General features: G+C 41.6%; 1 protein-coding gene and 1 pseudogene across 4 annotated transcripts; both read left to right on the top strand.

Moving 5' to 3' along the window:
• Positions 1 to 13,633: 13,633 nt before the first annotated feature.
• BTNL9 (butyrophilin like 9) lies at positions 13,634 to 62,568 on the top strand. 4 transcript variants are annotated; one of them, XM_013049822.2, is made up of 11 exons: positions 13,634 to 13,821; positions 17,969 to 18,102; positions 19,640 to 19,990; positions 22,137 to 22,418; positions 29,323 to 29,451; positions 29,656 to 29,688; positions 29,983 to 30,003; positions 54,799 to 54,819; positions 55,036 to 55,062; positions 59,018 to 59,044; positions 60,348 to 62,568. In XM_013049822.2, exons 2-11 carry the CDS (start codon positions 17,991 to 17,993, stop codon positions 60,527 to 60,529), a joined length of 1,185 nt encoding a protein of 394 aa, XP_012905276.1. In that variant the 5' UTR covers positions 13,634 to 13,821; positions 17,969 to 17,990; the 3' UTR covers positions 60,530 to 62,568. The 4 variants fall into 4 exon arrangements, with proteins under 4 accessions (XP_012905276.1, XP_004780271.1, XP_012905277.1 ...); XM_004780214.3 differs by having other exon boundaries at positions 59,904 to 62,568; XM_013049823.2 differs by lacking the exon at positions 17,969 to 18,102 and having other exon boundaries at positions 59,904 to 62,568.
• Positions 62,569 to 63,321: 753 nt separating this feature from the next.
• Positions 63,322 to 63,404, top strand: LOC123388919 (annotated as a pseudogene).
• The last annotated feature ends 8,685 nt before the right edge of the window (positions 63,405 to 72,089 follow it).

Here is a 72,089-nt window from a genome sequence, read left to right as displayed (position 1 = left end):
CCACAGATTTTGAACCGTTGTATTTTCATTATCATTTGTTTCCATGATTTTTTTCAATTCTTCTTTAATTTCCCGGTTGACCCATTCATTCTTTAGAAGGATACTGTTTAGTCTCCATGTATTTGGGTTCTTTCCAAACTTCCTTTTGTGGTTGAGTTCTAGCTTTAGAGCATTGTGGTCTGAAAATATGCAGGGAATGATCCCAATCTTTTGATACCGGTTGAGTCCTGATTTAGGACCGAGGATGTGATCTATTCTGGAGAATGTTCCATGTGCACTAGAGAAGAATGTGTATTCTGTTGCTTTGGGATGATATATTCTGAATATATCTGTGATGTCCATCTGGTCCAGTGTGTCGTTTAAGGCCTTTATTTCCTTGCTGATCTTTTGCTTGGATGACCTGTCCATTTCAGTGAGGGGAGTGTTAAAGTCCCCTACTATTATTGTATTATTGTTGATGTGTTTTCTTTGATTTTGTTATTAATTGGTTTATATAGTTGGCTGCTCCCACATTGGGGGCATAGATATTTAAAATTGTTAAATCTTCTTGTTGGACAGACCCTTTGAGTATGATATAGTGTCCTTCCTCATCTCTTATTATAGTCTTTGGCTTAAAATCTAATTGATCTGATATAAGGATTGCCACTCCTGCTTTCTTCTGATGTCCATTAGCATGGTAAATTCTTTTCCACCCCCTCACTTTAAATCTGGAGGTGTCTTCGGGCTTAAAATGTGTTTCTTGGAGGCAACATATAGATGGGTTTTGTTTTTTTATCCATTCTGATACCCTGTGTCTTTTGACAGGGGCATTTAGCCCATTCACATTCAGGGTAACTATTGAGAGATATGAATTTAGTGCCATTGTATTGCCTGTAAGGTGACTGTTACTGTATATGGTCTCTGTTCCTTTCTGATCTACCACTTGTAGGCTCTCTCTTTGCTTAGAGGACCCCTTTCAATATTTCCTGTAGAGCTGGTTTGGTATTTGCAAATTCTTTCAGTTTTTGTTTGTCCTGGAAGCTTTTAATCTCTCCTTCTATTTTCAATGATAGCCTAGCTGGATATAGTATTCTTGGCTGCATGTTTTTCTCGTTTAGTGCTCTGAAAATATCATGCCAGCTCTTTCTGGCCTGCCAGGTCTCTGTGGATAAGTCAGCTGCCAATCTAATATTTTTACCATTGTATGTTACAGACTTCTTTTCCCGGGCTGCTTTCAGGATTTTCTCTTTGTCATTGAGACTTGTAAATTTTACTATTAGGTGATGGGGTGTGGGCCTATTCTTATTGATTTTGAGGGGCATTCTCTGAACCTCCTGTATTTTGATGCTCGTTCCCTTTGCCATATTGGGGAAATTCTCCCCAATAATTCTCTCCAGTATACCTTCTGCTCCCCTCTCACTTTCTTCTTCTTCTGGAATCCCCATTATTCTAATGTTGTTTCGTCTTATGGTGTCACTTATCTCTCGAATTCTCCCCTCGTGGTCCAGTAGCTGTTTGTCCCTCTTTTGCTCAGCTTCTTTATTCTCTGTCATTTGGTCTTCTATATCACTAATTCTTTCTTCTGCCCTCATTTATCCTAGCAGTTAGAGCCTCCATTTTTGATTGCACCTCATTAATAGCTTTTTTGATTTCACCTTGGTTAGATTTTAGTTCTTTTATTTCTCCAGAAAGGGCTTTTATATCTCTCGAGAGGTTTTCTCTAATATCTTCCATGCCTTTTTCGAGCCCGGCTAGAACCTTGAGAATTGTCATTCTGAACTCTAGATCTGACATATTACCGATGTCTGTATTGATTAGGTCCCTAGCCTTCGGTACTGCCTCTTGTTCTTTTTTTTGTGTTGAATTTTTACGTCTTGTCATTTTGTCCAGATAAGACTAAATGAAGGGGCAAGTAAAATACTAAAAGGGTGGCAACAACCCCAGGAAAATATGCTTTAACCAAATTAGAAGAGATCCAAAATCGTGAGTGGGGAGAAAGGGGATAAAAAGAGGTTCAAAAAGGAAGAAAGAAAAAAAAAAAAAGAAAAGAAAAAAAAAAGAAAAGAAAAGAATTTTTAAATAAAGAATACACCTAAGAAAAATGTAAAAAAGAAAAAATATATATATTAGATAAACTAGTATAAAATCGTTAAAAAAGAAAAAGGTAACAGTTAAAAAAAATTTTACCCGAAGGCGAGAAAAAAAAAATGAAAAAGAAAAAATTAAATTAACTGCAAGACTAAAAAAAATCACAGGAATAAAGCCATGAGTTCCGTGCTTGGCTTTCTCCTCCTCTGGAATTCTGCTGCTCTCCTTGGTATTGAAACCGCACTCCTTGGTAGGTGAACTTGGTCTTGGCTGGATTTCTTGTTGATCTTCTGGGGGAGGGGCCTGTTGTAGTGATTCTCAAGTGTCTTTGCCCCAGGCGGAATTACACCGCCCTTACCCGGGGCCGGGGTGAGTAATCCGCTTGGGTTTGCTTTCAGGAGCTTTTGTTCCCTGAGCGCTTTCCGTAGAGTTCCAGAGGACGGGAATACAAATAGCGGCCTCCTGGTCTCCAGCCCGGAGGAGCCGAGAGCCCAGGGCCCCACTCCTCAGTGCGCGCTCAGAGAACCGCGCCCAGTTACTCCCGTCTGCCTGACCTCCGGCCGCGCTCCGAGCTCACCGAGCCTGCGACCGGTTCAAGGTAACACGGAGCTGCGAGCTTACTGTCGGCTCTGTCTCTGTAGCCGGCTTTCCCGTTCCAATACCCGCAAGCTCTGCGACACTCAGACACCCCCGATCCTTCTGTGACCCTGCGGGACCTGAGGCCACGCTGACCCCGCGTGGGCTTCGCCCCGGTTTAGCCTCTGGAGCGATGTCCCTCAGCAGAACAGACTTTTAAAAGTCCTGATTTTGTGCTCCGTTGCTCCGCCGCTTGCCGGGAGCCGGCCCCTCCCCCCGGGGTCTATCTTCCCGTCACTTTGGATTCACTTCTCTGCCGGTCCTACCTTTCAGAAAGTGGTTGTTTTTCTGTTTCCAGAATTGCTGTTCTTCTTCTCTTCGATCTGCCGATGGATTTTCAGGTGTTTGCAATCTTTAGATAAGCTATCTAGCTGATCTCCGGCTAGCTGAAGCAGTCTCAGCTTGCTACTTCTCCGCCATCTTGACTCCTTCTCGGTATTATATTTTATATGTCAGTGCCTACTTGTTTATTGAGATGTATCCCAAGTAATCTTGAGAAAGAAGAGCAAAACTACAGATTATCACAAGACATACTACAAAACTATAGTAATCAAAACATTATGGTATTGGCATAAAATAGACATATAGATCAGTAGAATAGAATTGAGATCCCAAAAGTAAACCCATGCTTATATGGCCAGTTAATCTACAACAAAGGAGGCAAGAATATACAATGGTCTCTTCAATAAATGGTGTTGGGAAAACTCAACAGCTACGTACAAGGATGAAACTGGGCCACTTTCTTTTCTTTTTTAAAAACTGGGTCACTTTCTTTCACGAGTCACATAAATAAACTCAAAAATGGGTTAAAGACCTAAATATGAGACCTGAAACCACAAAACTCCTCAAAGAAATCACAAGCAGTAATTCCTTGGATATCACCCTTAGCAATGCTTTTCTAGATATGTGTCTTCAAGCAACAGAAACATAACCCAACACAGACTATTAGGACTTCACCAAGATAAAGCCTTTTGCACAGTGAAGGAAACCATCAGCAAAACAAAAAAATGGGAGAAAATATTTTCAAAGCAGATATCCAATGAGGGGTAATGCCCCAAACATACAAAGAACTTATGCAACTCCAAAAAACAGACAAATAAACTGATTTAAAAATGGGCAGAGGACCGGAATAGACATTTTTTCCAAAGAAGAAGTACAGATGGCCAACAGACACACAAAAAGTTGGTCAACATCACATCATCAGGGAAGTACAAATCATAATCACAATGAAATATTACCTTACACAAGGCAGAAGGGCTAGTGTCAAAAAGATAAGAATGAGTAAGTATTGGTGAGGATGTGGAGAAAAAGGAACCCTCGTGCCTTGGTGGAGATGTAAATTGGTGATGCCACTGTGGAAAAGATATAGAAGTTCCCCCTGAAATTAGAAATAGAACTACATATGATCCAATAATTCCACTACTGGGTATTTACCCAAAGAAAATGAAAACACTAATTCAAAAAGATGCATGTACTCCTATGTTCATCACTGCATTATTAATAACAGCCAAAATATGGAAGCAACCTAAATGTCCATCAGTAGATGAATAAAGAAGAACACACACACACACACACACACACACACAAATATTACCCAGCCATAAAAAAGAATGCAATCTTGCCATTGGCGACAACATGAATATACCTAGAAGTTATTATGCTAAACACAGTGTATAGAATTGTCAAGTCACTATGCTGTACACCTGAAACTAATATAACATTTTATCTTATAAAGTGTAAGATAAAATAAATAATAAAAAAAATAATAATAAAAGATTTAAGAAACTTCATTTAAGTAGACATATAATAAAAAAATTATTGTTGAAATAAAGTTTGTTAGAATGACATTACTTGATTACATGAAAATTTATAATTTTTATAGTCTTACACATCTAACAAATATAATATTTGCTTATTTGATTAGTAAGTTTAAGTAGAATAAGAATGCATGCCTGTATTTTATTTAATGCTAACAATTAGGAAGACATGGCTGTTTTTTAGTAAAATTTACAGTATCAAAATAATTGTGTTTATCCAAGATTTACTCAAATAAAGTGAATTTGAAAAATATTTCCATAATCTCAGAAATTTTAGGATTTTTTAATTTATATAAGCACTTACTTTTTATCTAAATTAATTTGGTAACACCATCTGGAGGGAAAATATCACATACATGTAATATACATATAGACAGACACAAGCAGAGATTTTATGGTTTTCATGCCAAAATTTTAACCACGAGTCAGGCATAAACACAGAATACAAAACTCACTAGAATGTATAAGCCTTGGTCCTTGCCACTGCCCTTCTTTACATTTTCATCAGAATTGTGTTTCTGCTAGATGGAAGAAGTTATGGTTACAGGCTCAATATGGGGGTTAAACTCTTCACTTTTGTGGGAGGCAACTTTTATGATTGCCTTTGCCCCAGTATGTAATCTTACGGAAGCTGTGGACTAAATCTGGGCTGAGGGACTGAGGAGACATTGAATAGTTGGGTGTCTCCAAAGCCCATATGAGTGAGCAAAACAACTAGTCTATCTCCAGTTAGTTTTTTTTTTTGCTTTCAACCTCAAGTGGTTGCTTTAGGGTTCCCTGGGTCCTTGAGACCCCTGATGGGGGAGCGTGGATTTTGAGTGACTACAAGGAGTTGAGGGTCTAGAATGGACAGGGAAGGGTCTGACAGGGGTGAGCAGAAGAATTCAGGAGGTAGGGGTATGAAAGCTGACATATCAAAAGGTCTAAGGGGGCTGAGGGGAGGATTGGAGGAGGTAAAAGGACGGAGGCATGAAGGGGATGGGAGAGGATACATCTTAGAGGAGACGGTTTGGAAGATATTAAGTTTCCCAAAGAAGCCCTTGAAATGACAAATTACTTGCAGTAACATTACGTTTCCAAGAGGAAAGAAAATAAACAGAACGAACGCCATAGCAAAGAAGCATATAGTTAGTGAGGGTTTGGGAAGGAGGGATTTCAATGGACCAAAAAGCTGCCATGGTCGCAATGGTATCTATCAAACAAAGAAGCTTGCCTTTAACACAGGCTTTCTGTCTTAAGAACAAGGACATCTAGGACTTTATCCCAGCCTCTGTTTACCTGGGATTCCAATTTAGCTTCTAGAATATACTCAGAATCTTAAGAGTCCAAAAATCTGCCCTTCCTGGCTTCTACAGACCTTTTTTTCCCCCCTGTTTTTCCTAGCACTGAATCAGGGGTCAGCCTCACCAATAAATTTCCAATCAGTAAATCAGGAGTGAATACAAACCTTCAAAGTTATGCAGCTGGGGCCACTAGCTAAGTCAGTCACATATAAAATCTGACTTCACATACCAGATCTGGTTGGAACTAAGAAGCTCCTTTGTATTTTTCCTGGTATTTAGAAAGACTTATTATAATGAAAGTAATGCCTGCTCCTGTTTGAAGAGTGAAATGGGACACAATCATTGTAATAAAAAGCAACTGTCCCTTAAACTCTTTCTCCTACCCCTACTAATCTTTTTGCCCAGAGAGAGAACTCTGTGGCTTTTTAAAAAAATTTATTTTCAGCATAACAGTATTCATTGTTTTTGCACCACACCCAGTGCTCCATGCAATCTGTGCCCTCGATAATACCCATCACCTGGTTCCCCCAACCACCCCCCCGCCCCCGCCCCGCTACTTCAAACCCCTCAGGTTGTTTTTCAGAGTCCATAGTCTCTCATGGTTCACTGGTTCACCTCCCCTTCCAATTTCCCCCAACTCCCTTTTCCTATCTAACTCCCCTTCTCCTCCATGCTATTTGTTATGCTCCACAAATAAGTGAAACCATATGATAATTGACTCTCTCTGCTTGACTTATTTCACTGATTTTGATTTTTTTGTCCTTGTGTCAGTTAAATGAGAAAAAAAGGAAGAGCCGAGGTCTCAGAGTTACAATTTGGGAAGTCTAGACTTGGGAGCAAATTTTGTTCCTCTAGCAAGCAGAAGTCAAGGGTTTTCAAAAGACAAAATGAAATGTTTGTATATGGACTCTGAGAAACAAACTGAGGGTTTTGGAGGGGAGGGCCAGGGGAGTGTTTTGGGTGAGCCTGGGTGGGTATTAAGGGGGGTACCGATTGCATGGAACACTGGGTGTAGTGCATAAACAGTGAATTCTGGAACACTGAAAAGAAATTAAAAACATAAATAAAAATTTTTTAAAAAGAGAGAAATGTTTGTATGGGTTGTTTCCAAAGACTTTTGGTTGAGGTTGGCAGTGGAAAACTAAGGTTGGCTGCATATAGTTGACTGTTAAGGCTAAGGTTATCACTAAACAAAGTCTCTTACTGTAGCAAGTTGCAGGTGTTTGGGTAGAGTCCTAGGAATATTTGCAGTTTAGAGCAGTTCAAATTGTTTGGTTTCATCTTGCCAGAATGTGCATAAAGCCCGACTCCTTGGTGCCCTCTAGTGGCCTCTTGGCTCTCTGTAAAAACTCCTTGACCTAAGTGACTATCTCACTTATCTCTCACATGTCTAAACTACTGTGTTTTTGCATCGCGACTTGCTGGCTCTGAGGGATCAGAATCATCTCTTTCATCCCACCCTGTACCTTCCCACTCGACTCTGTCACGATCCTCTTTCCTCCCATGGTCACACCCACATTTTTAAACAATCATCTTCCGATTAAGAAAGTAAAAGAAAATCTTCAAAGAAGAAGAGAGTCAGAGAAATGACATTTCCAAAAGAAATGTATTGAAATAAAATACTGGAGGATTTTTCAAGCAAAATAAACCCAAGGAAAGATGGACGAGACATGTGACACAAGAAACAGAGATGAGCAACAAAATTTCCCCAATGGTGATTGTGCCTGTAACCTGCTGCTAATGCACCTGTGATTTTTAATGTAACTCCTAGAAAATAGTTCCTAAAATGGAAGGAAAGTTGTATGTAAGTGTTGGGCCCCCCCAAAATGGGTACCCCAATAATGGGTCCGTGATTAAAGGAGCGAGACTGATACAAAGAAAAAGTCAAGCAAAGCTTGATTTCACACCAAGCATCAAGAATCAAACCGACCGTCAAACGGACCGGTCGGGGCAGGGGCTTACAGAGAGGATGACCCCTCCCTGCTGTCCAGACTAACTTTTATAGAGCAAAGGCCATGTGGTTGGGCCTGGCCACACACAGGTGGCCAATGAAATTGTAACACTCAGAGAAAGCTGCACAGTCATGCTAGGTGACCAGTTGAATTACAATTTACCCTAGTAGACATTTGAACCAGCCTCTCACCTTGTTCAGAATTGGCACCCAAAGGTACCCAAAGGGTGGGGCCCATACTCCTTGGTAGCTAGGAGACAGTTTGCGCCCCCACTGACTGAATACCTCCACCTGGCCTGACCCACCCTTGTACTTGGGCTTTGTTACCTTGGACTGGTTTCCGGGACTTGTTTTTAAGTAAGTTCCCCTGGGGGGGAGAGGCAGAGTCAATATAAGTTTTACAACAAAATGGCAGTTCAACCGGGGTGGGGCTGCTCTGGCTGAATAGGCCCTTACAGTAAGAGCATCTGAAACAAAACTTTCAGGTGGCTTCAATCAAGTCTTGGAGGAAGAGCAGAAATAAAGGCAAGCTCAATATTTTGTCTCATTCAGAAGTTGACCAGCACTTCTAGATATTGAGAAAAATATATATATAGGGGCACCTGGGTGGCTCAGTGGGTTTGAGCCTCTACCTTCAGCTCGGGTCGTGATCTCAGGGTCCTGGGATGGAGCCCAGGGTCGGGCTCTCTGCTCGGAGCGGGGCCTGCTTCCCCTCTCTCTCTCTGCCTGCCTCTCTGCCTACCTGTGATCTCTCTCTGTCAAATAAATAAATAAAATATTTAATATATATATCTATATCTCTCTAACTATATATATAGATAGAGATGTATAAATTGTTAAGGGGACTTACAGGTTAAAAAAAAAATAGGTTATAGAGCTTTCAAACCACTAGAAGAGGCAGGAAGAAAGAACTCCATGACCCACTTAGGAATGAAAATAAGAAGGAAGCATGTTTCATAGGAACATAAAATGAAGGGAGAATAAGTCCAAGAAAATCAGTAACCACAATAAATGTGATTTAAGTTCTCTAATTAAAAGATGGAGACTTTGGGACACCTGGGTGGCTCAGTTGGTTAACCTGCTGCCTTTAGCTCAGGTCATGATCCCAGGGTCTTGGGATTGAGCCCCACATCTGGCTCCTTGCTCAGCAGGGAGCCTGCTTCTCTCTCTGCCTCTGCCTGCCACTTTGCCTGTTGTGCGCTCTCTCTGACAAACAAATAAATAAACTCATAAAAAAAAGATGGAGACTTTATCTTGTGGCAGAAAAAATCTTATGTTTCTTAAAATATAATAATGATGAAAACAGCATATGCTTATTAACTATATGCTTGACACTGTTCTACATACACTGTATGTAGTAACTTTAGAGGAATATCTAAAACAAGATCACAGAGAAAGTGTGTAAACAAAGGGGGGACAATCAAAAGTATTCTTCTGAATAATTCATGCATTAAACAGGAAATCAGGGGCACCTGGGTGGCTCAGTCAGTTAAACTGACTCTTACAGTTTCAGCTCAGGGCATGATCTCAGGGTTCTGGGATCGAGCCCTGCTTCAGGCTCCCCACTCAGCAGTGAGTCTGCTTGTCCCCCCCCTCCACTCTCTCTCTTTCAAATCAATAAAATCTTTGTTCTTATTGTGTTATATTAGTCACCATACAATACATCATTAGTTTTTGATGTAGTGTTCTGCGATTCATTACGCATAACATCCAGTGCTCCATGCAGTCGTTTCCCTCCTTAATACCCATCACCGGAGTAACCTATCCTCCCACCCCCTAAACCCTCAATTTGTTTCTTGGAGTCCACTGTCTCTCATGGTTCCTCTCCCACCCCAATTTCTCCCCCTTCATTCTTCTGTTCCTTCTCCTAATGTACTTCATGCTGTTCCCTATTATGTACCACACATAAGTGAAACCATATGATAATTGACTTTCTCTGCTTGACTTATTTCACTCAGCATAATCTCTTCCAGTCCCCTCCATGTCAATGCAAAAGTTGGGTACTCATCATTTCTGATGGCTGATAAAGTTTTGAAAGAAAAGAGGAAAACAAAACTAAAATTACAGACTACTCAATAATAAACAAAAATGAATAAATTATCTGTAGGATGTGGGTCGGGTGATACACAGAGAATAGTGACTATTCTCACATGTACTTATTAGAAAGCAAGAGTTCCAGAATAAATAAGGTCACAGGCAGATCAATCAAAATGCCAGGCAGGACAAGGATAATAAAATGACCTTCCCTAAAAGTAAAAAAAGAAAAAAAAATCCAAAAGATAAAAACAGCTATCAAAGAAATAAGCTCAATGAAAACGATAGCTTTTTCTTTCAAAATGTCAATAAAATAAGTTTTTTAGCAACACTTCCAAAGGAAGAAAGAGGGGAGGAAAAAAGGAGGAACACATTAATATCAGAAACACCAGGTATAGAGGTTTAAACACCACAAGATTATCCCACAGAGTTTGAACCAATAGATATGAAAACAGAGATGAAAGGAATAATTTTCCAGGAAAATGTAAATGACCCAAATTGATTTGTTCATTCTGGTCTATTCAGGTACTGAACAGACACTATCAGTACACATTTGTACAATAGTTATGCATCTGTTGTCCCCAAAACCCTTGTCCAGATGGTTCTGAGTTAATTCTAGCAAAACAACAGTCCTGTGGCCCATAAGAAAAGTTCTTAGCAGAGATGATGGAAAGTTTTCTTACTTGTTCTAAGTTAGTTGCACTTTCTTTCCTTTTTTTTTTTTTAAAGATTTTATTTTTTTAAGTACTCTCCACACTCAACATGGGGCTCAAACTCACCACCCTGAGGTCAAGAGTCACTCCCTCACTCCACCAGCTGAGACCAGTAGGAATCCCAGCCACAGAACCTTTATTCCAAACCAAATGAGAATAACACTGGGGGTGGGGCTAGTGAGAGAGAAAAATGAAGGGAAATTACATCCTACCGCACTAATGACTATAGAAGAAACACTGATGTTAAATATGAGTGTACAGAGAAGAATATTGTAAAAATAATGCACCATGACTAAGTGGAATTTATTCTAGGAGTATGAGAATGGCTCAGTGTTAATGTCAATGACACAGTGGAGCCCACTCAGAGCTGGGGTAGGAAGCACAGGTTTGGGGCCCATTGGTGGGAAGCACCATCTTTAAGAACAGCCTAACCTTTTTTTTTTGCCCCCCTTTATTACAACCTCTTTCTATAATTCAGTCTCTGTCCAAATGTAAGTTTGAGCTGGTTCTGTGAAAAAGCATCATCCAGGCATACTATCCAGAGTTCATCCACTTCCTTCCTCCAAATGGAAAGGACTCGTGTGGAAACTGTTCTCACAGGGCCTGCATTCGGCTGGTGGCTTCTTTACAACCAGTCCTCATTCTATGCTGCTCTGCGTGTTATGAGAGGGTGCTGGCTAACTCTACTGCAGAGGAAGTCTTCTGAGGTGGGAGTGCCCAATGCTGATGCTCTCCAAATGACCCCAGAGATGCCCATTGCCCTGGGAGACTGCTGGTTGGGCAGTTATGGGCAGTCCTTGCTGCTCCATACATACTGCCCCCTGCTGCCCTGCCAGGCCCAGCTAAAGAGAGAGCAACTTACTTCTCCCACTCTCTCAATGTGTGTGTGTGCTTTACTGTTCGTGTGACAAAATTACAACAGTGGGTGCGTGCTGGCTGACAGGCACAGGACTTTCAGTCTGAGCTTTTTGGAGAACAACAAAGGAAGTTATGTAATGAGGAAGCTTCGAGATGGCGGGGGCAGGCTTTGGACTGAGTGGGGTGAGGGGAGGGGGTAATGAGATATTAGCAAACCCGTTATTTCTTTTTTGGAACTCCAGAAGGGATTTTTTTTTTTTAAGTTCAGTTAGCCAACATATGGACATCATCAGTTTTTGTTGTAGTGTTCAACGATTCATTAGTTGTGTATAACAGTAAGTGCTTATTACAATACGTGCCCTCCTTAATACCCATCACCTGGCTACCCCATCCCCTTCCCCCTCCCCTCTGAAACTCTCAGTTTGTTTCCTGGCAACCAGAGTCTCTCATGGTGTGTCCCCTTCTCTATTACTTCCCATTCAGTTTTCCTTCCCTTCCCCTGTGGTCCTCTGCTTTATTCCTTATGTTTTAGCATATGATACCATATGTGACACCATATGATAATTGTTTTTCCTCCCTTGACTGATTTCACTTAGCATAGGCAGAAGACATGAGCAGATATGTCTCCAAAGAAGACATACAAATGGCTAACAGACACATGAAAAAAATGTTCAAACCCATTCTTTCTGCCCCTGAGGAGCACAGAGCAAAATCCCTCTCTGTCCATAAACTGTCTCCTCTTTTGTATGTCAGTCCGTGCAACTGTCTAGTCTTTTTGTAAGGAGTCATTTGCTGATGTCTGAGAATATGCCAAGAGCCAGGGAGACTTGATCCCTAAATTCCAAGGGCCAGAATTGTAGATGAAAATACAGTCACATAACGACGTTTGCCATGTGTGCTCTTATAAGACATTAACACATGTTCAAGCTCAAGGCGCAACTTGAGTAAGAAGGAAGAGGTTCATCCAGCAAGAAAGGTGGACTTCACCCAAGAAGACGCTGGAAGAAGGAGTCTTGAGCAGGATCTTGGGGAAAGAGGACAGACCGGCAGAAAGACGAGAAGGGTAGAGTCGTGGCTGCAGGTGCTGACTGGGGAAGAACAAGGAAGGGAATAACGAAAGAGAAGGCTGGGAGGAGAGGTGGAGATGGAGGTGCCACACATTCCCCCACGGACCTTGAAGAGGAGGGAAAACAGGTTTTTCCAAATCTGGGAGAGGAGGTAGCTCCCCAGCCTTCCTGAGCCTGCCTCTGCACTCCCAAATTCATCCTAAACCCCTTTTACTGCTGTTTTTTCTGCTCTTTCCAGAGAAGGATTAACTCACCCACTTGCGAGTTCAGCATGACTTTTTTGCTTTGTCTCCTCTGGTGCCCCACGCTGTGTTTGAGGATGGTCCTTATGCTGCGGAGGGGGTTCTCTCACTCCCCCACTCCTAAGTCCCCTCCAGACAACCCCTTGGTTCAAACCCATTCTTTCGGATTAGGCATGCGTAATCCTCTGATGCAGGCCCTAGCCTGCCTGAACATGGAGGGTCACTTTCTGCTCAGTCTTCTCACTTCCCTTTACTCACTCAAAGCCCTAGCTCACGCACAGGCCCATTCCCCAAAATCGGACAGTCCTGGGAGTCCCTGAGTGTGTCCTGCGTGTGAGTGAGCTACCCTGTGCCCCAGATCTGACCTGTCTTCTAGGAAAGATGTCAGTGTGGGGTTCAGCCAGGTGGCTGCACCATGGCCTCTGGCCATGGGGTGATGTGAGGTAGTGCTTGCTTCCTCTTCGTGGAGCTCTACTCCATTCGAGAAATCCCAGTACAGTGCCCCATCCTATTTCCAGGTTCTATGTGAATCGCTTTTGTGGGCTTTACTTAGGGCAATGCTCTCAGGCTATCTTCTTTACTTCCCTTGCCATGCAGAGATGGGCAGAGCTGGTAAATAGTTGATCACCAGCCCTTTGTAGATAGTCCAGTCCAGTCTCTGCATCCTTCAATGTGATACTGAGGAGAGAGGGGTTAGCTGGGGATGGCCGTCCTGTTCCCCCGGGAGCCCCAAAGACCCCAGGCAGCCAACTGGAACATTTTCTCCCTGCTCTGATTCTCTGCAATTCATAGTCTCTGCAAAGCTTCCAACTACCTTTCCCCTCCTTCTAATACCTCAGGGGGATATTGTCCATGGAAATTCCATTCACGATTTTTCTCACAGAGACAGGATATGACAGAGACTTCCTTGTTTTGTTGTGTCCATCTTGGTTTTTATAGCAAAGGGCAGAGCACGCAGTGTGTGTCTTAAGGTGGAAGGTGGGTGGGTAATTCTGTCACAGAGGAGCTGGCCTCCTGAACTCAGCAGATAGTTCATGTGCAGGGGACCTTAGTATCTGGGACCAAGACACATTACTACAGTCATGCCTTTTGCAGGGAGGTGAGCTCACCAGGAATCATCTGCTATTTCAGACTCCTTGTTATTACTGGCCAGGTACGTGCCTCATTCTCAACACCTATTGAAACCTCCACCTTTCAGAAATGGGGAAGCAGAAAATGATGGCTTTGGAGAGAGGACAAGATGGGTTGGCCTCACCTCACAGGCTGAACTTGGCTGTGGGGTGTGTCGTTCCAAGTGTGGCTAAGGGGAGCTACTCATTCAGGCAGGTTCACACAAGGAGGTAGGACTCTGAGCTACCCCATCACCCCTTCTGCCTCCCTGAGGTCTCTTACTGGGGCGGTTCATCTACCTGGAGACTGGGGCTGGAAATCACCTTGTGGGGCAAATGAAATCAAACCAGAGTAGATTAGTGAGCATTGGCTGACAGCTTGTGGAGGGCAGAACATTGCAATGGATCCTGGAGGCGGAGAGCGTGGGAGAGTTCTCTGCCTCTCAAGGTGTATAGCTTAGGATGCAAGAGTGGAAGGACGACAGACACACTGCTGTTACACAGCCCAAGCTCACAGAAGTGGCAAAAGCAAAAAATAATCTTTAAAGAGAAACTCAGGAGCCGAGGGACTGCAAATTAAGAGAACATCAGGTATTGTTAGGGTTTGGAGATGCAGAAAGAGAAGACTGGGATGAGGTTAGAGTGAGGCCAGGGAGAGAATGCAAGGAAACATGATTCCCTTGGGTGGAGGGTGGAGGCTTTCCTTCATCATCAGTTTGTGCAACCCTTACTCCTCTGTGTGCCTTCAGAGGACATCCCAGAGTCTCCCGGAGAGTAGAAGGAATGTGCCCCACCTGCAAAGACTAGCTCCAGCCTGAGACCCTCTTTCTGGCTCTCTCTCTCTCCTCTCTGGGTCTTCCACCTTCCCCCGGACACATCCAGTGTGTCCAGACTCTTTCCCCAGCAAAACCTCTTCATGAGAAATAGTCTGAAATCCACTTACACTGTGGTGTGAACAGCTGAGATCTGAAAATGTTTCCCTTCACAGACACTTGCGCTCCAGTGAGCATCAAAGCCTTTGAGCTGGAGAGTGAGGTTAGACAGGGTGGACTTCAGGCAGTAGGTGGGCAGGAGGGGGGTCCTTTAGGGCAGAAAGGGGCATTCAGCCCCTCTGAAGTCCTTTCAGGAAATCACCAATCTTCCTTCAAGCTAAAGGCTTTTCAGTGCCTGTGCACTGGGAGCAAAGGGTCCACAAGGCATGTACCTCCTTTCCAAGTAGACGCTGTTGGAAAGGTTTGAGGGAGACTCCGGTTTTGAATTGTTTTATCAGCAGTGGGAGTTTGGGATTTTTATTCACTTGTGCGCTGATTGCTCATACTTGCTTGCTTGGTCTTGTGGCTGAGACCCGGGGACTCAGTCTGCTTCTTCAGTGCATGTGAGATGTTGTCAGGGTGAGCGCTTTGGTCTGTGGTCAGGTGGTCTCTGACTGGAGTCATGCTCTGGTGGGTAGGAAAACAGAGTGCTCCAGCCCTGACCCAGGACAAAGCTGGTGAGGACAAAGCTTGATCCGCACAAGGGCAGAGCTTAGGAGAAACCCCCACTCCACCACCTCCTAACTGAGTTGCCTCCCTGTGCCTCAGTTTCCTGTGGTCTGAGATTCAGACCTCTCGATGATGATGATGATGATGATAATTACTTTGTTATAAGTAAATGCTTGGTAGATAGTAAGTGCTCAGGTCATATTAGTTTTTATTACTGTGGTCATAAGTCCATGTATTCGTGAGTGTGTGTTTATGATCTCCTTCCCCTGCAGCCTCAGTGATGGAATTCACATGGTGTTTCACAACAGAGAGCTGAGGTCGGACTCTATCTCTCTGCCAGAAAAGGGTGTGGGTGCACCTGGGTGGCTCAGTCAGGTCAGCCTCTGCCTTCAGCTCAGGTCATGATCCCAAGCTCCAGGGATGGAGTCCTGAATCGGGTTCTCTGCCTAGCGGAGAACCTGCTTCTCCCTCTCCCTCTGCCTGCTGCTCTGCCTACTTGTGCTCTCTATCACTCTGTCAAATAAATAAATAAATAGATAAGAACTGAGGTCCCAATATGAATTCCAGGGTCTGGAGCACAGGGACTGCTCCCCTCAGGTGGTGGCAGCCTCCTAGCTTAGAGAAAGTGGGGCCCCCCAGCTGTGAGCCTGTCTAATGCTCTGTTACTGTGTGGTAGGAGAACCCGGGTTACTCCTTAACACAGGTCTTGACTAATTCCTCACTATCTGACTGGTCTAAATGGACCCATAAGTGTCCTCTGAGCCCCTCTTGTTTTGGAAGCTCCCAGCTGGCACTGATATACCATCATGGCTTTTGGCTTCATGGGACTCTGTCTTGAGAGTCCAGAAGAGAATACTGAGACACAAGAAAAAAGAGAAGGAACAGGAAGAGGGAGAGAAAATGCAAAGCCAGCGCAACACCCTGTTCTGGGGCTCCTTTGCTTCCAGTGTCTTGTCATCAGTAAAAGGGCAAGGGGCTGGACTTTCTGGCCAGAGCTTGGACCTGGGCCCATAGTCTGTGTTCATGCTGACTATTGTGTGACTAGTAATTCCAATACCTACTGGCCATCAAAGTGGTCAAGTTCCCTCCAGGGATTCCTCTGACCTTCTCTTGCTGAGGGGTTCCCCCCTTTTTTTTGGTATTAATTTTTTAAAATTTCTTTCCAGCGTAACAGTATTCATTGTTTTTGCACCACACCCAGTGCTCCATGCAATCCGTGCTCTCTCTAATACCCACCACCTGGTTTCCCCAACCTCCCACCACCCCCCCTTCAAAACCTGAGGGGTCCCTTTTGAAGCATTAAGGAGCTGTTCCAGCTTGCTCCTCTGCCTGCCCACCTGTGTGTGAGCTCCATGAGGGGAGGGTCCCAGCCCCCTGGCCCACTGGCTTCACTGGCCATTGCCCCCTCCCTGTTGTATTCCCACTGGCTGGGTCCTTCCAGCTGAGAGACTTCCCCCCACCACACACACACACACACACCATTAACTCACCTGCATACTTCCTCTGACCACTCTTCTGCTACATGACCCAGCAGCTTCTAAAGGCTTTCTTCTACACCCTGGTGATGTGATTACCATGTGGGTAGGGCTTTGCAGCCATAGGACATCAAGAACATGTTTTCAGGAGAAGGAGAATGAAGCAAAGGGGTGAGGTGGCAGAAGAGGGGAAATGAGGAGATCAGGGGAGCTGAAGGAATCTGTCTTCCCCTCATGGGTGCTAAGCTGAAGTGAAAGGAGACTGTGCAGTCTAAAAGATGGAGAGCAAGATGTTTGGAAGGTGGTGGCAAAGGCTGGTGGTTCTGGCTTCTATTTACTAAAGAGCACCTAGTCCTCCCAGGGAAGGCTTAATGACCCCTTGAGTTGGCATTGGTTTCTTCCATCGTTCAGGCAAAGAAATCAAGGTTCCATCAGTTATAGAATCTGCCTAAAGTCCCACCACTAAACAGAGGAGACATGTGGAGAAGCTTGAATGTATCCCAAGATGTATGGGTTGCCCAGGCTCAGTGGCTATCAGACAGTGAGATGTCATCCCAGGTCCCAAGGGGATTTCAGGACTGAAAGGCGACAGCCCTCACCTGTGCCAGGTCTGGGTCAAGTGGGTCATGAATGGGTGATGTCCCTAGATGAGACAAGTCTGTTAATGTGGCCTGGGAGACACAGTCTTGCAGGGGTAGGGTCAGCCACAGGTGAACTCTTGAAGCCTCCACCTGAGGTTTTGGGCCCAGAGGAAGGTGTCTCAGCTGTGGTGGGAGCTGGCAGGCTGCATCCCACTTCTGAAAGATCAGAACTCGGTGTTTGTTGCCCTGTTTGTGGACCTCATGTTCCAGGCCAAAGGGAAGTGGGGCAGGGAGAACAAAAATTCCTCTGAGACCTTATAGGTTTCCCTTTGCTTGGGGAAAGGCACTTAATCCTTTCCTTTCCTTTGTGAGGAGCCCCCACACAATGTGTGGCTCTATTCCTGACTCTAAACAATGCAAAGCCAAGAAACTGCTTCCTCTGGGACCCTTTGGCCTTATCCCCTCGCAGCTCCATGAGTTTGTGCCAAAGTCAGCAGCTCTCACATCCAACCATGGTTTAAAAGAAGGCTCTGAGATTGGTAGGAACTATTATTTAAAAAGAAAAAAAATATCGAAGCTGCAACAGACATCAGGCCTGCTGGGCTGTGTTCCAGCTCTCCTGCTCCATTTCTGCATCTCATTGTTCCTCTCCAGGGGCCCCTGTCGCTGAGAAGAAATGGTGGATCTCCCAGTCTTCCCAGACTCCTGCCAGAGAGGGCCTCTCCCCAGCAGTGTCTTCTTCCTCACCCATCTCTTTCTTCTCCTCCAGCCTGGAAAGCTGAACTCAGGTAGTTGTCAAATCGGTGGTCCAGCCAGCCGGGCCATGAGCACCTTAGCTTCTCACCTCCCTCCCGCCAGGGGCTCCCAGGGCTGAGATCCACAGCCCCCTCGGCTGTATCAGGCCCTCCCCCACATATAAGCTGTAGCTTCTGAAGGACAGGGAGGACCTCAGGCTCAACATCTCTCACAAAGGAAGCAGCCAACAAAGAGTATAAACTAATTAAGCAAATGCAATTCTCTGATTCCCCGAGCTGGTCACCGAAATGACCAGGCACATCCCAGGCCTCAAGAAGGTCAAGGGTAGGAGATAAAACATAAAAGCTGTTCAGCGATATGGCTGTCAGAGAAACATATCCAAAGATCTGTAAGCACAGCTAAAAGAGAAATTTGTTTTTTTCCAGAAAGCCAACAAGAACACTAGAGAGGAGGTACTGCTTGAGTAGACTCATGAAGGATACATAATTTCCAGGAAGATGACAGATGGAGGGTAAACTGAGGCAGTCCATGCTCCCAGGAAAAGGGGCAGGCATCAAGTGTGGGGGAAGAGACAGCTTGAGAGAACCTGGAAAAGGAAGCTGGTAGAGAGGGTGTTGGGGCTGTACCCAGTGGGCAACAAGGTGTTTCAAATGGAGTGAGTAACAACAAACATCACTGCTATGGTCTATGAGCAAAGTGAAGAATGGGAGGGATATATGAAGGGGAAGCTCTGGGAATGGGTTTTAGCAGAGTTTCAAAGGAAGAAAAGGAGGTACAAGAAAAGGTGAAGCCAGAAAGAATACTGAAGGCATCCTGAGTGGCAGGAAATAGCACATGCAAAGGGACTGTGCCAGAAATAGCCACTCTCAGGGGAATTGCAGAAAACGGGGAGTAGAGGAGCCACAAGGAGGCACCATTTAAGAGGATGATCAAATTTTTAAAATTCTGATAAATAAAGATCTTGAAGACCAGATTTGGCCTTTAGATAGAAAAACACATGATGCAAGGAACCCCCATAGATTACGTTAATACTCTTTGTTATTACAGGAACTATACACGTGCATTATAAAAAAAATTAGAAAATCAGATAAGGAAAAAACAGGAACATATCTATTCCCATCCTACAGAAATTACCACCAAGAACGATTCAGTATATGTCTTTTTGGACCTTTTATCTGCCCATGTTTTTATGCAAACATGTCATTTTTTAATCAAATAAGAGAATAGTGTACATACTGTTTTGAAACTTGCTTTTTTTGGTCCAAGATTCCTTTTCATTTAATGTCCTGGCCATATTTATGTAACTGTCCCCAAGAAAACATTTGCAGCTGGTTGGTTCAAACCAATTACTAGTCCAGCACCGCACCTGGTTGTAATATCCTTTGTGTATATTTTCACCTGGCATACTCATGACAATCACATGTTTAGAAAGCCAAAGCCAATTGTCTTGCAAAGTGTCTTTTGTCATTTGAATGGTTTTCTGTAGATTGCTGAGCTGCAAAGGAATGTGTTATAAACTCACCTTGGGTGAAAGCTGATTCCAGCTGTCATTCTGGCTTCTTGTCCTAGAGGAGGAGGTCAGGGTGGTAGGCCCCGGGGAGCCCATCCTGGCACTCGTCGGGGAAGACGTGGAGTTCTCGTGCCACCTGTCACCATACCTGGATGCCGAGGATATGGAGATCCGCTGGTTCCGGAGTCAGATCTCTGACGTGGTGCACCTGTACCAGGGGCGACAAGAGCTCTACAGCCAGCAAATGGCACAGTTCCAGAACAGGACAAAACTCATCAAGGATTATATCATAGATGGAAGTGTGAACTTGTGGCTCCATGGTGTCATTCCTGCTGATGAGGGCCTGTACGGGTGCCGTTTCCTCTCCAGCAGCTTCTCCAAGGAAGCCATCTGGGAACTGGAGGTAGCAGGTATGTAACTTGGCCAAAGAGACAGAGCTGCTTTGCTCAAGAGTAGACAGAGAAACACACAAAAGGGGAAAACGTATCTATTTTTTAATTTTATTTATTTTTTTAAAAGATTATTTATTTATTTATTTGACAGTCAGGGATCACAAGTAGACAGAGAGGCAGGCAGAGAGAGAAGGGGAAGCAGGCTCCATGCGGTGCTCAATCCCACGACCCTGGGATCATGACCTGAGCCAAAGGTGGAGGCTTTAACCCACTGAGCCACCCAGGTGGCCCCATATCTATTTTTTTTTATTGTGACTTTATTTATTATTATTATTATTTTATATCTTTTCAGCGTAACAGTATTCATTGTTTTTGCACCACACCCAGTGTTCCATGCAATCTGTGCCCTCCTTAATACCTACCACCTGGCTCCCCCAACCTCCCACCCCTGCCCCTTCAAAACCCTCAGGTTGTTTTTCAGAGTCCATAGTCTCTCATGGTTCACCTCCCTTTCCAATTTCCCCCAACTCCCTTCTCCTCTCTAACTCCCCATGTCCTCCTTGTTATTTGTTATGCTCCACAAATAAGTGAAACCATATGATAATTGACTCTCTCTGCTTGACTTATTTCACTCAGCATAATCTCTGTCAGTCCCGTCCATGTTGCTACAAAAGTTGGGTATTCAGGGTGCCTGGGTGGCTCAGTGGGTTGGGCCTCTGCTTTCAGCTCAGGTCATGATCTCAGGATCCTGGGATCAAGTCCCGCATCGGGCTCTCTGCTCAGCTCTCTCTCTCTCTCTCTCTCTGCCTGCCTCTCCGTCTACTTGTGCTCTCTCTGTGTCAAATAAGTAAATAAAATCTAAAAAAAAAAAAAAGTTGGGTATTCATCCTTTCTGATGGAGGCATAATACTCTATAGTGTACCCCATATCTATTTTTTAAAAAAACTATTAAAAAGGAAGATTCATTACAAATTGAACAAAATAAATATTCACAAAAGATACACAAATGGCCCTTAAACATAAAAACGATGATCACCCTTACCCATTATGAAAGAAAGGCAAATTAAAGCTACATTGAGATGCAATTTTTACCTGTGAGATTGGCAAAAACTCAACAGTTTGACCATACACCCTTGGTGGAGCTGTGGGGAAGCAGGCCTCTGCTTTGTACCCTGGTGATGGAAAGCGAAGCAAAGCTCCAATGCATAGGAATTTGGCAATAGCTAACAGGACTACCTATACATCCACCATTTGAACTGCAGCCCACCTCTAGGAGCTTACCCTGAAGATAAGCCTCCCACAGCTCCACACAGGAAAAGGGCTTACATATTAGTTTAATCTGTGTAGCGTCCTTTGTAATGGTCATAACAGGGAGATATCTAACTATCTAAGCAAAGGTGTTGAGTATGGTCCATCACCCAATGGAGTGATCCACACTACACACCCCCCAAAAATGAGGAGGAGGTTCTAGGAAGCAAGGTGCAGAAGAGGTTCTATAGCCTGTAAACTTTGGTATAAGAAAAAACAAACACTGCATGAAAGGAACACAGGAAGGCTGCACTAGGAACTCATGGAACTGGCTGCCTCAAGGAGAAGAGAGAGCAATGGATGGAGAGGATAGAGGAAGGTCTGGGGCTTTCCTGATGTACATTTTATTACAGTATTGCTCTTTAAAAATATCAATGTTTTGCATATTCAAAATATGAAGTTAGCTCCACAGGATGGGGAGACAAAAGAGTGTGTGGAACATAGGTACCTGAACTCTGGTGGGATTCAAGAGAGACAGAGGACAATCTATGGAAATGTAGGGTGGCATTTTTCTTTACTTCAGGGGACAGTCTCTTGTGTAATATGATGAAATGCCAGGACCCCTGCTTAGCCAAATGCCCCCCACAATATCTCCAAATGTCCCTCATGGGTACTACTGTTTCCATGTCCCACCTACCCATGTCCCACCCCATGGGGCATTTACCCCATGTTCCACCACAAATTTAGACTGTCATTCATAGCCCACAGCTGGGGGCTATGAGCCTACATGTGTGTTGAGAGCAGTCACAGTTTGTGAGGCCTTATGATGACTGTAGATGTTGCATTAGTAGCATGAACTTCATGTACACCTTCTAGGAAGGAGGCTGATCTTTCCCACTTTTCCTGCCTCTCCCAGGGCTGGGCTCAGACCCTCGCATCTCCCTTGAGGGCTTCAATAAGGGAGGTGTTCAGCTGAGGTGCAGCTCCAGTGGCTGGTACCCCAAACCCCAGGCTCAGTGGAAAGATCATAAAGGACAGTGCTTATCTCCCGAGACGGAAACAATTGTCCAGGATGCTCAGGGCCTGTTCAATCTGGAAATATCTGTGCTTGTCCAAGGAGATGTCCATAGCAATGTGTCTTGCTCCATCCAGAACTCTCTCCTGCTCCAGAAGAAAGAGTTCACCATCCAGATAGCAGGTGAGTAGATGCTGACTAACCCTCATCTTCCTATCCACCATATCCTCCATACGCATTGTTCCAAAGGTCATCTAAAAGGGCACAATGGTACTGGAGCCTGGTTGTCTCTGGGGTGGACTGAACTTGACACCTGAGAAGTCAGCCCTTTGGATATGAGGAACCTACTGGGAGTACAACAGCTTACCACTCTCCCAAACAGTATGCTGGGAGGCCCCACAGAATCAACATTATGCACCAAAGTCTCTGCCCTAAAACCCAGAAACTACTTGTTAGAGGTCATCACGAGAGCCCATGTGTTCCTAATTTCACCCCCCAAATGATATTTGTAAGCAATGTGCCGCAAACTCTTGCCCTCAGGTTCACATTTCTGTGGGGGAAACATAAACAAGAGAGTGAATTATATCGTAAGATTAGAAGATATTAGGTGCTGTAACAGAAAAATGAAGCTGGGAAGGGTGCTAAGGTGTGGTGAGGTGTGCATGTGGATTTAAAAGTGGTATGTAAGGGAAGAAGATAGTTAGGCAATGAGTTGAAGGGTGAGGCCATTATCTAGGACCCAAGTCTTATTATGAGGCACATACTGAAGGGTTTAATGTTCATGACTAGTTGTTTTAAGTCTTGAGGATAAACCTAACTTCTGGTCATTCTTCGCATTGGTACAAATAAATAGTTATGTTACAGTTGGCCCTTGAACAATTTTGGGGGGTTAAGGGTGCTCACCACCCTCTGCCCTGAGCATTTGAAAATCCCCCTATTAACTTCTGACAGCCATAAACTCAACTACTAATAATGTACTGTTGACCGTTAGCATAAAAAGAAAAGCTTAACACAGATTTTCTATATGTATTATATGCTGTATTCTTACAATCTGGTAAGCTAGAGAAAAGAAGATGCTATTTTTAAAAGCCATAAGGGAGAGAGGATCTTGGGAAAATGGTCAAGTGGGAGGACCCTGAGCTCCTCCTATCCCATATCTACAACTAGATGCCATCCACATCCAAGTCAAACCAGAAACTCCACAGCTCAATATAGAGAAGAAGCTGCAGCTGAGAGGTTGGGAAGGTCAGAAAGGCAGAGGGAGGCTGCATGCACAGAGAAGGCAGAAAAATGGGCCCTTGTACCAGGGAATTTACCCAGGGAAGACTCTTTCCCCTAACGTTTGTCTTTAAGTTTGTAAGTTTATAAAAACAGTGGGATTTGGAGCCTGGAGCTTTAAAAGTCATCTGACCATGCACTGGCTTGCAGTGTGAGTGACAGCTGGGTCACTGCCTTCAGGGAGACAGCAGACTGCACAGAGAGGCAATGTAAAAAAGGCAGTTTGCACAAAGCTGAGGTAAATGGGAGTCAGATCTGTTCATCCTGATTTCAGAGAGTGTTGGGGGACTTCTCTAAAAATAAGGGAGGTGGCAGGTGCCATCTTCTTCCCCCCACCCCTGCGGGAGGTGGGGCTGCATACACAGTTATTGTCTTGACCCAGAGTTCAGGGCAAATTTTGTTAAAGATGCCCATGTGCCTTGTCCAGCCAACAGGTGCATAGCTGCCACAACAAACCCTGCCCAGCTGTGGTGCAGTGCCCACACGTGCACCACCAGCCACCCTCACGTGTCAGGCTCAGCCGCATCCAGCCATCACCAAGCACTATGGCCAGCCTTGTACTCAGACCAGCCTGGCAAGAGCTCCCAGCCACCATAGTGCTTTAGGATTCTGGACTCAGGGCCCAATGCAAATACTGCTAACATCACCACTACACTCCCAAGTTCCCCAGTGGGCACACCCCCTCAGAGCAGGCATGCCTGGGTCTCACTGACATCACTGAGAGCAAACACACCCACAGCAGGAGGAGAGTGAGGGTAGACAACTATACTGAAAAGATAAAGGGCCAGACCCAACAGCAAGGTATAAGTAGAACACATAAGATGGTTTGCTAAAGTGCTAGTTTCTTGTAAACAGGGAACATTATCCTGCAGGGCACTCCAGGACCTACTCTTCATAAAATCACTGCTTTCAAAAGCAGAAGACGTTCTTAATGTACAGAAACAGACACAGAGAGGCAGACAAAATGAAGAGACAGAGAAATTGATCACAAATGGGAGAATGAGATAAAGCCAGGGTAGAGGGCTAAATGAAACATATGTAAGTAACATGTATGACAGAGAATTTAAAGCAATGATCATGCCAGGTGGTGGGTATTAGAGAGGGCACGGATTGCATGGAGCACTGGGTGTGGTGCAAAAATAATGAATACTGTTATGCTGAAAAGAAATTAAAAAAAAAAAGCAATGATCATAGGGCTGCTGAGGGAGGGAGGGGATAGGGTGGCTTGGTGATGGATACTGGGGAGGGTATGTGCTATGGTGAGTGCTGTGAATTGTGTAAGACTGATGATTCACAGACCTGTACCCCTGAGGCAAATAATACATTATATGTTAATTTTAAAAATCCAATATACCTTTAAGGAAACTAGGGGAAAAAAATAAAGGAATAATCATAAGCATACTCACCAGATTTGAGAAAAGACTGGAAGACATGACTGAGACACTTAACACAGAGATAAGGAAAACCATGAATGTAAATGGACCAAACGTTCCAATCAAAAGACAAAGGGTGGCAGAATGGATAAAAGACAAGACCCATCTAGATGCTGCCTACAAGAGATCCATTTTAGACCCAAAGACACCTGTAGATTGAACGTGAGGGGATGGAGAAACATCTCTCATGCACGGGGATGTCGAAAGAAAGCTGGAGCGATGATTTATCTTGGAAAAGACAGACTTTAAAACAAAGACTGTAAAAAGGGACAAATGACACTATTTAATAATAAAGGGGTCTATACAAATAAAAGATCAACAATTGTAAATACTTATGTACCCAAAATAGGAGCACACAAATAGATGACTGATTAATAATAAACATAAAAGAATGCATTGATAGTAATACAATAAGAGTAGGGGACAGTAACCTCCTCCCCCTGCTTACATCAAGGGACAGATCATCTAAACAGAAAATCAACAAGGAAACAATGGCTTGGAAAGACGAACGGGACCAGATGGACTTAACAGATGAATTCAGAACATTCCATCCTAAAATAGCAGAACACATATTCTTTTTAAGTACACACAGAACATTCTCCAGAATAGATCACATATTAGCAGACCAAAAAACCTCAACAAATTCAAGAAGATTGAAATCACACCACGTAACTTTTCTGACCACAATGCTGTGAAAGTTGAAGTCAAGGAGACAAAATCTGGAGAGAACACAAAAAAACACACGGAGGTCAAGTAACGTGCTACTAAACAAACGAATGAGTCAGCCAGGAAATCAAAGAAGAACTTAACAAGTACACGAAAACAAATGAAAATGGAACCACAATAGTCTAATAAAACGTTTGGTGGATCCACAAAAGTGGCTCTGAGAGGGACGTCTACAGCAATACAGACCTACTCGGGGAAGCAAGGAAAAGCTCAAAGGTAATGATTTCACCCTGCATCTAAAGGAGCTAGAGAAAGAACAAACAAAATCGAAAGCCAGTGGAAGGAAGGAAATAATTAAGACTAGAGCAGAAATAAATTATATGAAAACTACAAACAAAATAGAAAAGATGCTCAACATCACTCATCATTGGAGGAATGTAAATCAAAACTACAATGAGATGTCACCTCACACCTGTCAGAATGGCTAAAAGTAACAAGTCAGGAAATGACAGATGGTGCCAAGGATGTGGTGAAAGGGGAACCCTTTTGCACTGTTGCTGGGAATGCAAGCTGGTGCAGCCACTCTGGAAAACAGTATGGAGGTTGCTGAAAAAGTTAAAAATGGAACTACCTTATGACCCTGTTAAGTTCTTTACTTGGTATTTACCCAAAGGATACAAGAACACTAATTGGAAGGGGTACATGCACCCTGATGCTTATAGCAACATTATTTGCAATAGCCAGAATATGGAAGCAGCCCGTGTCCATCAGTTGATGAACAAATAAAGAAGAAATCACACACACACACACACACACACACACACATTGGAACTGGAACATTGTTCAGTTATAGAAAGAATGAAATCTCGCTATCTTGCAAGGAAATAGTTGGATCTAGGGTATTATGCTGAGCAAAATAAGTCAGAGAAAGACAAATACCATATGGTTTCATTTGTATGTGGAATTTAAGAAACAACACAAACAAGCAAAGGGATAAAATAAGAGAGAGGGGGAGAGAGAGAAACCAGGAAACAATCTCTTAACTACAGAGAACAAACTGATGGTTTCCAGAGGGGAGGTCAGTCACAGGGAGATAGGTTAAACAGGTGATGGGGGTTAAGGAGGGCTTGTAGTGATGAGCACTGGGTGATATATGGAAGTATTGAATTGCTGTATTGTACAACTATAACTGATATTACAATATATGTTAGCTAACTGAAATTAAAATAAAAACTTTAAAAAAAGAAAATCTTAAGAAGAGGAAAATACATTTAGAGTACTGTATTGTATTTATATTAAAAAATAGATCTATGTGGACCCACGCAGTTCAAATGTGTGTTGTTCAAGGGTCGACTGTGGAAAAACAAAGAGAAATCTGACCCTTCTAAATGATAACTTGTCACTGAGTAAGAGGACCCAACAACACCACAAGTCACACATAGTTTATTGAAAATATGTACTGTGTCATTGGGGTGGCTTTTTGGGTTAGCTAATTGTGTTATCCAGAGGAAAAATAGAGTGGCTTCTATCTCTATGACAAACATATAGTCACAACTTGGAGCCAGGCACCTTAAACCCCATGAGATAGGACAAAGGGACACCTTCTCCTTGATATTTACATTTCAAAGAAATGGCTCTGAACTCCTTATATGGTTTCCCTTACTGGTGGAGCATAAGGAATAACATGGAGGACATTAGGCGAAAGAAAGAAAAGTGAGTTGGGGTAAATCAGAGGAGACGAAGCACGAGAGACTGTGGACTCTGAGAAGCTGAGCGTTTTGGAGAGGAGGGGTTGGGGTTGGGTGAGCATGGTGGTGAGTATTAAGGAGGACACTATTGCATGGAGCACTTGGTATGATGCATAAACAATGAATCTTGGAACACTGAAAAAATAAAATTAAAAAAAATTTAAAATAAATAAATAAATAATTAAATAATTAAAAACATTTCTGGGTTGTAAAGCTAGTAAGAACTTATTTAGCTTTCAAAAACATTTACATATATCTCAGAGGGAGAGAGAAAAGGTTTTTTGAGTTTTATGAGGAAATGTTCTAAGAAAAGGGAAAAGGAGGGCGTCTCTTTCCAAATCCAATTCTTTCTCTTTTTATTTGCATTTATGCTTTTCAAAAGAGCATGTGGTTCACGTGCATGTCTGTGAGGAGCACATTCAGGTAGAGGGAACAGCAAACACAAAGTTCCAGCGGTGGGAATGGGAACGAACATGTATGGTCATTGGGGAAAGAGGAAGGAGGCAGGAGAAGCTTGAACAAGGGGACACAGTAGAGGTTAGCAAATGTGGGAGGCATTGGACCTGGAGCCCTTGCTCTTAACCTACAGATCAGAGCTCCGTAAACCATCTGTAGTGAAGGACCAATCCCTTGTGGCCCAATATTTTTGTACAAGTCAATAAAAATGCGCTACTAGAAAAATTAAAGTGAAAAAGAAAAAAAGAACCACATAATGCTAAATGAAATTAGCTAGACACCAAAGGACAAATATTGTTTGATTCACTTAAAGGGAGGTACCTAGAGTAGTCAAATTCATAAAGATGGAAGGTAGAATAGAAGTTGCCAGTTGCTGGCGTTCAAGGTGGGTAGGGAGTAGAAAATGGGGAGTTTGTGTTTAAGGGGTAGAATTTCAGTGTAGGAGACCAAGAGAGTTCTGGATAGGGATGGTATTGATGATCCACAACAATGTGAAAGTAACTTAATGTCATTGAATTGTACCTTTAAAAATGGTTAAAATAGTAAAATTTATATTTTACTACCATAAAAAAGGAAAAAATACATTTTTAAAAAAGACTGCTGAGATAAAAACCATCATTTTTGAAAATAATAATCTTCCAGACACCAAATTATTGTGTTACATTGCCACAGGAGTTCCTAAAGGGTTACTTTCCATTTTGCTTGTGTATTTCTTTGCCCACTGGCCCCAGTGGGAGAGGGTCTCAGTCACATCCTGCCTGAGGACAAAGCCTCCCCAGTGAGCCAATTCTTCCAACGCTGTGATGAGAACTAGAAGCAAGTGTTTGTAAGAAGTGGGAAGAAGATCACCTATCATAAAATTCTTCTGAAGTATTTTAAGATTTTTGATAATATTATTTTTAAGTTGTTGCTAATGCAACAAACTCCAAATTGATGTTTGTATTTTGATTTTGTATCCTGAAATATTGGTAGATTTCTTTGTTCTATTTGGACACTTTTTATTTTTCAAGGATTTTCTGCATAAATATAAAGATAATTTTAATTTAAAAAAAAAAAAAGGCAGGGAAAATGACTTGTGGGTTTAACCGTGTGGGTACAGAGCAATAATTCTCTGGTTTTCGGATACTAACACCTTCCATTTTCATGTTCTTCAGAAGTAGGACAATTATGGAGAGAGGTTTAGGGTGGAGGGGTGAGGATAGGGCCAAGATCCCAGAAGCTAAAAGCTGGGGGAGTGGGTGGGATCCATCAGTCCTCCCTTCCATACCCTTCAGTTTGTATTTTCCTATCGTGGCTTAAGTCCACCCCTAGTACTGGGGTCCTCCTCGCGGAGAGCTGCGCGGAGCGCAGGTGCGGCCGCCCTCGTGCACGTTTTACAGATTGCCCACGAGATTTAACGCCTGGCGGCTTGGAAGGCTTTTCGGCACGCTAGGTGTAGAATAGGCTTGTCCCTGAAGTGTTCAGTGGCGCCTAGAGCGAAACAGCTCCTTGTGAGGTGTTTTCCAGATGCCTTTTTACCCGGAGGCTCCCCTTGGAAGAGGGCTTTCCTCGGGACGCTGGTGGCTCTGCCGCTCCTACTGGCTCTCCTCATGACGCTGGCGCTGTACTTCTTTCAGAAGCAACGGCAGTGCCAAGGTAAAGGGCAGACTGGACTGGGGGGTGGGGTGTGTGTGAGGGTGGTCTCCCGCCTGGCGCGCGCTTTGCTGGGAAGAAAGTGCTGGAGGCGGAAGGGGCACCCAGGAGGCGCGGTTCCGCGGCGACTCGGGGCTGGGGTGGGACCTTGCAGAAGAAGGGCGAGCACTCGCCCTCACCTACGCCCCCCTTCCCTCGACCTTTCAGAAAAGCTGAGAAAGCATGCTGAGAAGGACAAAGGTAAGCAGGGAGAGGGGCGCACGCCGCCCGTTTCCCTAAGTAGCAGAAAGTGGTGGGAGAAGGGGGAGGACTTGGTGGGTGGGGGAGGTAAGGACTTCAGACCCCGGGGTACTTGGGAGCAGGGTGCTGGAGGTTTGCTTTGCCACTTGCCCCGCCACCAAGTCCACTCCTCCAACGCACGCAGCCGGTCCTGGTTGCACAGAACGCACAGGGACCGAGTCTGTGCGCTCTAGGGGAGTGACGCCGCAGTGTTCATCCATTGAGATTTTCCTCTTTTCTTCGTTTCTTCTCCAGAGAGACTCACAGCGGAACTGGGTAAGTTCTGGGTGCCGCGCCCACAGTGCTGGCTGCGGACTAGTGGGGTAACCCAGTGCGTGTGCGGTGGGAAGTGTTCAATAGCTTTAGGCGCTCATTGGAGAGCGGCGGATTGCAACAATGTAATTCTAAATCCATCCTTCTGCGCCTCCCACATCTCCACTCCCACAGGATTCACGTGCAGCTGCCACGGAGGTCTGACTTCAGACTCTCCCACAAACCGGGCCTGCTCCTTTCCTGCAAATTACATGATTTGTTTACAATTCCACCATTAAACATTTACTCCCACCGGTTCACCTTCCTAGAACATCTTTCTCTTTTTAATGCGAATGCCACTGGGAAGGAAGGCTGCTTTAATTTGCACAGAAGTGTGACTAATTTATCAGGTTCGCTTTTCTCCCCAGGGGACTTGAACCATGGTGTGGGGGTGGGGGCAGATGGGGTGGGGAAGACCTCAAGAACCACTTTGTATGCCCCAGTGAAATTCCAGACGAAATTTCGAGATTTGAGAAGCTTGTTTTGTAGTCCACCTAGTCCTTCGGAAGGCCTACTATAAGAAGTAATTAACACCATAGTCTAAATTAGAGCACAGTGTTGACTTTCCCATGAGGGATTACTGTTTTTTAAGTTTTTATTTTAATTCCAGTTAATTAATATACAGTGTGATATTAGTTTTACATGTGTAATATAGAGATTCCACACTAACATAGCTCACCCTGTGCTTATACAAATAAGTGCACTCCCTAATCCCCATCACATGTTTAACCCAAATCCCCATCCACCTCCCCTTTGATAACCATCACTTTGTTCTCTATAATTAAGAATCTGTTTCTTTTTTTTTTTTAAGAATCTGTTTCTTGATTTGTCTTTCTCTCTCTATATTTCATATATACATATATATGAACATATATAATATTTTCTCTCTATATTTTTCCCTTTGCTTGTTTTGTTTCTTAAATTCCACATGAATGAAATCGTATAGTATTTGTCTTTCTCTGACTTATTTTTGTTAGCATTATACTCTCTAGTCTCTAGTTCCATCCATGATATTGCAAATAGCAAGCATTAATTTTTTGTGGCTGAGTAATATTCCATTATATATACATACATGTATGTATGTATACCACATTTTATTTTATCCATTCATCAATCGAGGTACACTTGGGCTGCTTCCATATTTTAGCTATTGTAAATAATACTGCTATAAACAGTACTGGGGTACATATACCCCATGTATTGGGCTACATGTATCCTCTTCAGTTAGCATTCTTGTTTTCTTTGGGTAAATACCCACGGTTGTTGAATCGTTAGGTAGTTCTATTTTTAACATTTTGAAGAACCTCCATACTGTTTTCAAGAGAGACTTTATCAATTAACAAGGCAGGAAACAACAAATGGAGACGATGTGGAGAAAGGGGAACTCTCTTACACTGTTCATGGGAATACAAGTTCCTGCAGCCACTTAGAAAACAGTGTGGAGATTCCTCAAAAAATTAAAAGTAGAGCTACCCTATGACCCAGCAATTCCACTACTGGGTATTTACCCCAGAGATAGAGATGTAGTGAAAAGAAGGGCCATATGTACCCCAATGTTCATAGCAGCAATGTTCACAATATCCAAATTGTGGAAAGAGCTGAGGTCCCTTTCAACAGACCAATGGATAAAGAAGATGTCCATATATACAATGGAATATTACTCAGCCATCAGAAAGGATGAATACCCAACTTTTGCATCAACATGGCCGGGTCTGGAGGAGATTATGCTGAGTGAAATAAATCAAGCAGAGAAAGTAAATTATCATATGGTTTTACTTACTTGAGGAACATAAGGAATAACAAGGAGGACATTAGGAGAAGGAAAGGAAAAGTGAATTGGGGAAAATCAGAGGGGGAGATGAACCACGAGAGACTGTGGACTCTGAGAAACAAACTGAGGGTTTTAAAGGGGAGGAGGTTAGAGGAATGGGTGAGCCTGGTAGTGGGTATTACGGAGGGCACGTATGGCATGGAGCACTGAGTGTTATACGTAAACAATGAATCTTGGAACACTACATCAAAAACAAATGACATACTGTATAGTGACTAAATAACACAATGAAAAAAAAACACAAGAGAGTGGCTTTCACACCCACAATGAAAGAGGGTTCCTTTTCTTCCACATCCTCACCAACACCTGTTGTTTCTTATATTGTTGGTTTTAGCTATTCTGACAGGTGGGAGGTGGTAATGTATTGTAGATTTGATTTGCATTTCCCTGATGTTGAATTGATGATGAGCATCTTTTTACATGTCTATTGGCCATCTGTTTGTATTTTTTGGGAGAACGTGGACTTTTTTGCATTCTGCCCATTTTTTAATTGGATTATTTGGTTTTTGGGTATTGTGTTTTTAAGTTCTTTCTAGATTTTGGGTACTAAGCTTTTATCAGATATGTCATTTGCAAATATCTTCTCTCATTCAGTGGGTTGCCTTTTAGTTTTGTTGATTGTCTCCTATGCTGGGCAGATGCTTTCAATTTGATGAAGTCCCAATAGTTTGTTTTTGCTTTTATTTACCTTGATACAGGAGACCTATCTAGAAGAAGTTGCTAAGGCCTATGCCAAAGAAGTTACTTGTGTTTTCTCTGCTTATGTTTTCTTCAAGCATTTCTGTTGTTTCCTGACACATTCTTAGGTCTCTCATCCATTTTGAATTTATTTTTGTGTATGGTGTAAAAAGTGGTCTAGTTTTACTCTTTTGCATGTTGTTTTGTTGAAGAGACTGTCTTTTCCCCATTGGATATTCTTTAATGCTCTGTTGAAGATTAATGGACCATTTAGTTTTGGGTTCATTTCTGGGTTTTCTATTCTGTTCCTTTGATTTTTGTGCCAGTACCAAGCTCTTTTGATTACTACAGCTTTGCATTATATCTTAAAGTCCAGAATTGTGATGCCTCCAGCTTTGTTTCTCCTTTTCAAGATGGCTTTGGCTATTCAGAGTCTTTGGTGGTTTTATACAAATTTTAGAACTGTTTGTACTAGTTCTGTAAAAGATGCTGTTGGTACTTTGATATGGAATGCCTTAAATTTGTAGATTGATTTGGATAGTATAGCTATTTTAACAATATTTGTTCTTCCAATCCATCAGCATGAACTGTCTTTTCATTTCTTTCTGTCATCTTCAATTCCTTTCATGAGTGTATTACAGTTTTCAGAGAACAGGTGTTTCACCTCTTTGATTAGATTTGTTCTTAGGTATCCTACTGTCTTGGGTGCAATTGTAAGTGGGATTGTTGCCTTAATTTCCCTTCCTGCTTTTTTATTGTTGGTGTATAGAAATACAACAGATTTCTGTACATTGATTTTATATCCTGTAACTTTGCTGAATTTGTGTATCAGTTCTAGCACTTTTTTGGTTGGGGTCTTTCAGATTTCCTGTTTAATGTATCATGTCATCTGCAAAGAGTGAAAGTTTGGCTTCTTCCTTGCCAGTCTGGATTCCTTGTATTTATTTTTGTTGTCTGCTTGCTGAGGCTAGGACTTCTAATACTATGTTAAATAACAGTGGTTAGAGTGGGTAACCCTGTCTTGTTCCTGACCATAGAGGGAAAAGCTCTCACTTCCCCCCCCCATTCTTCATAGATGGTCTTTATTATGTTGAGGTATGTTCCCTCTAAACCTACTTGGTTGAGGGTTTTTGTCATGAATCACTGTTGTACTTTGTCTTTCTGTATTTATTGAAATGATCATGTGGTTCTTATTCTTTCTTTAATAATGTGATGTATCACATTGATTATAGAAGTTGAACCACACTTGTAGCCCAGGAATAAATATCACTTGATCATGGTGAATGAGTTTTTAAATATATTGTTGGATTCAGTTTGTTAAGATTTTGTTGAGGATTTTTGCATCTATGCTCATAATGGACGTTGGTGTATCGTGCTCTCTCTCTCTCTCTTTTGGTATCTTTATCTGGTTTTGCTGTTAGGGTAATGTTGGCCTCAAAGAATGAATTTCCTTTTCTATTCTAAAAATAGTTGGAGAAGAGTAAGTATTAACTCATCTTTAAATTAGTGGTAGAATTTAACTGTGAAGCTCCCTGGTTCTGAACTTTTGTTCATTGGGAATTTTTTGAAACTTAAAATCAATTAATTAACATATAGTGTATTATTAGTTTCCGAGGTAGAATTCAGTGATTCATCAGTTGCATAGAACACCCAGTGCTCATTCTATCAAGTGCCCTCCTTAAAGCCCATTACCCAATTACCCTAACATCCCTCTCCCCTCCAGCAACCCTCGGTTTGTTTCCTATAGTTGAGTCACTTGTGATTTGTCTCCCTCTCTGATTTCATCCTATTTTATTTTTCCCTCCCTTCCCCTATGTTCCCTTGTTTTGCTTCTTAAATTTCCACATATGAATAAAATCATATGGTATTTGTCTTTCTCTGATACACTTATTTCACTTAGCATAATACCCTCTAGTTCCATCCACATAATTGCAAAATGGTAAGATTTCATGCTTTTTGATGGCTGAGTAATATTCCACTATAGATATATAGACCACATCTTCTTTATCCATTCATCTGTTGATGGACGTCTCAGCTCTTTCCATAGTTTGGCTACTGTAGACATTGCTGCTATAAACATTGGGGTGCATGTGCCCTTTGAATCACTATGTTTGTATCCTTTGAATAAATACCTAGTAGTGCAATTGCTGGGTCGTATGGTGGCTGTATTTTTAACTTTTTGAGGAGCCCCCCCCTGCTGTTTTCCAGTTTTGCTGCACCAGCTTGCATTACCACCAACAGTGTAAGAGGGTTTCCTTTTCTCTGCCTCCTTGCCAATTTCTGTTATTACCCGACTTGTTAATTTTAGCCAATCTGACTGGTGTGAGGTGGTATCTCATTGTGATTTTGGTCTGTTGAAAGTTTTTTGATTACTGATTCAGTTTCTTTGCTGGTTATTAGTCTGTTCAAGTTTTCCATTTCTTGTCTTTTCAGTTTGGGTATTTTATATATTTCTAGGAATTTAACCATTTCTTCTAGACTGTTCAATTTGTTGGGCTATAGTTATTTTCATAAAATTCTCTTATGGGATTGTATTTCTTATGATATGTGGTGTTGGCTGTTATTTCTCCCCTATTTGTGATTTTATTTATTTGATTCCTTTCTCTTTTTTCTAGATAAGCATAGCTAGAGAGCTATAAATTTTAAAGAACTCCTGGTTTCGTTGATCTATTCTATTGTTTTTGTAGTTTCTGTATCATTTATTTCTACTCACATCTTAATTATTTCCTTCCTTCTGCTGGCTTTAGGTTTTGTTTGTTGTTCTTTTTCTAGCTCCTCTAGGTGAAAGGTTAGGATTTTTTTTTTTTTTTAGCTTTTTCTTGCTCTTTGAGGTAAGCCTGTATTTCTGTATATTTGCCTCTTAGGACCGGTTTTGACCATTTGGGTTTCATTTTCATTTGTTTCTATGTCCTTTTTTTTAAAAAAATTTTTTATTTTTTATAAACATATATTTTTATACCCAGGGGTACAGGTCTGTGAATCACCAGGTTTACACACTTCACAGCACTCACCAAAGCACATACCCTCCCTAATGTCTATGTCCTTTTTAATTTCTTCTTTGACTTCTGGTTGATCCATTCATTGTTTCATAGTATTTTTTTTTACAATGGTTATGCAGTTTTTAATACTTCTCAGGCCAAGAAACTTACAAAACATCATTGGAAAGAGGAAAAATGATATAAAGTTAAAACGATATTGTCAAAATGGAATATTTCTTTGAGAATTTTTTGGGAAATATTATATTTGAACTTTTTTTCTTGAGTTATGGTAAACATATTCTGTTTTTATAAGGGTAATAAGGGTAAGATTTGTATTTTTTTTTAAACTACCATGTGTTTCCGATCTTTCCAGACTTTTTCTTGTGGTTGACTTCTAGTTTCATAGTATTGTGGTCAGAAAAGTTGCATGGTATATAACTTAGATCTTGAATTCTTCAGGCCTGATTTGTGACTTAGTATGTGATCTACTCTGGAGAAGGTACCCTATTCACTTGAAAAGAATGTGTATTCTTCTGGCTTAGAATAAAATATTCTGAATGCATCTATTAAATCCATTTGTTCCATTGTGTCATTCAAACTTGTTGTTTTCTTTTTATTTTAATTTATTTTCAGCATAACAGTATTCATTATTTTTGCACCACACCCAGTGCTTCATGTAATCCGTGCCCTCTATAATACCCACCACCGGGTACCCCAACCTCCCCCCCCCACCACTTCAAACCCCTCAGATTGTTTTTCAGAGTTCATAGTCTCTCATGGTTCACCTCCCCTTCCAATTTCCCCCATCTCCCTTCTCCTCTCTAACTCCCCATGTCCTCCATGCTATTTGTTATGCTCCACAAATAAGTGAAACCATATAATTGACTCTCTCTGCTTGATTTATTTCACTCAGCATAGTCTCTTCCAGTCCCATCCATGCTGCTACAGAAGTTAGGTATTCATCCTTTCTGATGGAGGCATAATACTCCATAGTCTATATGGACCACATCTTCCTTATCCATTCGTCCGTTGAAGGGCATCTTGGTTCCTTCCATAATTTGGTGACCGTGGCCATTGCTGCTATAAACATTGGGGTACAAATGGCCCTTCTTTTCACGACATCTGTATCTTTGGAGTAAATACCCAGGAGTGCAATGGCAGGGTCATAGGGAAGCTCTATTTTTAATTACTTTTTTTTATTTTTATGATTTTTTAAAAATTTTTATTTTTTATAAACATCTATTTTTATCCCCAGGGGTACAGGTCTGTGAATCACCAGGTTTACACACTTCACACCACTCACCAAAGCACATACCCTCCCCAATGTCCATTACCCCACCCCCCTTCTCTCAACCCCCCTCCCCCCAGCAACCCTCAGTTTGTTTTGTGAGATTAAGAGTCACTTTTGGTTTGTCTCCCTCCCAATCCCATCTTGTTTCATTGATTCTTCTCCTACCCACTTAAGCCCCCATGTTGCATCACTACTTCCTCATATCAGGGAGATCATATGATAGTTGTCTTTCTCTGCTTGACTTATTTCGCTAAGCATGATACGCTCTAGTTCCATCTATGTTGTCGCAAATGGCAAGATTTCATTTCTTTTGATGGCTGCATAGTATTCCATTGTGTATATATACCACATCTTCTTGATCCATTCATCTGTTGACGGACATCTAGGTTCTTACCAAAGTTTGGCTATTGTGGACATTGCTGCTATAAACATTTGGGTGCACGTGCCCCTTTGTATCTTTAGGGTAAATACCCAGTAGTGCAATTGCTGGGTCATAGGGCAGTTCTATTTTCAACATTTTGAGGAACCTCCATGCTGTTTTCCAGAGTGGTTGCACCAGCTTGCAGTCCCACCAACAGTGTAGGAAGGTTCCCCTTTCTCCACATCCTCGCCAGCATCTGTCATTTCCTGACTTGTTGATTTTAGCCATTCTGACTGGTGTTAGGTGATCTCTCATTGTGATTTTGATTTGTATTTCCCTGATGCCGAGTGATATGGAGCACTTTTTCATGTGTCTGTTGGCCTTCTAGATGTCTTCTTTGCAGAAATGTCTGTTCATGTCCTCTGCCCATTTCTTGATTGGATTATTTGTTCTTTGGGTGTTGAGTTTGCTAAGTTCTTTATAGATTCTGGACACTAGTCCTTTATCTGAAATGTCGTTTGCAAATATCTTCTCCCATTCTGTCAGTTGTCTTTTGATTTTGTTAACTGTTTCCTTTGCTGTGCAAAAGCTTTTGATCTTGATGAAATCCCAATAGTTCATTTTTGCCCTTGCTTCCCTTGCCTTTGGCGATGTTCCTAGGAAGATGTTGCTGCGGCTGAGGTCGAAGAGGTTGCTGCCTCTGTTCTCCTCAAGGATTTTGATGGATTCCTTTTGCACATTGAGGTCCTTCATCCATTTTGAATCTATTTTCATGTGTGGTGTAAGGAAATGGTCCAATTTCATTTTTCTGCATGTGGCTGTCCAATTTTCCCAACACCATTTATTGAAGAGGCTGTCTTTTTTCCATTGGACATTCTTTCCTGCTTTGTCGAAGATTAGTTGACCATAGAGTTAAGGGTCTATTTCTGGGCTCTCTATTCTGTTCCATTGATCTATGTGTCTGTTTTTGTGCCAGTACCATGCTGTCTTGATGATGACAGCTTTGTAATAGAGCTTGAAGTCCGGAATTGTGATGCCACCAACTTTGGCTTTCTTTTTCAATATCCCTTTGGCTATTCGAGGTCTTTTCTGGTTCCATATAAATTTTGGAATTATTTGTTCCATTTCTTTGAAAAAGATGGATGGTACTTTGATAGGAATTGCATTACATGTGTAGATTGCTTTAGGTAGCATAGGCATTTTCACAATATTTATTCTTCCAATCCATGAGCATGGAACATTTTTCCATTTCTTTGTGTCTTCCTCAATTTCTTTCATGAGTACTTTATTGTTTTCTGAGTATAGATTCTGTGCCTCTTTGGTTAGGTTTATTCCTAGGTATCTTGTGGTTTTGGGTGCAATTGTAAATGGGATGGACTCCTTAATTTCTCTTTCTTCTGTCTTGTTGTTGGTGTAGAGAAATGCAACTGATTTCTGTGCATTCATTTTATATCCTGACACTTTACTGAATTCCTGTATAAGTTCTAGCAGTTTTGGAGTGGAGTCTTTTGGGTTTTCCACATATAGTATATCATCTGTGAAGAGTGATAATTTGACTTCTTCTTTGCCGATTTGGATGCCTTTAAATACCTTTTGTTGTCTGATTGCTGAGGCTAGGACCTCTAGTACTATGTTGAATAGCAGTGGTGATAATGGACATCCCTGCCGTGTTCCTGACCTTAGCGGAAAAGCTTTCAGTATTTCTCCATTGAGAATGATATTTGCGGTGGGTTTTTCATAGATAGCTTTGATGATATTGAGGTATGTGCCCCCTATCACTACACTTTGAAGAGTTTTGATCAGGAAGGGATGCTGTACTTTGTCAAATGTTTTTTCAGCATCTATTGAGAGTATCCTATGGCTTTTGTTCTTTCTTTCATTGATGTGTTGTATCACATTGACTGATTTGAGGATGTTGAAGCAAACTTGCAACCCTGGAATAAATCCCTAGTTGGTCATGGTGAATAATCCTTTTAATGTACTGTTGAATCCTGTTGGCTAGTATTTTGGTGAGAATTTTCACATCCGTGTTCATCAAGGATATTGGTCTTTAGCTCTCTTTTTTGATGGGATCCTTTTCTGGTTTTGGGATCAAGGTTATGCTGGCCTCATAAAATGAGTTTGGAAGTTTTCCTTCCATTTCTATTTTTTGGAACAGTTTCAGGAGAATAGGAATTAGTTCTTCTTTAAATGTTTGGTAGAATTTCCCCGGGAAGCCGTCTGGCCCTGGAATTTTATTTGTTTGGAGATTTTTAATGACTGTTTCAGTCTCCTTACTGGTTATGGGTCTGTTCAGGCTTTCTATTTCTTCCTGGTTCAGTTGTGGTAGTTTATATGTTTCCAGGAATGCATCCATTTCTTCCAGATTGTCAAATTTGTTGGCGTAGAGTTGCTCATAGTATGTTCTTATAATAGTTTGTATTTCTTTGGTGTTCGTTGTGATCTCTCCTCTTTCATTCATGATTTTACTTATTTGGGTCCTTTCTCTTTTCTTTTTGATAGGTCTGGCCAGGGGTTTATCAATTTTATTAATTCTTTCAAAGAACCAGCTCCTAGTTTCGTTGATTTGTTCTATTGTCTTTTTGGTTTCTATTTCATTGATTTCTGCTCTGATCTTTATGATTTCTCTTCTCCTGCTGGGCTTAGGGTTTCTTTCTTGTTCTTTCTCCAGCTCCTTTAGGTGTAGGGTTAGGTTGTGTACCTGAGACCTTTCTTGTTTCTTGAGAAAGGCTTGTACCGCTATATATTTTCCTCTAAGGACTGCCTTTGTTGTGTCCCACAGATTTTGAACCATTGTATTTTCATTATCATTTGTTTCCATGATTTTTTTCAATTCTTCTTTAATTTCCCGGTTGACCCATTCATTCTTTAGAAGGATGCTGTTTAGTTTCCATGTATTTGGGTTCTTTCCAAACTTCCTTTTGTGGTTGAGTTCTAGCTTCAGAGCATTGTGGTCTGAAAATATGCAGGGAATGATCCCAATCTTTTGATACCGGTTGAGTCCTATTGATCAAGGATGTGATCTATTCTGGAGAATGTTCCATGTGCACTAGAGAAGAATGTGTATTCTGTTGCTTTGGGATGAAATGTTCTGAATATATCTGTGATGTCCATCTGGTCCAGTGTGTCGTTTGAGGCCTTTATTTCCTTGCTGATCTTTTGCTTGGATGATCTGTCCATTTCAGTGAGGGGAGTGTTAAAGTCCCCTACTATCATTGTATTATTGTTGATGTGTTTCTTTGATTTTGTTATTAATTGGTTTATATAGTTGGCTGCTCCCACATTGGGCATATAGATATTTAAAATTGTTATATCTTCTTGTTGGACAGACCCATTGATTATGATACAGTGTCCTTCTACACCTCTTATTATAGTCTTTGGCTTAAAATCGAATTGATCTGATATAAGGATTGCCACTCCTGCTTTCTTCTGATGTCCATTAGCATGGTAAATTATTTTCCACCCCCTCACTTTAAATCTGGAGGTGTCTTCTTGCTTAAAATGAGTTTCTTGGAGGCAACATATAGATGGGTTTTGTTTTTTTATCCATTCTGATACCCTGTGTCTTTTGATTGGGGCATTTAGCCCATTAACATTCAGGGTAACTATTGAGAGATATGAATTTAGTGCCATTGTATTGCCTTTAAGGTGACTGTTACTGTATATTGTCTCTGTTCCTTACTGATCTACCACCTGTAGGCTCTCTCTTTGCTTAGAGGACCCCTTTCAATATTTCCTTAGAGCTGTTTTGGTGTTTGCAAATTCTTTCAGTTTTTGTTTATCCTGGAAGCTTTTAATCTCTCCTTCTATTTTCAATGATAGCCTAGCTGGATATAGTATTCTTGGCTGCATGTTTTTCTCGTTTAGTGTTCTGAAAATATCATGCCAGCTCTTTCTGGCCTGCCAGGTCTCTGTGGATAAGTCAGCTGCCAATCTAATATTTTTACCATTGTATGTTACAGACTTCTTTTCCCGGGCTGCTTTCAGGATTTTCTCTTTGTCACTGAGACTTGTAAATTTTACTATTAGGTGACGGGGTGTGGGCCTAATCTTACTGATTTTGAGGGGTGTTCTCTGAACCTCCTGAATTTTGATGCTCGTTCCCTTTGCCATATTGGGGAAATTCTCCCCAATAATTCTCTCCAGTATACCTTCTGCTCCCCTCTCTCTTTCTTCTTCTTCTGGAATACCAATTATTCTAATGTTGTTTCGTCTTATGGTGTCACTTATCTCTGGAATTCTCCCCTCATGGTCCAGTAGCTGTTTGTCCCTCTTTTGCTCAGCTTCCTTATTCTCTGTCATTTGGTCTTCTATATCACTAATTCTTTCTTCTGCCTCATTTATCCTAGTAGTGAGAGCCTCCATTTTTGATTGCACCACATTAATAGATTTTTTTATTTCAACTTGGTTAGATTTTAGTTCTTTTATTTCTCCAGAAAGGGTTTTCTGTCTCCCGAGATGGTTTCTCTAATATCTTCTATGCCTTTTTCGAGCCCAGCTAGAACCTTGAGAATTGTCATTCTGAACTCTATATCTGACATATTACCAATGTCTGTATTGATTAGGTCCCTAGCCTTTGGTACTGCCTCTTGTTCTTTTTTTGTGGTGAATTTTTCCTCCTTGTCAGTTTTTCCAGATAAGAGTATATGAAGGAGAAAATAAAATACTAAAAGGGTGCCAACAACCCCAGGAAAATATGCTTTAACCAAATCAGAAAAGATCCCAAATCGTGAGGAGGGAGAAAGGGGATAAAAAGAGTTTAAAAAGAAAGAAAGAAAAAAAAGAAAAAGAAAGAAAAGAAAAAAAGAAGTTAAAAAAAGAAAATGAATAAAGAAAAATATAAAAAAGAAAAAATATATATATTAGATGAACTAGTTAAAAAACATTAAAAAAGAAAAGGGTAAAAGTTAAAAAAAATTTTAGCTGAATAAGAGAAAAAAAAATGAAAAAGAAAGAAGTTCAATTAACTGCAAGACTAAAAAAATCACAGGGAGAAAGCCATGAGTTCCATGCTTTGCTTTCTCCTCCTCTGGAATTCTGCTGCTCTCCTTGGTATTGAAACCGCACTCCTTGGTAGGTGAACTTGGTCTTGGCTCAGTTTCTTGTTGATCTTCTGGGGGAGGGGCCTGGTCTAGTGATTCTCAAGTGTCTTTGCCCCAGGCAGAATTGCACCGCCCTTACCAGGGGCCGGGGTGAGTAATCCACTCGGGTTTGCTTTCAGGAGCTTTTGTTCTCTGAGCGCTTTCTGTAGAGTTCCGGATCACGGGAATACAAATGGCGGCCTCCTGGTCTCCGGCCAAGAGGAGCCAAGAGCCCAGGGCCCCACTCCTCAGTGCGCCCTCAGAGAACAGCGCCCAGTTACTCCCGTCTGCCTGACCTCCGGCCGCGCTCCGAGCTCACCGAGCCTGCGACCGTTTCAAGGTAACACCGAGCTGTGAGCTTACTGTCGGCTCTGTCTCTGTAGCCGGCTTTCCCGTTCCAATACCCGCAAGCTCTGCGACACTCAGACACCACCGATCCTTCTGTGACCCTGCGGGACCTGAGGCCACGCTGACTCTGCGTGGGCTTCGCCCCGGTTTAGCCTCTGGAGCATGACCCTCACCGGAACAGACTTTTAAAAGTCTTGATTTTGTGCTCTGTTGCTCCGCCATTTGCCGGGAGCCGGACCCTCCCCCCGGCGTCTATCTTCCCGTAGCTTTGGATTCACTTCTCCACCAGTCCTACCTTTCAGAAAGTGGTTGTTTTTCTGTTTCCAGTATTGCTGTTCTTCTCTTCGATCTCCCGATGATTTGCAGGTGTTTGCAATCTTTAGATAAGCTATCTAGCTGATCTCCTGCTAGCTGAAGTAGTCTCAGCCTGCTACTTCTCCACCATCTTGACTCCTCCCTCTATTTTTAATTTCTTGAGGAATTTCCACATTGTTCTCCAAAGAGGCTGCACCAACTTGCATTCTCACCAACACTGTAAGAGGGTTCCCCTTTCTCCACATCATCTCCAACACATGTTGTTTCCTGTCTTGTTAATTTTGGCCATTCGAACTGGTGTAAGGTGATATCTCAATGTGGTTTTAATTTGAATCTCCCTGATGGCTAGTGATGATGAACATTTTTTCATGTGTCTGATAGCCATTTGTATGTTTTCATTGGAGACGTGCCTGTTCATATCTTCTGCCCATTTTTTGATATGATTGTCTGTTTTGTGCGTGTTGAGCTTGAGGAGTTCATTATAGATCCTGGATATCAAGCTTTTGTCTGTACTTTTTTTTGCAAATATCTTCTCCCATTCCGTGGGTTGCCTCTTTGTTTTCTTGACTGTTTCCTTTGCTGTGCAGAAGCTTTTGATTTTGATGAAGTCCCAAAAGTTCATCTTCGCTTTTGTTTCCTTTGCCTTTGGAGACATATCTTGAAAGAAGTTGATGTGGCTGATATCTAAGAGATTACTGCCTATGTTCTCCTCTAGGATTCTGATGGATTCCTGTTTCCCATTGAGGTCTTTTATCCATTTTGAGTTTATCTTTGTGTACGGTGTAAGAGAATGGTCGAGTATCATTCTTCTACATATAGCTGCCAGTTTTGCCAGCACCATTTATTGAAGAGACTTTTTTCCACTGTATATTTTTTCCTGTTTTGTCGAAGATTAATTGACCATAGAGTTGAGGGTCCATATCTGGGCTCTCTACTCTGTTCCACTGGTCTATGTGTCTGTTTTTATGCCAGTACCATACTGTCTTGGTGATCACAGCTTTGTAGTAAAGCTTGAAATCAGGTAACGTGATGCCCCCCCGTTTTATTTTTGTTTTTCAACATTTCCATAGCAATTCGGGGTCTCTTCTGATTCCATCCAAATTTTTGAATTATTTAGTCCAGCTCTTTGAAGAATACCGGTGGTATTTTTATTGGAATGGCATTAAAAGTATAGATTGCTCTAGGCAGTATACACATTTTAACAATGTTTATTCTTCCGTTCCAAGAGCATGGAATGGTCTTCCATCCTTTTGTTTCTTCTTCAATTTCTTTTATGAGTGTTCTGTAGTTCCTCAAGTACCGATCCTTTACCTCTTTGGTTAGGTTTATTCGCAGGTATCTTATGGTTCTTGGTGCTATAGTAAATGGAATCTATTCTCTAATTTCCCTTTCTGTATTTTCATTGTTACTGTATAAGAAAGCCACTGATTTCTGTAAATTGACTTTGTATCCTGCCACACTGCTGAATTGCTGTATGAGATCTAGTGTTTTGGGGGTGGAGTCTTTTGGGTTTTCCATATAAAGTGTCATGTCATCTGCGAAGAGAAAGTGTTTGACTTCTTCATTGCCATTTTAGATACCTTTTATTTCTCTTTGTTGTCTGATTGCTGTTGCTAGGTCTTCTAATACTATGTTGAACAAGAGTGGTGAGAGTGGGCGTCCTTGTCATGTTCCTGATCTCAGTGGGAAGGCTGCAGGCTTTTTCCCATTGAGGATGATATTTGCTGTGTGTCTTTCATAGATAGATTTGATGAAGTTCAGGAATGTTCCTTCTATCCCTTATACTTTGAAGTGTTTTAATCCGGAACTGATGCTGCATTTTGTCAAATGTTTTTACTGCATCGATTGAGAGGACCATGTGGTTCTTCTCTCTTCTCTTATTAATTTGTTCTATCACATTGATTGGTTTGCGAATGTTGAACCATCCTTGTAGCCCAAGGATGAATCCCACCTGATCATGGTGGATAATCTTTTTAATGTGCTGTTGGATCCTGTTGGCTAGGATCTTGTTGAGAATCTTAGCATCCATATTCATCAGTGGTATTGGTCTGAAATTCTCCTTTTTGGTAGGCTCTTTGCCTGGTTTGGGTCAGGGTAATGCTGGCTTCATAGAAGGAGTCTGGAAGTTTTCCTTCTGCTTCAGTTTTTTGAAACAGCTTCAGGAGAATAGGTGTTATTTCTTCTTTGAAAATTTGGGAGAATTCCCTAGGGAATCCCTCAGGTCCTGGGCTCTTGTTTTTTGGGAGGTTTTTGAACACTGCTTCAATCTCGTTACTAGATATCAGTCTTTTCAGGTTGTCGATTTCTTCCTGGTTCAATTTTGGTAGTTTATAGTTTTCCAGGAATGCATCCATTTCATCTATGTTGCTAAGCTTAATGGCATATAACTGTTGATAATAACTTCTGATGATTGTTTCTACTTCCTTGGTGTTAGTTGTGATCTCTCCCTTTTCATTCATAATTTTATGAACTTGGGCTTTCTCTCTTTTCTTTTGGATTAGTATGGCCAATGGTTTATCGATCTTATTGATTCTCTCAAAAAACCAGCTTCTAGTTTCATTGATTCGTTTTACTGTATCTCTGGTTTCTACCTCATTGATCTGAGCTCTAATCTTGATGATTTCCCTTCTTATGTGTGGAGTTGGTTTGATTTTTTTGTTGATTATCCAGTTCTTTAAGGTCCAGGACAGCTGGTGTATTCTGTATTTTTCAGTTTTTTTTTTGAGGGAGTCTTGGATGTCTATGTATTTCCCCCTTAGGACCGCCTTTGCTGTATCCCATAGGTTTTGGACAGAAGTGTCTTCATTCTCCTTGGTTTCCATGAATTGTTTCAGTTCTTCTTTGATCTCCTGGTTGATCCAAGCATTCTTAAGCAAGGTGGTCTTTAGCTTCCAGGTGTTTAAGTTCCTTCGGAACTTTTCCTTGTGATTGAGCTCTAGTTTCAAAGCATTGTGATCTGAGAATATGCAGGGAATAATCTCAGTCTTTTGGTATCGGTTGAGTCCTGATTTGTGACCCGGTATGTGGTCTATTCTGGAGAAGGTTCCATGTGCACTTGAGAAGAATGAGTATTCTGTCGTTTTAGGGTGGAATGTTCTCTATATATCTATGAAATCCATCTGGTCCAGTGTGTCATTCAATGCTCTTGTTATTTATTGATTTTCTGCTTCAATGATCTATTTCTGAGAGAGGCATGTTAAAATGTCCTACTATTAATGTATTTATATCAATATGATTCTTTATCTTGATTAACAGTTTTCTTATGTAATTGGCTGCTCCCATATTGGGGGCATAGATATTTACAATTGTTAGATCATCTTGGTGGATAGTCTCTTTAAGGATTATGTAGTGTCTTTCTATATATCTGCCTACAGTCTTTAGTTTAAAATCTAATTTTTCTGATATGAGAATCACTACCCCAGCCTTCTTTTGAGGCACATTGGCATGAAAAATGCTTCTCCATCCCTTCACTTTCAGTCTGGGTGTATCTTTAGGTTCAAATGGGTCTCTTGTAGACAACATATGGATTGGTCCTGTCGTTTTTTCCAGTCTGCAGCCCTGTGCCGTTTTATGGGTGCATTTAGGCCATTCACATTGAGGGTGATTATGGATAGATACGTTTTTATTGACATCGTGTTACCTTTGAAGTCTTTCTTTCTGTAGATTGTCTCTATATTTCTTCAAGGCTATTCTTGGGCTTTTTCCTCCTTTAAAGAAGCTCCCTTAATATTTCCTGCAGTATCGGCTTGGTGGTTGCATAGTATTTTAAGCCTTGCCGGTCTTGGAAACTCTTTATCTCTCCATCCATTTTGAATGTCAGTCTTGCATGTTCTTCTCATTCAGTGCCCTGAATACATCTTGCCAGCCCTTTCTGGCTTGCCAGGTCTCTGTGGACAGGTCTGACGTTATTCTGATGGGCTTTCCTCTGTAAGTAAGGACCCTCTTTGTCCTAGTGGCTTTCAAGAGATTATACCTACAGTTTTGATTCCTCAGTTTGACTATCAGGTGCCTTGATGTTTTTCGGAATCTATATTCTTGGGTGGAGACTGCTTGGCCTCTAGTACATGAACACTGGTTCCATTCGCTAGATTCGGAAAATTTCATGAAGAACTTGGTCCACTATATCTTCTAGACTTCTTTCTTTCTCTTTCCCTTCAGGGATTCCAATAATTCTGACATCAGAACATTTCATGGCATCATTTATTTCCCTGATTCTGTCTTCGTGGTTTCTAAGCTGTTTGTTTCAGGCTTTTTCCTGATCCTTTCTCTCTATCTGTTTGTCCTCCAGATCACTAATTCTATCTTCTGTCTCAGTTGCACTAGCTTTGACAGAATTTAGATTAGATTGGAACTCATTGAGAGCATTGTGAACCTCAGCCCTGGTAGCTTTAAGCTCTGCCCTAACATTGTGAACATCATCTCTCGTCACTTTCAGCTCAGCCCTAATCAATTCCGTTTGGTCATCCATGGCTATGTCCAACCTAGCTCTTGCCTGGATAATTGTTAGTCTGAATTCTCTTTCCGACATATTGTCTATGTTGATAGCTGTTAGCTCTGTTGCAGAAGACCCATCCTCTCTAATTTTCTTCTGTTGGGCATTCCTCCTCCTAGTCATTTTGGTGAGAGTTGACTGAACAGATGTAGCTGGATGTATTGACCGTGGTGCAGTCAAGGTGCACCTTGGAACACTTCTGATTAATCAGAATTCCCCACCCAAACGAGAGACAGAAGAAAACAAAAAGAAATAAAAAAGGGAGAGAGACAGGAAAGAAAGGGAAGATGAAAGAGAAGGTTCAGCCCAAATGGGCCCCAAGGTAAGATTTATGGAGTAGACAAACAAAAAAAGACAAACAAAAAGACTGATAAAAGTATATGACAAGAGAAAAAAAATATATATATATATGTGCAAATAAAGGAAGAATCTCATCAAAAAGAACCCGAAGTGTAAGATTTATATACTATCAGGACAAACACAAAAACACAGAAACACTGGTGGAAGAAAAAGATGGGAGAGTGGTTATAAATTCTCTGTGTGGGCGAGGAAGGTTGTTTTGATTCTTCCTGGATGTACCTTGATATCTTTGTTAAAGGACTCAACTTTCCCAAGATAAAGGGGGATTAAAAATTGGTTTACCTATAGGGGTACTATTGATTGGGAAGAGGGTATTACTTTGAAGTTTAACTCTCTATGAATATTGGAAAATAAAAATAAAAAGGAATAAACTAGACTAAACTAAACTAAAATTAAAAAAGATAAATTCAAAAAATAGAAATACGAAAGAAAAACGTAAGTGTATGTATCAAAAAGTTCAGGTTAGAAGTTTATTATGGAATTTGATGTACTGGACAGCTCACTGTGGTGGTAAATAGGTTAAAATAATTATCTATATATTAAAAAAAAATGAACCAGAGTAGTGGGAACAAGTAAATAATAAAAGTTTTCCTATGAAGTAGTGGTTTTTGTTCTCTTGTCGTCCTTGTTTTTTTTTTTTTTTCTTTATTGGTTTGTTTTCTGGGGGAGGGGCCTGCCAAGTGGTTTTTCAGTCAATGATGTTCCCTGATTTAAGTCCTCCCGCCCCCCTCAAGGGGGTGGGCTCTGAGGAAACTGGTTTTTTTCAGACTTTTGTTCTCTGGCGGTTTTTATGTTTGTTCACTTTTTTTTTTCTCTCACCTTGACCGCTTTTGATGGTTTTTGTAGTTTTAGAGGAAAACAAACTGCACCCTGACCTCCCTCTCAGAGAGAAGCCTCAGTCTGGCTGCAGAGCCCAAATAAGTTCCCCCTTGGTCGCTGGCAGAGGAGATTCCGAGTCCCAGTCCCTGGGGTCGCAAGATCTTTTGCTTGTACCCAAAGCCCGGTGGCTATCTGGGCAGCTCCAGAGAGGTTCCAAACAGCAATCGCACACTGAGATTTTCCTGCTGGCCTGGGCTGGGAGTGCCTGGTCTTTCTGGGTCTAAGAGCGCCCAGCTTGCTCACACCTCTTTCAGGGGAGGCTGTGGGTTGCGCGTGGGTCTCAGGCTCTGAGAATGGGGTGCAGGTCCGAAAGCACCAGGCTGGGCCTTCGTGCACCTCTCTCAGGGGAGAGTTTGGTGCATGCATCTTAGGCTCTGAAACAATGGCGCACATCAAAGGGCGCCAGCTGGGCCTTTGTACCTCTCTCAGGGGAGGATGAGGGGCACGCCCATTTCAGGCTCTATTGCAGGGCTCGCGCATTCTTCCATCTGGCATGTCTCCCAGCCCCTCACAGGAGCCGGACCCCACGCATTCTCGGGCTCGCTGGCGGCTTAGGGACAAAGACCTGGTTTCTCCACCGCCCTCTCTCTGGCTCAGCGCCAGGGGAGGCTGTCCTGGGAACTGGGACTTAAGCCCCATGTCCCTAGCCAACCCGATTCCCACAATCTCCCCCCCCCCACACACAGCGTGATCCTTTGCTCTTTTGGAATGCTTTCAACCAGTCTCCCAAGTTAATGCTGGTCCCCAGATGCAGGGCACTCTCGCTTGTATTGGGGGTATTACTTTCCTACCAGTAGCCTCTGGTGGCTCCCTCCCCCTTTTGTTTATTTTCTGATATCAGTGCGCCGTTCCCACACCACTTTACCTTCCCACTGACATCTTCTGCCCCTGTAGAGATCCAGATGAGTATAATTCTGATCTCAGGCTGATTTCCTGGGTGATTGGAGTTCTTTGGTAGGTAATCCGCTCACTTTAGGGTACAGGTTGAAAAGGTGCCTCCTCTTACTTCCCCGTCATCTTGTCCCCCCTCAAAGTTGTTGTTTTCTTATTGATTTTCTGTTTTGATGATCTGTCCATCACTGTAAGTAGGGTAGTAAAGTCCCCTACTATTATTGTATTATTACTGATTAGTTCCTTTATGTTCATTATCAAACTGTTTTATGTATTTGGGTGCTCCCGTTTGGGGTATACAAGTATTTACAATTGTTATATTTTCTTGTTGGATCATTCCCTTTATTATCATATAGTGTCCTTCTAAATAAATTTTTACAGTCTTTTTTAAAAATTTGTTTCACTCAATATAATTGCTACTCTAGCTCTCTTTTGACATCCATTTGAATGACACATGTTTCTCTATCCTCTCACTTTCAATCTCAGGTTGTTAGATCTAAAATGGGTCTCTCTTTTTTAAAAAAAGAGAGGAATGAGTGAGAGAGAGCATGGGTGGGCAGAGGGAGAAGGAAAGGCAGGCTCCCCACTGATCAGGGACACCAATGCAGGGCTCGATCCCAGGACCCTGGGATCATGACCTGATCAAAGGCAGATGCTTAATGGACTGAGCCATGCTGGCACCCCTAAAATGGGTCTCTTGTGGCAGCATATAGATGGACTTATTTTTTTTAACCCATTTTGTCACCCTGTGTCTTTGTTGTTGTTTTTATTGGCATTCCAGTCAGTTAACATACACTGGAATGTTAGTTTCAGGTGAACAACATAGTGATTCAACAATTCCATATACCTCCCAGTGCTCATCACAACAAATGCCCTCCTTAATCCTAATCATGTATTTAACCCATCTCCCACCCACTTCCCCTCTGGTAGCCATAGTTTTTTCTCTGTAGTTAAGACCTGTTTCTTGGTTTGCCTCTCCCTCTTTATCCCCCTTTACTCCTTTGTTTTCTTTCTTGAATTCCACAGATGAGTGAGATCATATGGTATTTGTCTTTCTCTAGCTGACTTACTTTGCTTCACATAATACTCTCTGGCTCCATCAATGTCCATCTATATCTTGCAAATGGCAAGATTTCATTCTTTTTATGCCTGAGTAATATTCCATTATATATATACCACTTCCTCAAGAGTCTATTTTATTTTTTTTTCTGATTTAAAATACTTCATTATTGCAAAAAAAAAAAAAAAGCTCTTCTAAAGGTGTTGTTCTTAAGTTCTTTTTTAAAATTTTTATTTTATTTTTTTTCAGTGTTCCAAGATTCATTGTTTTGTTTTGTTTTGTTTCATTTATTTATTTTCAGCATAACAGTATCATTATTTTTTCACCACACCCAGTGCTCCATGCAATCCGTGCCCTCTATAATACCCACCACCTGGTACCCCAACCTCCCACCCCCCTGCCACTTCAAACCCCTCAGATTGTTTTTCAGAGTCCATAGTCTCATGATTCACCTCCCTTTCCAATTTACCCCAACTCCCTTCTCTCTAACTCCCCATGTCCTCCATGCTTTTTGTTATGCTCCACAAATAAGTGAAACCATATGATAGTTGACTCTCTCTGCTTGACTTATTTCACTCAGCATAATCTCTTCCAGTCCTGTCCATGTTGCTACAAAAGTTGGGTGTTCGTCCTTACTGATGGAGGCATAATACTCCATAGTGTATATGGACCACATCTTCCTTATCCATTCGTCCGTTGAAGGGCGTCTTGGTTCTTTCCACAGTTTGGCGACTGTGGCCATTGCTGCTATAAACATTGGGGTACAGATGGCCCTTCTTTTCACGACATCTGTATCTTTGGGGTAAATACCCAGGAGTGCAATTGCAGGGTCCTAGGGAAGCTCTATTTTTAATTTCTTGAGGAATCTCCACACTGTTCTCCAAAGAGGCTGCACCAACTTGCATTCCCACCAACAGTGGAAGAGGGTTCCCCTTTCTCCACATCCTCTCCAACACATGTTGTTTCCTGTCTTGCTAATTTTGGCCATTCTAACTGGTGTAAGGTGATATCTCAATGTAGTTTTAATTTGAATCTCCCTGATGGCTAGTGATGATGAACATTTTTTCATGTGTCTGATAGCTATTTGTATGTCTTTATTGGAGAAGTGTCTGCCCATATCTTCTGTCCATTTTTTGATATGATTGTCTGTTTTGTGTGTGTTTAGTTTGAGGAGTTCATTATAGATCCTGGATATCAACCTTTTGTCTGTACTGTCATTTGCAAATATCTTCTCCCATTCTGTGAGTTGCCTCCCAAGATTCATTGTTTAAGAGTCTATTTTAATAATTCTTGCAGAGCTTGTTTAGTAATCATGACATCCTTTAATTTTCATTTCTCTGGGTAGGTCTTTTTCTCTCCTTCTGTTCTGAATGATAGTCTTGCTGGATAGAGTATTCTTGGCTACAGATCTTTTCCACTTAGCACTTTGAGTATATCATGGCTTGCAAAGCTTCTGTTGAAAAATGTCCCGATAGTCTTATTGATTTTCTCTTCTAAGTTATTGGCTTCTTTTGTCTTGCTGCTTTGAAAATTTTTTCTTTATAATATATTTTGTGAATTTAATTACTGTGTCTTGGTTGGGTCTGCTCTTACTGATTTTGAAGGGAGTTCTCTGTATCTCCTGGACTGCATATCTGTTCTCATTCCCAGATTAGGGAAGTTTTCAGCTGTTATTTATTTAAATAAATTTTCTGCCCCCTCTTCTCTCTCTTTCTGTTCTGGGACTCCTATAATATGAATGTTACTACATTTGATGCTGTCACTGAGTTCCCTAAGTCTGTTTTCATTTTGCACAATACTTTTCTCTCTTTTGTTCAGGTTATTGGCTTTCCATTACTCTATCTTCTAGGTCACTAATTCATTCTTTGGCATCTTTCAGCCTGCTGTTCATTCCATCAAACATGTTTTCATTTCATTTATTGTGCCCTTTATCTCTGCTATGTTTTTCCTTATCTCTGTGTTAAAGGTCTCATTCATGTCTTTCAGTTTTTTCTCAGTCTTTTCTCAAGTCCAGTGAATTCCTTAGAATCATTGCTTTAAATGTTTGGTCAGACATGTTAATTTTATCTGTTTTGTTTAGATCTCTGCCTTGGCCTTGGCCTGTTCTTTCATTTGTGATAAATTTCTCTGTCTCCTCATTTTTTCTGCCTCTCTGTGTGTGTTTCTGTCTGTTATGAAAGTCAGGAGAATATCTTATGTGTGTTGCTTACACCCTGCTGTTGTGTTTGAATCACTTTTCCTTTTAGTGTGGTCATTTGCAGTGGCCCTCTGCCTATTGGCTGTTGTGGGCTGTGCTTGCTCTCTGTGGTGTTAGTAGGACCCAGGAAGGTCAGCTCTGATGGAGTGTGCCTGCTGGGGAACTTAGGAGTGGGGCTACAGTATTAGCAAAACTTGCAGTGGGCCACTGGCCCTATGTTGGACCCCCTGAAGCACTGCAATGGCTGGTGGTTGTTTGCTGGAGTTGCTGGGGCCATGAGACTGGCTGCAGAACACGAGAATGGCTGGGTGCAGCTGGGGCCGGTGCATGGTGCTGCTTGGGGGTGCATGGCTGGGGGTCATGTGGCTTTAACAATATTCCCCCTCGGGGCACCTGGGTGGCTCAGTTGTTAAGCGTCTGCCTTCAGTTCAGGTCATGATCCCAGGACCCTGGGATTGAGCCCTGCATCAGGCTCCCTACTCAGTCAGAAGCCTGCTTCTCCCTCTCCCACTCCCCCTGCTTGTGTTCCCTCTCTCACTGTGTCTCTGTCAAATAAATAAATAAAATCTTTTTTAAAATTAAAGATATATATTTCCTCTGAGCCCATGGTCAAAGCTAGCAGGCTTATTGTGGGCTAGTCCTCAGAAGAACTTGTAGGCATGGCACACTACTAATGGGTTAGGTAGGAAGTGTCTATGCAGCCCCAATCTCCTACAGTTGGCTCTGTGTTTGTGCTGGGGGCTCAGGAGAGAGAATTAGTGCCTGCCAACTCCCTTATTTTTGAAGTCCCTTAAAATGATCCAAAATCATTATGAACAAATCTTCCATTTTCTCCCAGTGTTGTGAATACTGCCATTTTTGTGTTCCCTTTCTGTGTGGGCTGCTGTCTCCTTAAAGCCAGCTATCACTTGTCCTCTGGGCTCACCCAGTGCTATGTCAGCTGACTTTTAAAGCACCAGACTTCAAGTCCCACTGGTATTATAAACTCACAGAATCCAGCCCCTCTGGTTTTTAAGTCGAAGTGTTATGGAGATCAGTCTTTCCTGTGTGAGCTCCTGGTGTGAGGGCCCATTTCCCTGCTCTCTCCACTTTTCTGAACATCCTCACCTTTCAGATGCAGTCTTGTCTCTATATTTAGTTATGGAATTTTTTTCTGCCAATCTTCAGATCTCTCTGCCAGTCTTGGATGTGGGTGATAGCTAGTTGAAAACAATGGAGGAGGTGAACTCAGGGTCCTCCTACTTCACTATCTTCCCAAGTCTCTAGTCAGAATGAATTACTTTTAAAACAAGACATAAGAGGGGCACCTGGGTGGCTCAGTTGGTTAAACATCTGCCTTGGGCTCAGGTCATGATCCCAGGGTCTTGGGATTGAATCCCACATCAGGCTCCCTGCTCAGTGGGGAGGGTGCTTCTCCCTCTCTCCCCTCCTCGTGCTCTCTCACTCTCTCTCTTTCAAATAAATAATCATCAAAAGATAAATAAAAAATAAATTTAAAAAGACAGAAAGTGGTGATTCAAAGGAATGCATTCCTAGTGGCAAAATATCAAAGTCTTAACATCTGGCCAGGAAATAATTGAGTGTGATGAGGAAATAGTTAAGTGTGATGTCCTCCCAGTCCTTTAAATAATGTGCCCAGTCAGTGACCCTGAGGTTTACATAGGCTCAGTGCCTGGATTCATGAAGGACCTCTCCTCAGGAAAAGTTTCTGATTTCAGGGCAGATGAACAGTAGCCTTTCAAACTAGACTTGAGCCCCGGGAAGAGACCTCTCAGTACCATGACCTGTTTTCCTTTTCTAGCCCTGTGCAGATTTCTGTCTTAGAGCAAAGATTAGAATGAGGCATATGAATCATGCAGATGGGTGGTACAGAGACTAAGATGGGACTGGGGTGAACAGTGGTTGAAGAGTAAGTAACCTCCTCCCAGGGACCTAACTACCTTGGGATGGTGGTTCCCCTCACCCAAACACTGATGTTTTCTGTGTTTTGCTTACAGGAAAGCTTCAGACAGAACTTGGTAAGTGACCCCTCTTCAGGTTATTTCTTCTTGTCCACCTTTTAGCATCTGATTTCTCATTTGCCAACAAGGTATGATGCCCAAGATGGAACCCTGCCAGCATGTGGGTGGCAGGAGAAAGGGGAGAAGGGCAAGGATGGGTGCAAAATGCAATGTGGGAGTAGGGAAGCAGCACTGACCTTCTGTTTTAATTCTGTTTTTCCATGGATGCTTCAGACTGGAGAAGGGCTGAAGGCCAGGCTGGTGAGTGAAGCTCATCTCCCTCCCATTATCCACTTTACATTTCAACATCAGAGTCACTCATTCTGACTAATGAGCCGTACCTCATTCTGGCTTCTTCCACAGGCAAATGGCATGTACTAATGTATGTCACTTACTAGAGGTTATATTCAAGTTTTGCTTTCTATTTACTTTTATATTGTTTTGAGGTATAAGCATATTATAAACCATTGGTGCAAATTCTGGTTGCATATCAGAATCACCTAGATCCTTGTGGGTCTAGAATGGGCATGTTACTCTATATGAAAATATTTTTCCCTATCCCTTCCCCCACTCCCTACATAAAGCAAATAGTCTGATGTGTAGTTTACTTTGTATGGATTCTTACAAAAGGTCAATTTCAGCTTTGTGCACAAGCATTTTCGTTTCTGTAAATGACGTTTACAGTCGTGTGCTGTTCCTTGCTTTTCTCACTCATCGCTGTGTTTTGGTATCCATCCCTGCTACCATATCTGGTCTCAGTCTCCTTGCTGCAGTGTACTCCATGTTAACCAGCCACATTCTTCAAATAGATATCCAGCCTGCCTCTAACTCCACACCACCACACACAACACTGGATGAACAGCCTCAAATCTGTCACCTTCAGGCTTTATGTGGAGATTTCTCTGGGATGTATACCCAGGGAGGGAGTTGCTGGCCTGAGGGGATATGTCAGTAAGTGAGAGAGAGAGGTCCCCCAGAGGCAGTGCCATCATCCTGCCGTTGGCAGTGCATGGAGACTCCATGTGCCCACATGCCATATAAACCACTTACTGAGTTAGCTACTCGATGGGGATGAGTGATTGCTCATTGTGCTTTCAGTTTGTTCTCCTCTGAACACTCAGTTTGGGCATCTCTTCATATGCCAGATGACTTTTGGGGCTTCCTCTCCTAAATATTGCCAATTCTTGTCCTTTGGCCATTTTTTTAAAAAGCAGACTCCAAGCCCCCATGTGGAGCCCAATGCAGGGCTCAAACTACAACCCTGAGGTCAAGATCTGAGCTGAGATCAAGGGTCAGAAGCTTAACTAAGTGAGCCACCCAGGTGCCCCTTTTGGCTGTTTTTAGTATGAGGTTGCTATCTTTCTTTTATTGATTCAAGGGGACATGACATATATATGTACATAATGACAATATATAGTGTCATGTATGTCTTATATATTTACAGATATATAGATATACATAAATACACACCAACAAAGTCTCAAAAACACAAGTCATTAGGTAAAAATTTAATGAATTCAATTTTATCAAAATTAATGGTTTCTTTTCAGTGGGAAACCAAGGATGTAGCTAATAGCAGGTGACAGACTAGAAGAAGGAATTCACAGTGTTTAATACCAATGAGGGATTAATATCCTTATACAGATACATATGCATCAAATTTGTACCTTATGGCATATGTTTTTGAAGTTCTGTTGAAGAAAACCTTCCTAACACGTAGGTCATAAAGATATTCTCTTCCACTTTCTTCTGTTTACTTTACATGTCTTATGTGTATGTCTTTAAACCACCTGAAATTTGCCATCTTATTTGGTGCCAGGTGAGAATACAGCTGTTTTTCTTCATATAGTGAGTCAGTTTTCCCAGTGCCATCTACTACACCAACCATGATTTCCCCATCGATGTGGGTATTGCCTTTAGTTCATATTTGGTTCTCATGTGTAGATGGGTCTATCGGTGGACCACCTATTACTTCATTGTTTTCACTGTTAGGGCTTTTTTAAAATTATTTTTTCAATTTATTTATTTTCAGAAAAACAGTATTTGTTATTTTTTCACCACACCCAGTGCTCCATGCAATCTGTGCCCTCTATAATACCCACCACCTGGTACCCCAACCTCCCACCCCCCTGCCACTTCAAACCCCTCGGATTGTTTTTCAGAGTCCATAGTCTCTCATGATTCACCTCCCCTTCCAATTTACCCCAACTCCCTTCTCCTCTCTAATACCCCTTGTCCTCCATGATATTTGTTATGCTCCACAAATAAGTGAAACCATATGATGGTTGACTCTCTCTGCTTGACTTATTTCACTCAGCATAATCTCTTCCAGTTCCGTCCATATTGCTACAAAAGTTGGGTGTTCGTCCTTACTGATGGAGGCATAATACTCCATAGTGTATATGGACCACATCTTCCTTATCCATTCGTCCGTTGAAGGGGATCTTGGTTCCTTCCATAATTTGGCGACCGTGGCCATTGCTGCTATAAACATTGGGGTACAGATGGCCCTTCTTTTCACATCTGTATCCTTGGGGTAAATACCCAGGAGTGCAATTGCAGGGTCATAGGGAAGCTCTGTTTTTAATTTCTTGAGGAATCTCCACACTGTTTTCCAAAGGGGCTGCACCAACTTGCATTCCCACCAACAGTGGAAGAGGGTTCCCCTTTCTCCACATCCTCTCCAACACATGTTGTTTCCTGTTTTGTTAATTTTGGCCATTCTAACTGGTGTAAGGTGATATCTCAATGTAGTTTTAATTTGAATCTCCCTGAGGGCTAATGATGATGAACATTTTTTCATGTGTCTGATAGCCATTTGTATGTCTTCATTGGAGAAGTGTCTGTTCATATCTTCTGCCCATTTTTTTAAAGATTTTATTTATTTATTTGTTAGAGAGAGAGAGAGCACAGGCAGAGTGGCAGGCAGAGTCAGAGGGAGAGGCAGGCTCCCTGCAGGGCAAGGAGCCCGATGTGGGACTCGATCCCAGGATGCTGGGATCATGACCCGAGCCGAAGGCAGCTGCTCAACCAACTGAGCCACCCAGGCGTCCCCTGCCCATTTTTTTTTTGATATGTTTGCCTGTTTCGGGTGTGTTGAGTTTGAGGAGTTCATTATAGATCCTGGATATCAACCTTTTGTCTGTACTGTCATTTGCAAATATCTTCTCCCATTCCGTGGGTTGCCTCTTTGTTTTTTTGACTGTTTCCTTTGCTGTGCAGAAGCTTTTGATTTTGATGAAGTCCCAAAAGTTTATTTTTGCTTTTGTTTCCTTTGCCTTTGGAGACATATCTTGAAAGAAGTTGCTGTGGCTGATATAGAAGAGATTACTGCCTATGTTCTCCTCTAGGATTCTGATGGATTCCTGTCTCACGTTGAGGTCTTTTATGTTAGGGCTTTTATAGTACCCCAAAGTACAAGTTTTCCTGCATTTCTGCTTCCTTTTAAAAATGAATGGATCTTTTTAGGTCCATTTTAAATTTTAGAATACGTTTACAAAATTCCTTTTAAAAAATCCAAAAGCAGTTTTGCATGGGATTCCTTTGAATTTACAGATGAATTTAGAAAGAGTCAAGATCTTTATAGAATTGAGTTATTCTATGCAAGAGCTATATGTTTTTAAAAGTTCTACTAGTTATTCTGATGTAGACCCAGGGTTTAAGGGCTCTGCTGTAAATTTATGGAGCTCTGAAAACTTCTTTTACTTTTGCTATTTTGTGACTTGTTGATCTCTTTGTTATAAAGTTGAATAAGATAAAATAAAACAGAAGTCCATCCAGAATGGTTTATGTTAAGAAAGGAGGAAAAAACAGGGCACCTAAAGGACATTTCAGGACAGGAGCCATGCTCATCCAGGCTTCCTCAGACTGAACCTGCTGGTCAGAGATTAAAACTTCTTGTGCAATCTTAAAGGCACCCCAATAACTTGCCTTGGCTCTCTGCCCACATGCTTTGTTCTCCTGCCTTTTTCAGTACAAGGTTAGATTGCATGCAGATTTAGTATAACCCAGCACTGACACTAGCCCTTTTCTAATCCTGAATTCCCAGAGAAATGCCATTGTGAGCCCAGACCATTCCGGACTCCAACTAGCTGTCATGGGGGGAATGAGATCATTGGGTTTGTAGCATCCTTCATGCATTTTGAACCTCCCTCAAGTTTGCAGAGTTACTGACCCAGATCTTTGAGTCTCTTTTTTTCTTTCTGTTTGGTTTCAGAGTGGAGAGCAGCCCAGCAATATGCAGGTAACTGAAGTCAAGGAACTGTGACCTTGTGACTAGGGTTTGTTGGATCTTTAACAGAAGGGAGGTGGAAAGATCTGAGATTGGAGGAAGGATCTGCCCAGGAGTCAAGTATGGAGCCTACACACACAAACACAGAAGCCTACTTTTGCACATATACAACACAACATGTATGCCTACATGTATACACATACATACTTGCATGCACACATCTGATTATACTCACACATGCGCTTTTTTGTGTACACACATCTCCTAAAAGCACATTATTTTCTGGGTTTTACTAGGTTTGTTTCCATCTGGTAGGAAGACTGTTAGGGCTAGTTTGTAGGAACCTCTCATTGGACAGAAGAGATCCTTGGGGTTCTCCTCTATCAAGTGGGTGTGCTTTGAGGGGTGGGGTATTGGAGAGCAGGGCACTGGACTGGATGATCTCAGAGGTCCCTTTCAGTTTTAAAATCCTAACATTGCTATAAAACTGAGGCTCAGAGCTCACATGATGATCTCAAGGTCACATAGGGTGGTGCCATTAGTGAGGAGTTGAAGCCTGGAGCCCCTTCCCCTTGGCCAGGAACTGGGGGGAAAGGAGCCCACCTCCATCCCCACGAATCTACCTTGTTTTCTATTTCTGCTCTCCATGGCACCTAGTATGGCAGTTAGGAAACTTCGAGTTCAGGAAAGAAATAGGATTCTTCCAATGGCTTTGAAGTGCTCAGAAGCACCTTGTGAGCTGCTTTGGTACATAGGGGTGGTTTCAGGGGTGGGGGTGACCAACAGGAGCGCTAGAGGTTTACCTGTCAGGAAGGGGCAAGCAGGGCCCAGAACCGCCCTTCGTAGGTACTAATTCTGCGCCCCTGCACAGTGAATGTAACCCTTGATCCGGCCTCTGCGCACCGCAGCCTGGAAGTCTCCCAGGATGGCAAGAGCGTGTCCTCCTGCAGAGCAGAGCTCAACCCCGTGGTGGGGGACCCCCAGCGGTTCTCTGAGCAGACGTGTGTGCTGAGCTATCAGCGCTTCTCTGCTGGGCGGCACTACTGGGAAGTGCATGTGGGCAGGCGCAGCCGCTGGTTCCTGGGTGTGTGTCTGGCCTCCGTGCCGCGCACAGGGCAGGTGCACCTAAGCCCAGCCAACGGCTACTGGGTGCTGGGGCTGTGGAACCGCTGCGAGTACTTCATCCTGGACCCACATCGCATTGCGCTCACCCTGCGTGTGCCGCCGCGGCGTGTGGGCATCTTCCTGGATTGGGAGGCAGGAAAACTGTCCTTCTTCAACGTGTCAGATGGCTCCCACATCTTCACCTTCACAGACACCTTCTCAGAGACGCTCTGTGCGTATTTCAGACCCAGATCTCACGACGGTAGTGAACACCCAGATCCCCTCACCATCTGCCCATTGCCTGTCAGAAGGACATGCAACCTTGAAGAGGATGAGCTTGATACCTGGTTACAGCCCTATGAGCCCTCGGATCCCACCCTGGGCCTGTGGTGAGGCACTCTTTTGCCTGCTCTGGCAAGGTTCTTTGGCAGCTTCCCGGATCCCTGGCTGGGATTTGCTCTCCCACTTCCTCTAGAGTGGAGGAAACATCACCAAAATGTCAGCAAAGGCTAAAGACTGCACAGAAGAGACAAAAAAAAGAAAGAAAAAGAAAAAGAAAAAAGAAAAAAAGAAATTTTGCCTATAGGTGTATGCATATATATTATATGATTTTCTTTAATGAGTAGAGGGAATTCCAAAGCTCATTTGTGTGTATGGTAGGAGTAAGCAAAGGAGGAACAATAAGTTCATGTTGTTGGGAACCAGAGTGTGTACTGTGGGAGACCAGAAAGAAACTAGAATAGGGGAGAGATGGTGGGAAACCTTACCAGAGTGGATAAGAGGTATCAGTTAACCTGTGTTTTTAAATACTTTTTTTTAATGTTTTTTTTTAATTTAATTTAATTTTTTCAGTGTTCCAAGATTCATTGTTTATGCACCACACCCAGTGCTCCATGCAATATTTATACGTATTCTAGCTCCAAAATGTCTGGAAGCAATGACACCTCATAAGTAGGGAGTTCACTTAGGGCTTAGATCCCAGTTTTAAATGTCATTTCCCACTGAGATGAACTTGGAGAAATGGCTGATTACAGGGCTGGAGCAGAGAAGTTCCAGGGTTGGAACATCTTGTGTTCAGATGTGCTCTGAAACTAATGGGGCCACAGAAACCAGGTGAACTTTAAAATGAATCATGATAAGGATGAATAATGACAAGAATTGATTAACAAGGGATTGGGCAAATAAGAAAATTCCCTACGTCTGCCGAGAGGTTTTTCAGTCAGAAATGAAATACAGAACTACAGAAAGTGGAAAGAAGAAAATGAAAGAGTAACTCTGTGAACTCATGGTTTTTACAATGTATGGATAGATGGAGCATATGCACACACCTGAAAAATAGGTAGATAGATTTATGTGTGCACATATAAGGTTCCTGGCTCTGTCAGTTTTGACAGCATAAGAACAATAACACTTCAGTACCAATGAACACAATTAGCATCCAAAACTGAGTTGTTTTTTTTTTCAAAGATTTTATTTATTTATTTGAGAGACAGAGATCACAAGTAGGCAGAGAAGCAGGCAGAGAGAGAGAGAGAGGAAGGAGGCCTCCTGAGCAGATAGCTGGATGAAATGCAGGGCTGCGATGTGGGGCTCGATCACAGGACCCTGAGATCATGACCTGAGCGGAAGGCAGAGGCTTTAACCCCCTGAGCCACCCAGGCACCCTCAGAACTGAGTTTTTATCACTATTTTCCACTAAAAGGAACCAAGTCTCCTTTGAGAAGTGGTTGACTCCAGGACTGAGTCAGGAAAAATACAAGATAGGTGTGATATTATGATTAATGCAAAGTATATGGTCATCCACCTAGATTCTGGCACAGAACTCTAAAAACCCTTAAAATTTCCTAAGTGATAAGAGCTATCGGGATGTCTTTTGATATTCATAACAAGCCCCTTTCAATCACACCTCATTTATGTTAATGAAATGACTTCTGGAAAGCCCCCTAAAGGGAGCTGGTTTTCTAGGGAACCAAGTATGTGATTAAAAGGTTGAAGTTTAGCCCCTGTCCATCTACCCTTGAACTCAGAGAGTGAAGAGAGACTGGAGATTAAGTTCAGTCACCAATTGCTGACCCACACCTATGTGGTCAATTAATCTTCCACAAAGCAGGAAAGAATATCAGGAAAGAGAGTGTCTTTAACACATGGTGTTGGAAAACTGGACTATTTTCTTAAACCACACACGAAAATGAACTCAAAATGGATGAAAAACCTAAATTTGAGACAGAAAGCCATCAAAATCCTAGAGGAGAACACACGCAGCACCTTCTTTGACATCGACCACAACAACTTCTTAGTAGACATGTTTCTGGAGGCAAGGGAAACAAAAGCAAAAATAAACTACTGGGATTTCATCCTGATAAGAACCTTATCAGAAGGAAATAATCAACAAAACTAAAAGGCAATCTACTGAATGGGAGAAGGTATTTGCAAATGACATATCTGATAAAAGATTAGTATCCAAAATCTATAAAGAACTTATAAAACTCAACACCCCCAAAACCAAATAATCCCATTAAAAAATGGTCAAAAGACACGAAGAGACATTTTTCCAAAGGGGACATACAGATGGCTAACAGACACATGAAAAAATGCTCCACATGAGTCATCATCCGTGAAATGCAAATCAAAACTACAGGGAGATACTACTTCACAACGGTCAGAATGGCTGAAATGAACAACACAGGAAAGAACAGGTGTTGGCAAGGATGCAGAGAAAGGGGAAACCTCTCACACTGTTGGTGGGAATGCAAACTGGTACACTACTCTGGAAAACAGTGTGGAGGTTCCTTAAAAACTTAAAAATAGAGCTACCCTATGACCCAGCATTCGCATTACTGAGTACTGAGCTGAAGAATACAAGAAGACTAAGTCAAAGGGATACACGCACTGCCATGTTTATTGCAGCATTATTTACGATAGCCAAGATATGGAAGCCGCTGATGAATGGATAAAGAAGAGGTGGTATATATGTAAAATGGAATATTACTCAGCCATAAAAGATGAACTCTTGCCATTTGCAATGACATGGATGGAGCTAGAGAGTATAATGCTAAGGGAATTATTTCAGACTTATGTCAGTCAGAGAAAGACAAACATCATATGATTTCACTCATATGAGGAATTTAAGAAACGAAGCAAGTGAGCAAAGGGGAAAAAAAGACAAACTAAAAAACACTCTTAAAAGCTTTGCACAGTGGCAGTATCGTAGCCAATGAGGTTTATCCGAGGCGCGATTATTGCTAATTGAAAAACACTCTTAATTCTAGAGAATAAACTGGTGGTTACCAGAGGGGGGTGTGATGGGGGAATGAGTTAAACAGGTGATGGGGATGAAGAAGGTCACTTGCTGTGATGAGCACCGACTACTGTTGTATGGAAGTATTGAATCACTATATTGTATGCGTAAAACTAATATTACCCTCTATGTTAACTAACTAGACTTTAAATAAAAACTTTTAAAAAATTTTTTAAATAACACAACAAAAACTTTAAAAAATGCTAAGTGAAATAGGTCAGTCAGAGAAAGACAAATATCATATGATTTCACTTGCATGTGGAATTTAAGAAACAAATGAGCAAAGGGGGAATAAAGAGAGACAAACCAAATGAGACACCTTAATTATAGAGAAAAAATTGATGGTTATCAGAGGGGAGAGGATTGATGGGATGGGCGAAAAGGTGATGGGGACTAAGGAGAGCACTTGTGATGAGTACCTGGTGATGTATGAATTGTTCAATCACTGTATTGTACACCTGAAAGTAATACAACATTATATTAACAAGCAGAATTAAAGTAAAAACTTTTTAAAAATTATAGTCTTGTTAACATACCATGTATGATATTCAGAAAAAGTTAGTTTTCTGTAATCATTTGCATTAGTGTGCTAATATTTTGGGGTCCTACTCACAAATATTATATGGTAACATTAAAAATATATTCCTTGACTGTATACAATGATTATCTGTTCCTTTTATTGTTTTTTTACATTATTATTTTTTTTGGATTATTCAAATTAAACAGGTTTATTGGAAATATGCATTATAATCTTCAGAGAAAATTACATGCAGCATTTTACAAATGTATTTGATAGTTAACCTTTCTGCAAATAAACACATTAACATCTCTAAGTGAAATACATTAAATGAGAAAGACATACAGCTGATACAAAAGGCAAGTTAAAGTATTTTTAAATAACTGATCCTCTACCAGTGCATTTTAAATAATGGGGAAGTCCAGGGATCCTAGACATTCAGCTAGATGTTTTGTGAATCATAGAGGCCATGATGGAGGGCACCCAAGAGGCCAGAATATTCAGAGTAGAAACCCAAGCCTCCTTCCAGTCAAACCCCATGACTCTCTTGAAAATTTCTAAAAATAGGACATGGTATGTTCAGTTCTCCCCACTGTTTACATTCTCCATGGATCTGTTCCTCAAAACTGGGAGATGGTGACACAGCAATTATGTGTGGATCCCAATTCATTGCACAAAATAAAACCGTGAAGTGAGGCTGCTTTGGCTTGAGGCAGACCAGGTCTGGCTAACTCACAGGGGTGGGCAGTGCTGAGAGAGACCTTAACTTCAACAGTGGGTGGGAGTCAAGTTATCCTTGGCTCCATGGGAATCTTCCATTCCCATGGATTGAACACTTCCATATGTCTTTAATGGGATTATAAATTGACACATTTTGGGGTCAATTTTGCTGATTTCTAAAGGTGAGCATCCTCTGGCCTGATAGTTCCAAATCCAGGAATCTAATCTATAGAAATATTCACACCAGCATCTGAAAATATAAGAGGATATTCATTGCAGCAGTGAAAGCAGGGATGGAGTACCACATACTTGCTATTAGGAGAACAGACAAAATACAGTCTATTTATACTATGGATACAGTGGCACCATAAATTTTTACAGGGAATGTGTGTGATTGCTTTTGTTACTAAAAAAGTAAGCCAGTGTTTTTTTTTTCTTTTGCCTCATGCCAATGGAAAACAAAGAAGAAGATATCTTAAAAATATAATTGAAAATCAAAACCATCTGATTGAATAATCTTAACACTACAAGGTAGTGACATGACATGTTTTCATGTCTTTCATAGTTTTTAAATCCCTGCCTTCAGTTGTTTCCCTAGAGTCCTTCTTTCTTGTTCTTCAATAACACAGTTCAAAATGTTCATACAACTTTAATTATTAAATGATCGCTCTAGTGTTCAAACTCTGGTCTCATATCAAGTTCTAGCATCTGGCAGGCTGTGTGCCTGCTCTAGGGAGGGGGGCTGTTCTTCCCCTAGACACCCCTACTTTCTCCCTCTGACAGACTTGCTGTTCTCTCAATACTAAAGCAAGGAGAGATGAAGGAAACAGTGCAGCCACAAGCTCCCCAGCGTCCTCTTCATTCCTCAGTTCCCCAAGCTTGAGCTAATCCCCTAACCTCTGTTCTATTTGTTCATGCCAAAACACTCCAATGTTTCTGTGATGTTGGGTCCCCTCACTTGGCAGACTACATGCTTGGGAAGGATGGTGCAGCAAAGTATCTCAATTTAGATAGCTTTCCAGATATTCTTTTAACAGAGGAAACTCGTGCCTTTTGTGTGTGCTGTGTTAAGTGGAACTTAGGCAGCTTATCTACAAGAACCACACCCTTTAGTTTCTCTTTCTCTGGGAAGATCAACATCATATCAAATAAGATGCCAAACATTTTGGGTGGCATCCCTCTAAACTATATATAGTTATTTTAGGGTTGACTTAGGAGAGTGGCAAGTCCCCCCACCCTCCTCTCTATGGAGGACAGGGACTTGATTCTCACCACTCCACTCCCAAGGCCTTGGTGACCCAGTGACCTCACCCAATGTCTTTCCCATCCTCTGCTGCCGAAAACAAATGAGCTCCTCTTTTACCCACCTACTTATTTCACACTTTTTTGTTTACTGTTTATGATCAATACAAATCAATTCCATAAGAAATTATGAAGAATCAAAGCATAATTTTGAAAATTTAAAATAGATATTCAACACAAAAAAGACAAGTATAAAAGCAGACTCCTTCATGCACACATGAGATCCAGTAGGTGTTGTTTCAAAGGACAGCAATGCTTGCTTTTCCTCTTAAGGACTGAAGCCACATCAGAAGTAGAAAGCTTCAGCTTATGAGTATATGTTCACACACAAGTCAAAATTTGTTTTTTAAAATGCTTTTTACATCAAAACTGTGGTAAAAGATAAATTTTACAGAATTAAGCCTCCTTTCAGAGAAGCTAGTTTCTAACATCTAAAACTGACTGATAACAGAAAGTATTCCAAATAGAGTCATCTGTTAAAAAAAAGTTTTTTTTTTAAAAAAATTGTTTAAAGGGATTATTGGAAACTTGCTAATGTTGGTATTCTTCCAGCCTTACTCCAGCATGGGCATCTTTGGTTTGGCATCCACAACACTGGGCCTGGCCTTCATTCCACTTGCTTCCTTCTTCTACTGATTCCTCCATCCTGGCTCCAGGCAATATTGTGGCTGGTTACTGTGCCTGTTTCTAAAGTTCTGCCCTGGAACTTGTTCCCCCAGGGGCCAAGGCTCAGAACCCCACACCACACATACACACTGATGAGACTTGGAAGGCTCTTCCTCCAACCAGCAGACCTTTGTGTACTGACGGACACAGTTGGCATCAGGCTAAGGACCTCTCATTGTATTCCTCTTTTCTAGCAATAATTTGGAGATGACTTTATAGACCAAGGTCCAAAACCATGTCACTGCTGGGCTTTGTGTATCTGTCACTGCTACCTGCCTCACTGGAATGCTCTCCAAGCCTCTCCTGAAAGGTGACCTCGAAGAGTTGGTCAACAAGAGACTCAGGTGAGCACTAAGCCTGAGAAAAAAAAAAGTGAGTGAGTTGGTTAGCATGGGGGCACTGGCCAGAGTCTTTTTTTTTGGCCTGAAGCTTGTTCTGGAAGGGTCCACATCACACAAATTGAGGCCCACCTGTCAGCTGCCTTCTACTAATCTCATAACCTCATTGTAGGGCCAGGTACTGACCATACTGATCACATTTTTTAAACTGTCAACTTATTAATGGACAAATTCCTCTTGATAGGCCAAAGAAGAAAGAATAGGGATGACAGCATTTAACTAAGCAAGATCAGTGCAAAGACATGGGTCATTTAAGGTGAATTAAGTTCCTTTGCTGGCAACCATTGGAGGGAACCTCAGGCACAATACAGCCTAGACTTCAGGTTTCTGCTCTGCAATATAAAGACCTTTACAACAAGAAAACAACTGAATAAACTGAAAAACAATAATTGTTCTTAGATCCATCAGAGAATTTAGGTCACAGGGCAAACTTTTGCCCTAAAAAATGGAGAGAGAGCAACCATACACCAGAGCATTCTGTCCTTCCCCCATTTCTCTATAATAAAAGCCAGCACTTATGGGAAACTACTTTATTTTACCTAGGGAAGGGCAACTAGCCAACTCAAGCCCCCTCTAACCTTCCTGTCACACCTAAGGTGGGGGAGCTGAGAAGTATTTGTGAAGGTCATATCTCAAGGGTACAAGCCTACAAAAGACTAAGAACTAATTATAGGACTATAGAATACTACCCCTTCATAATATCTTATCATCACAGCAACAAGACCTCTGCACAATTATAGTTGAAAAAACTGTAAAGGTCAGACTCTATTTAAGACTTTCCAGGGGAGACAAAATAAATGACACCAGAGAAAATTGATGTCTCAGAAAATTAGAAGTATAGCAAACACAGTATAAGTCCTAGCCAGATCAGCATGAACTATCACACTAAATCTTAGATAATCACAAAGGTTTGACAGACGACAAAGAGCCAGAGCAGGGCTGAATGATTAAGTTTATCTCGTACACAAGCCCACTCCATCAAGACCAGCTGTTTCCCTTAATACATGGAAACAAACACAGAGAGTCAAATAAAATGGGGGAAGAGAGGAATATGTTCCAAATGATGGAACAAGGTAAAATGTCAGAAAGAACTTCAGGAAACGAAGGTAAGTAGTTTATCTGACAAAGAATGAAAAGTAATAGTAATAAAGATGTTCAGCAAACTTCAGAGAAGAATGGAAGAACACAGTGAGCACTTAAAGATATAGAATGTATAATAAATATGACACTGAAGAATACAATAACTAAACTTAAAAATATATGAGAATGTTTTCACAACAGACTAGATAAGCAGAAGAAATGACTAGTGATCTAGAAGACAGGGAAGATATAAAAGGTCAGTAGAACTCAACCAAACAGAGCAGCAAAGGAAAAAAAATAATTTTAAAAGTGAAGAGACAACATCAAGTGGGATAACATTCACATTATAGGGATTCCAAAAGAAGAAAAGATGGATAAAGTGGCAGAAAAATAATCTGAAGAAATAATGGCTAAAAATGCCCCTCACATGGGGAGGAAAACTGACATGCGGGTCCAAGAATCTTAGTGAGTTCAAATAAGATGAGCTGAAAAAGATCCACAGCAAGACACATTATATTTAAAATATCAAAATTTACAGAGAAAGAGAAAATCTTAAAAACAGCAACAGAAAAACAACTTGTTATGTACAAAAGAACCCTCATAAGATGATAAGCATGTTTTTCAGCAGAAACTTTGCAGGCCAGAAGACAGTGGCATGATATATTCAAAGTGGTCAGAAGAAAAAACTTCAAACAGGAGTACTCTACCAGGCAAGACCATCATTCAGAATTAAAGGAGAGATAGTTTTTCAGACAAGCAAAACTGATAGGACTTTATCACCACTAAACTAGCCTCACAAGAATGGTTAAAAGGATTTATTTAAGCTGGAAATAAAGATCATCAATTAGTAACAAGAAAACATATGAAATTGTAAGTCTCATAGGGAGAGGAAATATATAGTAAAGGTAATGGACTTATAAAGTTAGTATAGAGGTTAAAAATCAGAAGTAGTAAAAATTGCTACAACTGCCTTAATCATCAATTAAGTGATACAAAAACAGATGTGCAAGTGATACCAAAAACATAAAAATGGAGGGAGAAAAAATATTGTTTTAGAATGCATCTAAACTTAATTTGCTATCAATTTAAAAGAGACTATGTATGTATACACACACTAGTATATGTTAGCCTTATGTTATCCATAAAGCAAACACCTATTGTAGTACACAAAAGATAAAGGAATCTAGGCATGACACTAAAGAAAATCACCAAACCACAAAGAAAGAGTAAGAAGAAAGGAACAGAGAAGAATTACAAAACAACCAGAAAGCAATTAACAAAATGGCAATAAGTACCTATGTATAAACTATTACATTCAATGCAAATGAACTAAATTCTCCAATCAAAACATATAGGATCAATGAATGGATTTAAAAAAGATCTATCCACACATTTATCCCAACATTTATAGCAGCAGAGCCCATCAATGGATAAATGGATAAAGAAGACGTGGTATGGAACATTACTCAGATGTACAATGGAATATTACTCAGCCATCAAAAAGAATGAAATATTGCCATTTGCAATGACATAGATGAAATGAGTGTATTATGCTAAATTAAATAAGACAGTCAGAGAAAGAAATACACTATATGATTTCACTTATACACAGAATTTAAGAAAAACAGATGAACATGGGGAAAGGAAGGAAAAATAAGGTAAAAACAGAGAGACAAACTACAAGAGACTTTTTAAAAAAGATTTATTATTTATTTTAGAGAGAGAGGAGGAGGAGAGAGAGAGTACATGTCAGGAGAGTGGAGGAGCAGAGGGCGAGGGAGAGAGAAACCATGATGAGCATGGAACCTTATACGGGGCTCGATTTCAGGATGCTGAGATCACGACCTGAGCAAAAACCAAGAATTATATGCTTAACTGACTATGCCACACAGGTGCCCCACCAGATGAAGTGGGTGGGGGATGGGGTAATTGGGTGATGGGTATTAAGGAAAGCACTTGTGATGCACCCTGGGTACTATATGTAACTGATGAATCACTAAATCTTACACCTGAAACTAATGTTACACTGTATGTTAACTAACTAAAATTCAATAAAACTAAAAAAAATGGCAAGGGACATTTTTCCAAAGAAGTTATACAGATGGCCAAGACACATGAAAACATGCTCAGTATCACTAATAATTAAGGAAATGCAAATTAAAACCACAATCAGCTATCAACTTACACCTGTCAGAATGGCCAGAATGAAAAAGACAAGAAATAACAAGCATTGGTGAGGATGTGAAGAAAAAGGAATCCTTGTGCACAGTTGGTGGGAATGCAATCTTGTGTAGCCACTGTGATAAACAGATCAAAATTACCCTATGATCCAATAATTCCACTACTTGTTATTATCCCAAAGAAAACAAAAACACTAGTTAAATCAGATATTTGCACCCCTGTGTTTATTGCAGAATTATTTACTATGGCCAAGATATGGAAGATACATATGGCTATTTATATGTTTATATAAAATATAAAAAAGAATTAAATCTTGCCATTTGCAACATCACTGAGAGATTTAGAGGATATAATGTGAAGCAAAGTAAGTCAGTGAATGAAATACCATATGTTTTCATTCATATGTGGAATTTAAGAAAAACAAAACAAAACAAAAACAAACCAAAAAACCTCACTCTTAACTGTTTAATTATAGGAACAAATCAAGGGTTGCTAGGGGATAGGTTTGGGGAGAATGGGTAACTGGGTGATGGGCAATAAGTAAGGCACTTGAAGTAATGAGCACTGGGTGTTGTATATAATTGATGAATCACTGAATTTTATCCCTGACACTAGTAATACAGTATGTAAATTAAATTGAATTTAAATTTAAAGATTTACAAAACAGACTCTTAAATATAGAGAATAAACCATTGGTTTCCAGAAAGGAGTTGTGTGTGTGTGTGTGTGGCTGGCGGGTGAGAAAGGTGAAAGGGATTAAGAATATTACTGTGGGGACACCTGGGTGGCTCAGTTGGTTAAGCAGCTGCCTTCTGCTCAGGTCATGATCCCAGCGTCCTGGGATCGAGTCCCACATCGGGCTCCTTGCTCCGCAGGGAGCCTGCTTCTCCCTCTGCCTCTGCCTTCCACTCTGTCTGCCTGTGCTCGCTCTCACTCTCTCTCTCTCTCTCTGACAAATAAATAAATAAAATCTTTTTAAAAAAAAAAGAATATTACTGTGGATGGGACTGGAAGAGATGATGCTGAGTGAAATAAGTCAAGCAGAGAGAGTCAATTATCATATGGTTTCACTTATTTGTGGAGCATAACAAATACCATGGAGGACAAGGGGAGTTAGAGAGGATAAGGGAGTTGAGGGAAATTGGAAGGGGAGGTGAACCATGAGAGACTATGGACTCTGAAAAACAATCTGAGGGTTTTGAAGGGGTGGGGGGGTGGGAGGTTGAACCAGGTGGTGGGTATTGGAGAAGGCATGGATTGCATGGAGTACTGGGTGTGGTGCAAAAACAATGAATATTGTTACGCTGAAAATAAATTTTAAAAATTTAAAAAATATAATAAAAAATTTTTTTAAAGATTTTATTTATTTATCAGAGAGAGAGGGGGGGAGAGAGTGAGCACAGGCAGACAGAATGGCAGGCAGAGGCAGAGGGAGAAGCAGGCTCCCTGCGGAGCAAGGAGCCCGATGTGGGACTCGATCCCAGGACGCTGGGATCATGACCTGAGCAGAAGGCAGCTGCTTAACCAACTGAGCCACCCAGGCGTCCCTAAAAAATTTTTTTAAAAAGAGTATTACTGTGATGAGTACTGAGTAATGTATAGAATTGCTAGATATTGTACACCTGAAACTAATATAACTATATATGTTAATTACACTTGAATTAAAAAAAGAATGCATACACGATAAGGACTCATATCCAAGTATACAAGAACTCTTAAGACTTGGCAATAAAAAAAGCTCAACATAAAATGGGCAAAGATCTGAACAGGCACTTCACCAAAGATGTACAG

The sequence above is a fragment of the Mustela putorius genome, unplaced genomic scaffold (genome assembly GCF_011764305.1).
Source record: "Mustela putorius furo isolate JIRA1106 unplaced genomic scaffold, ASM1176430v1.1 tig00003923_pilon_pilon_pilon, whole genome shotgun sequence".
Lineage (NCBI taxonomy): Eukaryota > Metazoa > Chordata > Mammalia > Carnivora > Mustelidae > Mustela > Mustela putorius.
The sequence above is the reverse complement of the archived record's forward strand: the minus strand, read 5'-3'. Positions and strand labels throughout refer to the sequence as shown.

Coding starts and splice junctions, on each gene's coding strand:
- BTNL9 (XM_004780214.3), top strand. CDS start 17,991: ATGGTGGATCTCCCAGTCTTCCCAGACTCCTGCCAGAGAGGGCCTCTC. Junction 18,103..19,639: donor GCCTGGAAAGCTGAACTCAG/GTAGTTGTCAAA, acceptor TTCTTGTCCTAG/AGGAGGAGGTCAGGGTGGTA. Junction 59,045..59,903: donor AGCAGCCCAGCAATATGCAG/GTAACTGAAGTC, acceptor GCCCCTGCACAG/TGAATGTAACCCTTGATCCG.